General features: G+C 45.6%; 2 protein-coding genes and 1 long non-coding RNA gene across 4 annotated transcripts; 1 reads left to right on the top strand and 2 right to left on the bottom strand.

Annotated features, from left to right (window-relative positions):
* Window positions 1-12,846: 12,846 nt before the first annotated feature.
* On the bottom strand, window positions 12,847-45,191 carry Adhfe1 (alcohol dehydrogenase iron containing 1). Of its 2 annotated transcripts, XM_048420223.3 has the most exons (14): window positions 45,003-45,174; window positions 41,365-41,402; window positions 39,887-39,933; window positions 36,287-36,340; window positions 35,968-36,122; window positions 35,645-35,841; window positions 33,008-33,085; window positions 31,284-31,389; window positions 29,049-29,201; window positions 27,607-27,705; window positions 24,747-24,825; window positions 24,447-24,543; window positions 21,292-21,449; window positions 12,847-13,398 (listed from the first exon to the last, which is right to left on the bottom strand). In XM_048420223.3, exons 1-14 carry the CDS (start codon window positions 45,059-45,061, stop codon window positions 13,315-13,317), a joined length of 1,404 nt encoding a protein of 467 aa, XP_048276180.3. In that variant the 5' UTR covers window positions 45,062-45,174; the 3' UTR covers window positions 12,847-13,314. The 2 variants fall into 2 exon arrangements, with proteins under 2 accessions (XP_048276180.3, XP_085533429.2); XM_085677303.2 differs by lacking the exons at window positions 12,847-13,398; window positions 21,292-21,449 and adding an exon at window positions 23,621-23,823 and having other exon boundaries at window positions 45,003-45,191.
* On the top strand, window positions 16,390-18,738 carry LOC125390980 (uncharacterized). Its single transcript, XR_007228912.2, has 3 exons — window positions 16,390-16,572; window positions 16,664-16,790; window positions 17,405-18,738. It is a non-coding gene; the product is annotated as an uncharacterized LOC125390980 (long non-coding RNA).
* Window positions 45,192-46,236: 1,045 nt separating the features above from the next.
* On the bottom strand, window positions 46,237-47,912 carry Rrs1 (regulator of ribosome synthesis 1). Its single transcript, XM_085677304.2, has one exon. It carries the CDS (start codon window positions 47,781-47,783, stop codon window positions 46,686-46,688), a length of 1,098 nt encoding a protein of 365 aa, XP_085533430.1. The 5' UTR covers window positions 47,784-47,912; the 3' UTR covers window positions 46,237-46,685.
* Between the last annotated feature and the right edge of the window lie 22,034 nt (window positions 47,913-69,946).

Raw genomic sequence — 69,946 nt, 5'->3', positions numbered from 1 at the left:
CCAGAAACTCTGATTTGAGTGGAGACCAGTGTTCTGCTTGAATAAGCTCTGCCGGAGACACTTCCTCACAAAGTGGAAAGCCTCTGGTACCCAGAGGGATGCTCAGCACTGCTGACAGAGCCCTCCTCCGAGATTTGGATCTGCGACTCCATAGGCTCTGGCTGCAGATACCTCTTGGTACATTTCCAGACACCCGGAGCTTTCTGAGTCCAAAGTTCTACAATTGTTCCCATGGATATGTGACCTTAGAAGCAGAGGACACCGATTCTGTGGCTGAGCAGGGATGGAGGCTTCCAGGCTGACTGGTGGCCAGTGTGTCAATTTCCGGCTTGTGTCAAACCCCATCACATCCAGACCTAGCGACATTCTGGTGACCAGACACTTCAGACATGAGCCCAACAACCTGGCAAGGTGTACTCACCCCTGCTGGGGTGGGGGAGGGGAGAACCTGACTCGGGTGAGTTATAGCCAGGCTGTGGGGCCCTCAGCATCTTCGCTGGCTAACTTTGTGAAATGCATTTATAATGTGAGCAGGTGCGACCCTCTCCTTTCAGTTCCTCTGAGAGAAAGAGAGAGGCTTCTGTCTTTAACTTAGGCAAAGTGGCTCTCTTTGGGGTATGAAGAAGACACATGATCACACAGCAGGTGGTTGGGGAGTAGCAGGGTCAGACAAAGGGCACATTTCACTTTACAAAAAATAACAAGCAGGGTTTTAAAAACCGCAAGTATGGCTGGGTGGTGGTGGTGCATGGCTTTAATCTCAGTGCTCAGGAGACAGAAGCAGAGGGATCTCTGTGAGTTCACGGCCAGCCTGGTCTATAGAGCTAGTTCCAGGACAGCTAGAGCTGTTACCCAGAGAAACCCTGTCTCAAAAAGCAAAAACAAAACAAAACAACAGCAACAACAAAAAACCCAAAACAACAAAACTGAAAAGACATCCCAAAACTGTAAGTATGCCCTGGGATATTGCATAGGTCATTTACACTAAAAACTATTTATTGCTTACTGAAATTCAAAGCTTGGTGGCTATTTTAAGATTTATTCTTGAACAATTTCATCAAAGTATAGAATGTGTTTTGGTTATATCCAGCTCCTCCCCATTTCCCCTCCCACCTTCATGTCATGTTTTTTTTTTCTTCATGTCATGTTTTATTCTTTTATTTTATGTATTTTGTAACCCTCTGAATCCCATCAATAGTGACTATCTGTGCATAAGTGTGTGGCTACTCACTGGGGCATGAGCAACCTACAAGTGGCCACATATCCCTTCCAAGAGCTCCCCTTCCCATAACAGCCGTCTATTGAAATGTCTTCTTAGATAGGGCTGGGTCCTCATAAGCCCCACCCACACCCACTCTAGGATGTTGACTGACTTGATCTTACCCAGGTAACCAGAGCTGCTGTGAGGTCTTGAGGGTGACCACCATGACATGTCTGAAAACAGCGCCTCACAGCGCTGCTCCCTAGCTCCGCCCCTTACATCCCTTCTGCCCCCCTTTCTTCACTGTTTCCCGAGTCTTGAGGGCATGGGCAGAACAGTTGATGTAGATGTCAGTTTAGGGCTGAGTACTCAATAGTCATTTATTCTCAGCACTTTGACCATGTCTAAGTCTCTTTGTTGAGGACTGTTACCCACTGCAAAAAGAAGCTTCTCTGATGTGACTGAGCCCAGCACTAATCTATAAAAATAAAGACAAATATTTAGAAGGCAGTTTGGTAACATATGCATTTAGCAAAACAAAGAGTAGCAGAATCTCTTCTGGGTCTAAGATCCCTACAGTCATGGCCTTCTGACCTGGTTTACAGTACCAGGCATGAATCTCCTCTTGTGGAGAAACTGACTGATTTCCATAAGGGCACACATACCTGTTCACAGACAAGCACACACATAAGTCACACACACCTGCACACACACACACAAACACACGCACACACCTGCATGCACACATATGCAGGCGCACACACACACACACACCTGCACACCTGTGCGTGTGCACACTCACACACACACACATGCACACATACACGCAGGTACACATACACACATACACGCATACACACACCTCCAGGAGCACCAAAACAAGGGATCTTGAGACAGGATGATGGCTTAATCATCCAGTTCAAGATTCTCTGGGCAATGTAGCATGGCCTCCATCTAAAAATCAAAGCCAAAAATAAAACAAGCAAAAAGTGGTCTTGACGAACAGCTCAAGTGAGCGAGGGAAACTACAAACACCTGGGGAAAAGCATCTGCTCTGGCAGGGGAAATCCAAGGCTAAGCACAGCTCAGCTTAAACTGTGGTTGCGCATACACTTACATAGTTAAAGAAACAGGAAGAACGCATTGTAATATTTGTATGTCTTGTGGGTGTGTGCATGTGGGTAGATATTCATAACTTTAATAATATTTTATGTTATACAGTATGTATTTCCTTTATATTTAAAAAAGTTTATGTTGGATTTTCCGTTATTTGCAACTTAAGGGCTCTTAAATAGATGCAGTACCAGTAAGTCTATCTTATTTTCATCTATTTTCTAAAACACAAGGTCTTACTCTTTTACCAGATCAGTCATTAACTCACAATCTCAAATGAGCCAAGCGTCTGGGATGGATGGCAGCTGTGTACAATCATGCCTAGCTTCTATCATTTTCTTCAGTGGCTTTGGTTTCCACTTAATGAAAGTCAAGGTATCATTGCCGTCATTTCTAGTACTAACTCACACACGTGCAGGTCTATCAATATGGTAATTCTTAGAAGACAAGTTGGAAATCTTTGGATGATATCTAAGGATGTATTTCTAACTATGAATTTAAAAATGGTTACCTCTAGGACATAAAGTTTGGTGAATGAAGAATGAATGTTCTCCGTATATTAAAAAACCAAATGTATAAATTTTAATTAAATAAGGAAAGGATGAAAATAGAAATATGTGTGGAGCATAGATTTCAAAGCTAAAAATATTATGTGTAATGGTTTTTAAAAATATCCAAAGAGGGCTGGGAAATAGCTCCCTGGTAGAATTCTTGCCTAGTTGCATAAGCATTAGGTTGATGTTTAGCATTATCAAACGTTATACAAACGGCATAATAGGTGAAGCCAATGGCAAGACAAGCTGGTTGAGTGTAACTTAGAAAGCCGCAAGTTCATGGAGTGAGGGTGTAGTTTAGAGATAGAAGGTTGTTTAGTCTGTGCAAGATACTAAGTTAGCCGCCCAACACTGAGAAAAAGCTACAAAGAAAGAAGAGAAAAAAGCCACAAGTTCAGATAAAGAGAGGCTAAAAAAATAATTTTTATTTAATTGAAAATACCAAAATATCCTCATTTTATATTGGTTAACCATGTAACCAATATAAAAAAATCATTAATGAGCTAGTTGAATTACTTCTTCAAGTTTTAAGGAAACAGTTAATTTTGATTTACCGCGTGTTTTTCATGCTGTCTTTGGAATATGGCGTGTATTTCCTATGGACAGCACATTCCAGTGGCTCAGTGGCTGTTGGCCACCATACTGAACAGTACTGATCCTCTCTGCCTTCTGGACCTTGTACTTGACATTCTTGGTGCCAGCATCAATCCTCAAGGCAGGCTAAGTGTTCCACTTTGGTTTCTGTTGCTCTTATGAAACACTGAACAAGCGCAACTTGGGGAGGAAAGGGTTTATTCTGATTTGGCTTACAGGTTACAGTGCATCATTAGGGGAAGCCAAGGCAAGAACTCCAAGCAGGGACCTAGAGGCAGCAACTAAAGCAGAGAAAATGGCGGAATGCTGCTTACTGGTTTGCCCAATTACCTTTCTTTGTTGTTATATTTCTATTATCATTATCAATTACACAAAATAATGAGTATCATCACAACATTTCATGCATGCATAGAATATACTTTGATCATCTTCAGTACCAATTATCATATCCTGTTCCTCATTCCCACTGTTCCCCCTCCTCTATCTCCACAACCTCCTATTTATTACTTTTATGTATTTAGTCAATTATTATTGCTACATGTATATATGTATAAATACATAAATACAACCTGATGAATTCATTTAGTGTTGCTTCTATATATATGTGTGTGTGTGTATATGTGCATATGTATATTTACACTTATATTTATAGGGTTGACCGCTTGGCATTGGATATTTAATTAGGGGTCTCATTCCTTGGGAAGGCTGATTCTCTCTCCGCAGTCATTAATTGCCTGCAGCTCTCCATTTAGGGGTGGGGCCTTGTGAAATTTCCCACATCCATGTTGAGGTGTCAACTGATACTGTTGGTTGGTTATCAACAGGTGTTGTTTAGGTTACCACGCTGCTGAGACTTCATGGCTGCAGCTTCAATATAAGACGTAGTCTCTTAGCAGACGTCTTGGTCCTTCGGCTCCTACAGGCTTTCTGCTTCCTCCTCCGTGGTGGTACCTGACCCTTAGATATGGGAGTTGTGTTGTGGATCCTATCAGTTTGGGCCGGGCTCCCCGTGGTCAATTGTTCTCTGCATGTTGAGCAATTGTGGATATCCGTGATGGTCTCCACCTGCTACAAAAAGAAGCTTTCTTCAATGAGTAGCGAGAGCTTCTCTTAACTGTGTGCATAAGTATTTAGAACACCGGTTACAAATGTAGCGATTTAGAAAGGCAGCAGTAACAGAGTCTCCTCCAGCCATGGGCGATTGGCTAGGCTTGTAGTTCCATCACTAGTTCCTGCCCATTGGGTGGGCTTGAAAAAAATTCCATCATTAGTTCCCTCCCATTGGGTGGGCTTGTAGTCCCATCACTAGTTCCCACCCATTGGGCGGGCCTTAAGTCTGATTAGACAGCTGTCAGTCATCTCCAAGACTAAAGTACCGCTATTGTACTTTGGGATTTCTCTTAGGGTGCTGCTGGTCACTGTTGGATGCCATAGGCGTTATAGTTGAGTAGGACTGTTAATGCACTTTTCTTCCTTGGGAGCTTGTGCAGCGCCTTCCAGTAACATGAGGCTAGTCCTCAGCGAGAATCCTCAGCGAGAAGGCTTCCAAGCCAGTTCCAGGTAAATTCCTCCAAGTCCTGCATCTCAAGGATGCAGTGTCCTCTTCAACAGTAAGAGCTTATCTTCAAACTCCATAGGTAACCAATGCAATGGCAATAGCCTGCATTTGCGGGGAGAGTCGCATGGACACCCCTGGACTTGGAAGAAAGTTTCTCATGTCTGGTACTGGGATTTTTGTTGGATAGTCTGTGACTGTTGGGGAGGGGGACATTATCACACTTAGTGGTGTAATTTCATTTAAACTGTGTGTGTGTGTGTGTGTATGCATACACATACACTTATATATTACATGTAACTTTAGATGAACAATAATAATATGATTCCTTATGGCTTTTCAAACATCCTTAGCATTGTCTACCCCTGCTTCTTCCTGCTGTCTCTGTGCTAGGGTCCCTCTCTAATCCTATTAAAGCCCTGCTCTCCTTTCTGGTTCCTGCCTTTGTAGCCTGCAAGTCCCCTCCCTCCCCCCATCTGCCTTCTGCTTTCCTGGCTTCTGTGGTTGCCTCTCTTATACAGCCCAGGCCTACCTAGGAATGAGACTCACAGTGGGCTGGACCCTCCCGCACCAATGGCAATCAGGAAAATGCCTCCCAGACATGGCGTGGCTGATCTGATGGAGCACTCTGTCTCCGGTGCCTCAGGTGAATCAAGTCAGCAACCAAGATTAGTCATCTCACCAAGTACTTTACTTACTCATTGTAGCTCTCTGCTGGCTACAGTGACCTTCATGCCCTGGAAAAGGCCATGGGTGTGGCCTCTGTGGTGAGTGGATCCTGGGAAGACAGAAGCCAGTGGAACTGGTTTCCGCCTGTGAAATGTATTACACAATACTTGTTCGCTAGTGGTAGCCTTTTGCCTTATTAAATGTTTAAACTGTTACGTGGGCAATTTTTTATTTTTATTAAACAAATAAACAAAGAAGCAAATGAAACTACTGCCAGGCTGTGGTGGTGCATGCCTTTAATCCCAGGAGGCGGAAGCAGGCAGGTGGATCTCTGTGAATTCAAAGCCAGCCTGAGCTACACAGTGAGTTCTGGGATAGCCAGGACGACACAGAGAAACCTTGTGTCTAAAAACAAACAAAAACCACCCACAACAAAAAACAATAAAACAAAACTAAGAACTACAAAATACATTATACTAAACAATGGGTGCTCCCATTTTCAAGTATCTCCATTTTGTAAAGGTTTTATTTTTCCTAATACTCATTTCAAAATGTATTCAAAGTGGAGACTGTAGTACAACGAGGCCCCACGACCTGTCACTCAATATTAGCAATGATTAACCTTTTGTTTTCATTTATACTGCTTTCTCTATCACCAAAATTTGGCTTTGAAGCCAGTTTGAAGTCAGCTATCTCTGTTAATTGCAGTCGCGCAGGTTGAAGCCGGGCGCATGCCAGGCAACCGCTCCACCAATATGTGCAACTTCTACAGAGATTGTGCGTTCTCGAGTTGTATGCTGAGATCAGAAATAAAAATCAGGTCACCAGGCCCAGTGTCAAGGTAAATGCTTAGGCATTTAATCGGATGGCTTGTTCAAGACGTGGACAACCAGTATCCCCATTAGCTCTTGATTTATGAGGCCACATGTCCAGTCGTATGACGGATGTCATTAACATCAGTGTGGCAGGTTCATTCATCTGCCCCTGCCCCACACTCCTTCGTTGTGAATGCACTCAACAGATGGGGAATTTCATGGTCACAAATGGAACTGTTTATCCTTTCATTGTTCCCATGTCAGCAATCAGACTAAATCCATTACCCGGCAATAAAAAGATCAGCCCGCTGCCATTCAGCTGTGGAAGGGGCGAAGCTATGTTGAAGGGATTTAGAGTTTTAGAAGAGATAAAAGATGTAATAAGAAGCCACATAAAAATTAAGACCCCAGAGAAAAATTTGAGTCTCTCATTCTTAACCCAAAGGATTAAGGGATTTGAAAGGGAAGGCCCCGTGAGTCTCTGCTTTCTTTAACAGAAATATGCTAGACCCTCTTTAATTCTAAACACTGCATAGCTTTCTCTGTGTGCTGACGGCTTTATTATGTCATTTGAAAATTCACAAACACTCAGGTTGGGTTCCGAAGAAGGAGGAAATGTCGGCTGCTGAAATGGACATTTGTCAGGGCTGTTATGAGGCTTGGGTGTTGATAACCAGTCGCTTGCTCTTCAGAAAGTTCTTCCTCTGGCCTCGCCTGCAGGTCTGATCTGGTAGCTCTGTGGCTCCTCGAGGTTGCCGTCCGAGCATCCGAAGGGGACCGCCATGGAACCTTGTTTCTGCAAGCGGATTCTAGAACATCTCTCGCCTTTTGTTCTAGCAGGCATCACAGCGTGAAAGAGGTGCTGGTTCCAGCCTTCATCCACAGCAGCTGAGGATCTGGACACGAAGTCTTTCTCACTCAGAATGTGAAATTTTGGTCAACAAGAAATAGTCTGAGGAAAAATTAGACTGGCTGTTCCGTTCTTATTCTATTTCAAATGCATATTGGCAACTCAGTGCCGTGGATGCTGGCTCCAGCAGGAAAGGATGAAGATCTTCAGTAATGAAGTCAAGTCCTTACAGGAGTTAACATGTCAGAAAGGGGAAATGGAGCAGACACTAACGGACAGGCACGCAGAGTATGTTCTGAGTTCAGAGGACACTCAGATCAGTGCTCCTGATTCCCCTAGGGAGAAAGATTGCCTTGAGAGATTTCAGTTCTCCTTCCTCTCTCCCTCCCTTCCTTCTTTCCTTCCTTCCTTTCCTTTATTACTTCCTTCCTTCTTCCCTCCCTCCTTCCCTCCCTCTCTCCCTTCTTCCCTCCCTCTCTCCCTCCATCCCTTTCTTCTTTCTTTATTTCTCCTCTTCCTTTCCCTTTTTGCTGTGGATGATCAAACTCAGGGCTCACAATGCCACTCAGATGCTCTGTCATTGATCTGTGCTTCTATCGTCCACTGAAAGATTTTTTGTTTGTCTACCGTGTCTCCTCATGGCTAGAATGCAGGAAGCCCTAAGTTCAGTCACCAGCAGCGCCTAATCCACGGTGTGAGGGGGCATACCATGCGGTAGACCAGCCAATCTGAGACCGACTTGGGATGATTGAGCTTCTATTTCTAAATAAGTCAATAGAACAGTGGTTCGTCTTACAAATATTTCTCAGTGCACGGCATAAAACTCGCACTGGTTGGCCTGCAGTTGTCAAAGCCATCGAGGGAGCATGTGCATATACAGCTTCCAGAAGTTTCTGAGTAGAGAAGTAACTTAGGCCCTTGGGAAGGGTCTTGGGGACGGTTCCCCAAGCTCAGCTTTCCCAGGACAGCAATTTTCACACTAACAGGCCTGGATGACTTACAGAAAAAACTTTTGGATATTGTTCTCAGCCATTTGAACCATGGGCCATGACTGGGATGATACAGGCCTGTTGGCTAGGGGCTCACTCTCAGAGGGTTCAAGAAGACAGAACTAAAAAACTAAAATAAGTAAATAAATAAAGTATAAGGCAAAAAAGGGGAAAAAAGATTTGGTGACATAGTTTCTCTTTCATGTCACCAAATTAAGTTTTCTAAGTTTATTTGAGTTTATCAGTCCATAGGCACTGTGGGGTCATGTCGTCTTCTGTCCATCTGTGCATTCTGTAGATTCAAGTAAGCACAGAACGGAACTTCTCAGGGGAAAATCGCACCTGGCGCCTACATGCGCTACTGCCGGTGCTCCGTAGTGTCTTGTGCCCCAACAGGTCTCCACCAGCACGAGGACCGTCACCAGACACAGCCCAGACCTGGCATCTCCCGAACATTGTTTCTGCCATGCCCAGCTCACTGGGTGCCAGCTAATGGCAGCAGGGTGGCAAGGGAGGAGTGGCCTATGCTGTGGCTTGTCCTAAGATGGCTGCCTGCACATCAGCCAACAGGTGAGGATACCTTAATACGCACGACGCTGCTAGAGAAGAAGACATGATCGTAAGTCTGCAGGACCCTTACCGAGCAGAGGCCTCCTCAGCTGCTCAGGGTGAAAGAATTGATAGGATTTCAACACTGATCTTTGAGCTTCTAGAGTCCAGTTACTGGCTTTCTACAGCAGGAAGTTAAATTAAACTGACCTGGGAGGGCCTCAGCCCACATGTCTGCTGCCTGCCCCCCCCCCCCCCCACAGACATACACACGCCTGTGTTGGGCTATCCAGACTTTCCTCATTCTTGACATCCCCTGAACAACACAAAGTAACTTTTTATACTGTACCAGACAATGTAAATCATCTCCAGGTGATTTGTATTATATGAGGCTATAAATAAAGTCTATATCATTTTATGGAAAGGACTTGAGCACCTTAGGATTTTTGGTATCCAAGGAGCATTCTGGAAGCTCCATGGATACCAGAGGTAAAGTCTCCCAACATAAAAGAAAAAGCGCAGGTGGTTTTTGTGGGTCCATCCATGTGAACGAAACCCAGCTGCATTTATCATGTGCTAAGGCTTATTCTGAAGAGGAACAAGAGGAAAGAGACGAAGCAATGCCTAAGGTGAAGCACTGCGGGTATTTAGACAAGATGAATCAAAAAGTTCATGTTTAAAATGGAAGAATTCAGCGTGGGGAAACTGAGCTTAAGAAAATGACTGAAAACGTGAATCTCCACATACGTGACCGCCCTCTGCTCCCTGCTCCGGTACTGGTGGGAATGAAACTTTGGAAGTCATCTCTGTTGCCTGGATTATGGGTGAATTACTAAAATTCCATCTTGTGAACTATTGTGTGTATTTTAAAGTAGTGCTCGTGGAGACTATGTGGAAATATGAAAAAGCTTAAAATGTCGTGTCTTCTAAGAAGAGAGATAAAGATTATACCTCCCATGTGGGAAAACCGGAATGAGAAGATCACATGTTAAAAGTCATATTTGGGTAATGGGATTAAACGACATTTTTCTTTTTCTCTTGAGTACTTTAATTCGTTTCCAAGGTATAAAAAATTCTACAGATTGGAAAGTGACTAAAACCACCCAATTAAGAATCCAATACTTAAAGTCTTCAAGAATGAGGGTTTGAAAATTAGCTGCCCTAGCTTCACGAGGGATGCCACACGGGCCATTTCAAACAATCGGTGAAGTGTGTAGGGAGATTGCGTTTGATCTGAGAGTGATTGGAGTTGAAAGGTCGGAGAAATAAAAGCCGAAGACACCAGGCCCTCCCACACCCAGCTGCCAGCAATTCAGCTGAGGTCTTCAGAAACTCATTTCTGGCCATTCACTGGTTGTGCTCAGGGGACCGCTCCCCAGGTCATTGTGATGGTGATGGCCTTCTCTGCCAATGGCTCCCGGAGGGCCAGGTTCTTCATGGCAGCTGTCTGGCTTGGGGTCGCTGGGCATCAGAAAATCAGAGTCTGTGCAGTGTTGACCCGGAGGTGAACAGTTACCCTCCTCACACCTCCTCCCCAGGGGCAGCGTGCCTCATTAGGGTACAGTTTCTAATCCAAACACCCATTCATCTTTTTCTCGGGGTTAAAGGGCCAGCAAAGCAATTTTTGTGCACACGCTGTTTTGATCCTGCACTTGTGTGTGTTTTACAAGAGCCTTGTGTCCAGAGCAATAAACACAATGCCAAACTCAACACAGCCCTTCCTGTTCATGGAGAAGGGACAAGAGACCAAAACTAGTCATCCGTTTATGGTGGCCCTTGACAATAAATCATAGCGACGAGGCTTAACTTAGAAATTGTGTTTACCTCATTAAGAAAATGAGAGATGTGTGGTTTAAGTGAAAATGTTGTCATATGTGGTAATTCTATGAACGTAGCATTACATAAACTCTCGAATGTCACTTTTTAAATTTTCCGAACCTTGCCAAGTAAACTAAGTAAGTGAACCTGTAACTCCAGAAATGTTTTTCAAAAGGAAATCGGCGGAAAATTAGGATTTGCAATGAGAGAAATGCACTTGTTATTTCTGTGGAAGTGCTTGATGAGCAGACATTGGCCGCACCTTCTCTCTCATACTTAAAATAGCAGGCAAGTTAAAAACGCTTCTTTTTCCATGTTTTCGAGTTGTAAAGAGCAAAATGATGAGTCTCAAGATAAAAAGACCACGAAGGCCTCCTAAATCCGTTTCTAAATGCATGGCCTTCAAGTTTTCCTTTGCAGAGTCACCGTCCATGTGAATGCCAGACATTTCTGGTGAGTCACATTCAGGCATCTGGTTTCTGTTAGGAAAGGCACCAAATATTTGAGGGATAAAGAATACATTTTTATATCTCAAGTTGTTTTTCATTACATTTCTCAAATTAAAAAAATCTCACATCCAAGAGCAGCTAATATATAAAATATACTCATACCATCTTCAAACTGAAGAGCCCTTGGTTAAATAAATTAAGGTTCAGGTGTCAGGGGAGAAAAATTCAGCCTCCTGGAATCTCTAAATAATATTGCAGAGCATTACAGAAGAGACACTCCCTGCGGTCACTTCGTCTGTGAGTCAATCAACCCCAGACTGAAAACACTGAAGGAAAGGATTTCACCAAGTTCCAGGGACCAAACCCGAGTCAGCTGTGCACTGCACACTGTGCTGTGTGTGGGCACTGTGCGGCTACACCTTGCTGGAGCCTCCTGTCGCTGCACAGCTCCCCCGTCTCCAGCACTGGCTAGCATTGCCTGTCCGGACTCTTGTGAAGTTAGACCCCTGATAACACGTGCAGACTTCTTTCCCTTATCATTCCTTCACAGGACAGCTCAGCAAGCGATGACTCTGTTACTTCGTGTTAGAAGGAATCTCAAAGTGACATAAGGCGCTAGAAGGATGTTCATAGGCTCCATGGAGATGTGGCCATAGATGTTTGTGTGTGTGTGTGTGTGTGTGTGTGCATGGGTGTGCGCACATATGGAGGTGCCATCTTTAGTGTATGAAGGTATTAGGCACTCATAGATTTCAGTATCTGCATGGAGTCCTGGAACCAACCGCCTAAGGCCACAGAGGAACAATGTGTTGTAAGAGTTCTCTGACCTGACCTATTTGGGCATTTTTAAAGGTTGGTGGTGGCGGCAAAGGGAGAATTCCCACCTCTTGCTATGCTAAATGCATTTTCATTAATTGACAAATTCTACGGAATATGACTCAGATTGGCAAAGCTGACCCATCCTCTGCCTCAATGGCTTCTACTCTTCCTCCGTTATTCACTTTCTGTACTTTAACTAGACATGGCCGACAAGATGGAGCTGGCATTTTGTTGGTATCTTCTTATGCTTATCTTTGGATACTGGGTATAAAGTTCTTGAGTGTTTTATAGGAATTATCATTGTGTGTGTGTGTGTGTGCACGTGTGTGTATACATGTCATGTGCTAAGCATGCACTCTACCACTGAGTTATACCCTTAGCCCTTCCTCCTCTTTGTGTGTGTGATGTATGTGGGTGCACATGTGTGTAGCCGCTCACTGTACATGTGTATATTTGTATGTGGAAGACAAAGGTTGACACTCGGTGCCTTCGTTTTGTTCTCCACCCTGTTTTTTGAGACGGGGTCCCTTAGTGAACCGGGACTGGCTCGTCAGTGGCCCTGGGCATCTGCTCGCCTCCACCTGCCACCTGAGTTGTACGAAGCTGTGACGGCCAGTTACATGGATGCTGGGGAGTGGAGATTTGAACCCAAGAGCTGTAAAAACTGAAAGCATAAAACATTAAGTCCATGTTTTCTCATAATTTTCTATAGCCCCAATTTCATTTTTCCAATGGTATCTTTTAATATTATGGTGCCTATCTTTTTTTCTTTATATAGACACACGTATATATAGGTGAAAAAGTAAGTCATACTAATATATAATTTTTGCCACTTGTCTACTGCCAACATCTTGTATGAAACAGACACATATTTCCAAGAGATTTATTTCATCTTTATTAATAATACCATAATCTTCTGCCATTTACCATATTAGTATGTATAAAGGAATGTTTAGATTGTTTTAATTTTTATTACCCAAAAAAGTACTCTCATCCTTGATATTCTTTCTTTTGCACACTAATGTTAGTACTTTTTTCAGAATAAATTTCTAGACTTGCAGTGTCTGGACATAGTATATTTGTATGTTTGATAGACAGTTTCTGTCCATTTGGCACATGGACTGAGAGTCAGCGTGTTCAGCAGGGTTTGGTTTAGGAACACTGACCCCTGGGGTGTGGCCCACGGGTTTTACATAATGCACATCGAGGAGTCTCCTGAAGGATAAAGTCACGTCCCATTCAAACCGGCAGCAGGTGAATTAAGTGTGGAGATAACGACAAAGGTGGGCCCGGCCCACTTCTGCTGTTCGCGGTGGTGGTCATTTCCCTGACGTGGTAACTAGTACAGTTTCATGGATGCTTCAAACAAGGCAGACAAGTCCTCTTCTGACTGGGCACGGGGCGCGAGCTTGGTGACCCTTTCCTGAGACAGGAAACAGAAGGCGTTATCTGGGGCTTGGAAGTGACAGCGTCAGTGCTATGTGCTCACGGAAATTAGCTTGGTCATTAGAAACAGTGACGAGATATTTTAAATATCCCATAGAAACAGATTGATGTAATCTAGCACTTGAGAGGCAGTCACGAATTCAAGGCCAGCCTGAGCTATATAGATAGCGTTTGGCTAAAAACAAACAAACGAATGATGAGCAAAAAAACTCCCCACCCCAGGTCCCAAGCCATATTCCTTGAATGATTTGGGCCCATTCCCAGCTCGGGTTTCTCAAGAACCTACTTCTTTCTCATGAGGCTTTGGAAAGCTGTCAGTCTGCCTTCTGCCCACATGTACAGAAACAAACCATCCTGCCCACCCATCAGACCGGACCTGCCAATGGCCTCTGCCAGCTGTCCCCAGACAGACAGTCTTGTCCCTGGTAACAGCGGTGCTGCTAAGAAAAATGTAACTGCTGGTCCTCAGCTCAAGACCACTTCCTTCACAGCTTGTGTTAAGACACACCCGAAAGTATTTTCTGTGGAAATGACCCTTTAGGCTATGTGCCACAAGGAATCTGTTTTTCCCCTTATTAACCAAAGTTTTATATTTATTTTTCCCAATCAGCTTATGGGTGGAGTTGGTGATGTTAACAGCCTATGGCTATATGTTCTCTCCATGATCCTTCTGGGACAAGGGACTAACAAAAGACGGCTATCTGCTACCCAGATGAAATGAACATACACTACATCACACAGGCCCCATCGTCATGGGCCTTTGGGCCTATTTTCTGGTGATAAGCAGGTGTTTGGATGTAACCTGTGAGCAGGCAAGCACGGGGTGGGGTGGGGGAGACAAAGGCTGTGTTTAGTGCTCTGACGTGGTACCCAACACAGTGCTCAACACACAGCAAATGTATTACCAACGGTTAGTTGCCGAGTTACTGAAGATGGTGGGAAGAGAAGATACTGGCATCTGACAGGCACCCACCTACAAGACAGACTGCAGACTCTGCCCAGCTCTCCCATTTTCCTCAGTTCAGAAACGACACTCAGTGAGTAGCTCAGTCAACAACAAGGAAAAATCTCAGGATACATTTGTGCGCAGGATCCCTTGATCTGCAATCTGCCAGAGCCACCTTCAAGATGGATCACATCTCCTTGCAAGTCAGTCCTCTCTGAGGCACCACCAAGACCAGGACCTGCAATGGGCCTTTTCCATTTTTGCTCCACTATCGCCCCCTAGAGGCTGTTCTCTTGACAGTCGCCAGCTCTCCTTTTGCCTCAGCAGAGCCCTGGGTTTACAAGTTCTGGATAAACGTCCCTTTGGGATCAGAACAAAATCACGGGGTTGCCATACAGCTCAGCTCGTAGAGTGCTTGCCTAGCATGTGAGAACCCCCAGATTCTGTCTCCAGCGCAACAAAAACTAGGTATGGTTTGGTGGCTCCCACCGCTAATTTAGAACTCAGGGGATAAGAGGCAGGTGTGTTAGAAATTCAAGGCCACCCTCAGCTACCTATCAAATCTGAGACCATCTTGGCATACATGAGAAACAGTCTCAGAAAAAAAATCATGAAGTGTGATGCCTCCTCAATCTGGCCCTGTCTTTCAACCTTCCCTCTCTCATTGGCTCTCCCTGCAATTAGCTCATCCTCCCCCACTGCCCCCCCCACTAGCTCCCTCTCTCCCTCCCTCTCCACTGGCTCACTCGTCACCATTGTCTCACTCCTCCTCTCTATCCCGCCCCACTGACTCACTTATCCCGCCCCCCAACACACACTGGCTCACTTACCCTATTTGTTTGCTTGAGACAGGGTCTTATGTAGTTCAGACTGCCTTTAAAGTCCCTCTTTAGCAGAGGCTTGTACTACTGATCCTTCTGCCCCTACTTCCCACGTGCTGGGATTACAGGTGTGCACCACCACACCCAGATCCACTACCCCGTTTACATTTCAGCCTTCTCCTCATCCCTTCTTTCCCTAGCTGCCATGTCTGGGCTGCCATGTCATGAAAGACACTTGACTGCCCTCGCTGGAGTTCCCTCCACATGAACCGCACAGGATCTCTATCTCATTACTTAGGCATCCCATCCCACCAGGAATCATAGTCTGGAAGTTCTTATATCTCATTTGTAGACGTGCTTGCCCGTCTCTCCTCGGGAGAAGGGAGGCGAGCTCCAGGCAGAAGCCCTAAAACCCCTGAAAGAACACATGGTGGGAAATCCTGATGACGCCAGGCTTGGCGATCGGTTCCTTGGATATAACAGCAAAGACACAGAAGACAGAAGAGAAAATAGAAGCCTGGAATGGACTAGATCAAAATATACATCTTCTGTATACCAAAAGACCATAGCAAGCCAACGAAATGATGACTCCCAAAATGGGTAAATGTAAACAATATGTGTGATATATTAATGTCCAGAATATAAAAACTATTCTTATAGTGTAACAGCAAAACACCAAAGGGAGCAATCCAAAAATCAGCCAAAGTCTTGAATAGATATTTCTCCATAGAAAAACACATAGTCAATAAGCCAAGGACAAGATGGTAAGTGTTCTTAGCCTTTAGGGGTGTGCAAATCTAACTCTCACCGAGGCACCACTGCACACCACTGGATGATCATAAAAATAATGGAAACTAACAAGTTCTGGAGAAGATGAAGAGAATTGGAGCCCTTTGTGCTGCTTAATAGAAATGTAAATGGAATGGAAAAGTTTCCCAGTGCATCAGGAAGCTAAAAACTGGACTGAAATTGGTAGCACCTGGTAGCAATCTCCACACTCTGGTAGTGAAAGTGGGGATGGTCACAGCCAGCCTGGGTTACAGAGTGAGAACCTGTCTCTAACAAACACCAATAAAATTACCGCAGGAATGAACTGTTCTACTCACAGATACTTACTCCAAAAAACTGAAAGCAGGGATGCAAATGTAGGTGGCGGTTTGAATAAAAATGGCCTGTGTGGGCTCTGAGGGAGTGGCACTATTAGGAGGTGTGACTTTGTTGGAGGAGGTGTGTTACCAGGGTGCAGCAGGCTTTGAGATCTCAGCCTCTCAAGCTAGACCTTCGGATCCAGATGTAGAACTCTCAGCTCCCTCTCCAGGACCGCGCCTGCCCGTGTGCCACCATGCTCCCTATCATAATGATAATGAACGGCACCTCTGAAATTGTAAGCCTGCCCCAGCTAAATGTTTTCGTTTATCATGGAGTCTCTTCCCAGCACTAAAACCCTAACTAAGATAATATGCTTGTATTACCAGTGTTCAAAACAGTCAGAAGGTGGAAACAAAAGGGCCTAATACAGGCATGGAATGGAGCAACAAGATGTGGTTTACTCATAAACAGGAACAGCATTCTGACACATGCTACATTGGTCAACACATCAAGGTAAAATAAACCGGTCACAGAAGGACTGACAGTGTATAATTCCTTGTGTATGAGGCACCTAGCCCAGGCACTTTTGAAGACGGGGGTGGGGGGGGGCGGGGGGATCTTAGGTTACTAGGGCCTGTGAGAAAGGTAATAGGGCAGCTGTTCAGTGGAGAGAGAGCTATTTGGGATGTTAAAAAAGTTCTGCAGTGGAGAGTGTTTTTTATATAGCACTGTGGATATATTAAATACCATTGAACTATACGCATAAAAGTTATTAAAAAAGATAAATTAATGTTAATTAACTACAATTAAAAATAAAAATGAGAAAGAAGGATGGATGACATCTTAGAGAGAGTGGGCAGGAATGCTGTTGAATATGCAAGAGACAAAGGCAAAATTTTTATATTCTAGCAGATCTTTTTAATAGTTATTTATCAATCTATCATTTATCCTTGTCTATCCTATCTACCTGTCTGTCTGTCTGTCTATATATCTATCCATCTACTTGAATATTTATCACCTATACTTATTTGCAATCAATCACCTATTTATTTATAATCAATCTACCTATCATCTACAAATAATCTATCTGCTTGCTTATCTATCCATCTATCTGTCTGTCTGTCTAGTTTGTGGCAGGATGAAGAGCTGGCTTTCAGTCTGTGCTGTGGCCAGAGACGATGGTGATGACAGCAACGGTTTCCACAACATTTTGTTATAACAAGGAGGAGTCCTCTGATGAGCTCAGAGCCTTTTGCCAGGACCTGTTCCTCTCTGGGGAGGCGGTTCTGGACTTTCAGGAGTGGCTTAGCCACGCCTCTGCTAGCTTTCTCTTTCACACTGCCAGCCCCAGTGATTGGGCAAATACAGCGAGAGACAACGTGTTTGATCCTATGCCATATAAAAGTCAAATGGCTTCAGAATGAAGATGCATTGAGCAATGTGCTATTATTTACAGACACGAAGGCCAAAGAACAACTGATTAACAGGGGCACTGAAATAAAGACTCCATGTTTAGCACACTCATAAGATGACACCATTTCAGCTGGTCTGCCTATCAAGAGTGGGAGTGCTCGCTTGGGCGGCGCTTCTCCCCAGTAACGAAATGTTTTGACTTGAAATGCCAATGTTTCTTTCCGGAGGTTTCAGAAATCGAACTCCAAAGATGACTTTGCTCTTGCCCATTCCCTCTGCAGCTGGGCCATGCAGCTGGAAGCCTCTGCAGGCAGGGCTGCCATTCGCTGCCACTAGCACAGGCTGTGTGTTTGGTTAAGAAAACGGGCCTGCTCGCTCGTTGGAGAGAACACTGACCCCTGGCTACCAAACATGAAAGAGTCTTTTATCACACACGGACTCTATAAAACAAACTTTCTGGCAAGACTCTTTGCAGGGGTCAGTATAGCATACTACCTTAAATCTGGTAGATACTAATGAGTGAAGACTGGTCCTCTGTATGTGAAAATTCTGAGGTTGCCATGGCATTCCTGTAAGACACTCACTGCTGCCAAAAACCAAAATGAAAACCCCCACAGCAGGGCTTCATCTGCAGGTTATTTCTGTTCTAGTGAGGGCTCTCTATGGCTGTGATAAAACATTGACCAAAACCAGCTCAGGGGAGGAAGGGGCTGATTTCCTCTAACAGCTGCCCAGTTCACAGTCGAAAACTGAGGGCCCAGGGCAGGGACTCAAGGCAGGAACCTGGAGGCAGGAGCTGAAGCAGAGACCGCAGAGAAACGCTGTTCTCTGGCTTGCTTTCATGCTGCCAAAACCAATACCACGTGGGAGACTCACGCATTCCCAAGTTTGGCTACCAGCTTGAGATGCAGCCTCCCCCACCCACCACCACCACAGCTTCTGTGTGCTGACCCCGAGGAACTACTCAGGGGATCTCTCAGGGACTGCCAATTCTTTAGGCCCAGCTGACCAGAATCAATTATCTCAATAAAGCAAAGGTTTCACTTCGGTGGTGCCGGTCTATTAATCACAGCTGACCAGAAACCACCGATTCTTAATTCAAAATACCAACTAAATGGTGCAATCGTCTTTGAGGGATTCTCAGTCTTCTCAGGCCTTGGCCCTCGGCGCCTCTATAACATTGCTTTCTCCCAGGCTCCCATAACAGCTTCTTAAGCTCTCATCACTGGGTGGCCTTTTCAAGCCCAAACCTTCCAAAGCCTTCCATAATTCTCCCATAACAATACGGTCACGCCCATCACCACAATACCACACTCTCTGGTACCGATTTCTGGTTTCCGTTGCTGTGATAAACACCACAACCAAAAAGCAACTTGGGGAGGAAAGGGTTTGTTTGGTTTCTCGGTTTATAGTTTATCATCAAGAGAAGTCAAGATGGAAGCTGAAGCGGAGAACAGTGGAGCGCTGCCTACTGGCCTGCTCTCGGGGGCTTGCCCAGCTTCCTTTCTTATACACAGTGGGGTAACGCCACTCCCAGTGGGATGGGCCCCCACATCATTAGGAACATAAGCCCTTCAGACAGGAGCATAGGTCACTCTGGTGGAAGCAATTCTTCATTTGGGATTTCCCTTTCCATGGGAAAACTAACCAGCATCATAATTCTTGGAAGTAAGCAAATTCATATTCTTTTATTTTTTCTAAAATTATATTATTACTTATTACGTGTATATGTGTGCACCATGGCACGTGTGTGGTGGTCAGGGGACAACTTGTGGCATTCAGTTCCCTCTACCATGTGGGTCCTAGAAACTGACTCAGGTCATTCAGGTTTAGCAGCAAACACCTTTACCTGCTGAATCACCTCACTGGCCTTACAAAGCTGGATTCGTGAACACAGTCCTGGGATAAACAGAAAAGACAGCATCCCTGAGATAATGCTGGAAAGCCAGAAGTCACACTGAAATCATGGTGGCCCCTGTGGGATTCCTGGACAAGTTTTCAAGGCTGTCTTTGTTTTCCTCAGTCTTAGGAAACACCTAGCTATAGTCACCGCCACCAAGCCACTCGTTCACCCAGACAGAGGCTTTCGACGAGAAGCTCAGGTAGGAGTTTGTTGGACATGTCTACCGGGCTGGGTGTAGCCGAGGATGGAGGAGCCAAGCAGAGCCCTGCCCTCATCCCGCCCTCATCCGTCGTAGGCTTGGCTAGCACAGCTACAACGGCCTTACAACATCCTACATTGTGGCTCAACAGGTTAGAGCTATGGATTTGCCGGTTGGCTCAGCACCTATGCTATAACTCAAGACAGTTGTGCTTCTCACTCGTTTACATGGTTGATGCAACTGGATCCACTGGGCTTGAAGCTAAGTCAGGGAAACCAGTGGCCCACGGGCAATAACTCACCAGTATGCTGAGAAGTCAAGAAAGTGGGAGCAAGGAGCACCCTCTTAAAAGTCTACCCACACGGGAATCTAAATTTATACTTAATGATAATAATTGTAGGTAAAGGTTGTTCATCCCATTAGATGGGACGTGTTTCCGGTTTACTGAGGCTCCCTGCATTCTGTTGTCTCGAATTACTTAGTTCATTGCTCCTGTGGGCATAGGAACCGTGAGCTCAAACTGTCCAAACGTCTTCTGTGAATGATGAGGTTATCAACAGTCTGGACACTGATGGGCCGGGGAAGATGGGGCTAGTTTGAGTCCTTGCTTTCCTGGAGTGGATGAGGAAAAGGCACCGCTGCTTGTGGTCAGTGGGCTGCTGCATGTATAGATAGATTTCCTAGCTGTTGGCTGCCCCAGAGCCGGGGAGGGACCTGAGAATGATGAGCACTGGAAAAAAGAGCCCCATGGTGATCCCTGTTTTCCTGCTTTTACGTATTGACTGGGAGGACTCAGGGAGTGGCTGGGTGGGGTAAGCAGGGCATAGTCCATTGACTCAGTGCTTGTGGGTCTGAGCGCCTACTTTATACTACATTGCAATAAATGAGGATCTTGGTCCATGACGACCTGGAGTACGAGGTCCAGAGAGGTCTAAATAGAGATCACATCTTCATGTGGTTCTCGGGAGAGGGAGCTTTATATCTGCAATGATTCGACTTTACAAACATGAGTAATTTAGTTTATATTCTTTAGCAAAATTCAAATAAATGAAATAAGGTATAGAGGGACATAGATGTGTACGAAATATACAATTTACCCGAATGACTCAAATGCAAACTTGCAATAGTTCCAACTTAAGAGCTAAGCTTACATTCTACGGAACAGTAGGGGTTTGTGATTTATCCTGGAAAATAACATCGGCGGTCCTTTTGGAATGGCTTTGCACCGTCTTAGAGGGAACTCCCGAAACTGCAGAAGTGTGGGAGGGGGAGGGGTTTCCATAGATCAAGTCAGTTTGGCAGTTTGCATCTTGGGTTTTCATAAAGGATCCTTTCAGTTTGCCACATGAAGGAACGCACAGACATAGGGAGGGGCCAGGCTACTTTTACACTAAAGGTTCTCTAGGGCTGTGAGGGGTGTTGCAAGGTCACTAGCAGATGGGTGTTGTTCCCTCCAGCTCTGTGCTCAGCAGACACAAAGGCCACCTTGTGCATCTTACCTGGGGCAGTGTCCCTTTCACCAAGGAAGGGATGTCATCCTTGGAGTAGCCAAGGGCACTGAGACCATCATCAACATTTAGGTCAAATAGGAACTGTCGGAGGGTATCTGCCAGCACGAGCCCAGCGTCTTGGGTCCTGGCGGTGCGGATGTCGGCTCCTAGGAGAGAAGTGCAGACCATGGGAAGGCAGGGAAGCAACTTCCAGGTCCATCTCAGTCACGCAGTCAGTCGAATATGGGAACTGTCCTCAGCGCCACTTCCAAACACCGAGGTCCAGGGCCCTGCAAGGCTTCCCTGAGATGTCTCTGTGGTCAGTGGTCAAGCCCACATTGGCAAGACCAGGCTGAGGAGCCAACAGCTCTTTACACGAGCTGCCTGGGGCTCTCAGCTCTCACAGTTTCGGGGGACTTCGGATTCCTCCCTGTCCACTCTGTGTGGCAAGGGAGCAGAGTGACAGAGCCAAGGAAGGAGATGCTGAACAGAGGACAGGAAAGACAGCTGGAGCTAGGACGTGGGGGTTGCACATGTGTAGGGGGCACGGCTTACGCGGCTTTCAGGACTTGGTATTTACTGACACCTAGAGGTATGTGCGTTCAATGTCTTCTAACAGCAACAGAAAGACACAAGGCTTTTGCAAATAGCTTGAGGCCAGGACAGAGAGCTACAAATGCCACACGTTGGAAAAAAGAAAGAAAAATATGGTGACAAAACTGTTGTGTGACTGAGGAAGAAGTTTCCGCTTTATGCCTAAAAATGTGATTTTTTTGGGGGGGGGGTCTATGTTGCCAAAGGATAGAGGATGTTCCCCTTAGAAAATGTCTCAGTGCCAGCCATGCACATGAAGACTCAGGAAATGGCACTTCCCATGAAGAAAACAATGTGAAGAAGGTTGCCAAGGTTTGGAGACTTAATTTTAAGGACAGAAGTTTAATGATTCCTAGCACAAACAATAACAGAGATGTCGGTGCAGAAGGGGCATGGAGTTCTGTTCTTAGGCAGAGACGTGTGAAACTTCCCAAGGAAAAGAAGCAGGTTTCCCGCCCTTTGCTTAGCACCCGTCCTGCTGCCCGTCTATCTAAGCGGAACACCTGCGCCGCCCACAAGGCAGCATTCTGCAAATGAGGGTAGCGTCGGTCGATGCACAAAAGAAATGCTGGCAAAGGGGAGGAGCCCCCTCCTCACTGCAGCACACCCTAAGTCAGATTTCAGGCTCCTCCTTCTGTGAGGGTCAGCGCGGCTTTAGTTCCAGAAAAAGGTAAACAGAACCAGATACAGGGCCAGATGGAGAGCCCCACGATGAAAGGTAACCCAGGCCTGGCAAGATCCATCTGCAATACCCAGAAGCAGCTGAGAGCGGATTAGGTGAGAGGCGTGACACAGGATATGGGGTTACGGGTTTATGATCCTGGGATAGCCGCCACCGAGCACACTGCACAGACTTCTGTGCTTTCCTGCGAAGCACTTTTGAGGAAAATAAATAAATAAAATGAAAGAAAATGAGCTGGTCTAGCTAAGAAAAATACCATAAGATTTTGTAGGGAATTAACATATTTAACTGGCAATATGGGCTAATACTAAAATTCCTAAGCAGTTAGAAGAACTGCTGTGTTTGTCTCCCAGTTTCGTTTAACTGAGGCTCTGCCTTCTCATGAAGTCGGTAATGCCTGGAGCAAGCCCTGTAAGTTCACTGAGGTTCCCCATCTACAGCAGATCTAGAGGGGGTTTGGGCTCCCCCCTCCTCCCGCTTTAATTTTTACCATTCTCATATTTACAAAGGCCACAACTATATCCCAGCATGGGCGCACATTTTCCTCCCTAAAGGGAAAAGGGCTACAGGCCCCTTGTAAATCTGCCAATGCGCTCACACAGGACACACTGCAAACCGAAGCCTGGGTTTGGCTCCAAGTCCTGGGTTTCTGACATTAACATTCCCTGCACAGCACCTGGAGCTGTGGGGCACACAAAGGGCTGGTGTGAGAGGGAGGGCCGGGGCAGTGCCCTGCGGGAGGATGTCTGCGGTCGCTCCTGCCTCCTCGGGAATCATCTTTCCAACGGCTCAAGCTCCACGGGCATAATGAAGAATTGAGTTTTCATTACAGCCTTTCTCTTTCCGCCCACCTTAAACATAAGTGAGGGAATAAGATGTTCTACAAGTTAATCAAGTTCTCCAAGTCACCTAAGAAAGGTTCCTTGTTTCAGAAAAATACCAAGATTTTTTTTCCTCCTACTACGGCTAAACAGAATATAATTCTATCTCTATAAGAGTCAAAACGCCCAGTGGGCCTCTCGTTGGAGAGATTACTTATTCAACAGTATGGCAAATAGGTTGCTCATTTGGGATTGCTTTTGTTCCTTGTCTAGCTTCTCTCTGACTGGGGGTTCCTGCTGCTTTCTTGAGTCATTTTATCAGTGATTCTGCATAGTAAAAGCCTATGAAGTCATTACTTTGTGTGCCTTCTTTGGAGGTGAAAGCAGAGCAGGTAGCATCAGGACACAGTAGAATCCATATTAGGTTCCATTTCATCACAGATCCTAAGAAGCATAAAATTATGGTATTTAAAATGCTGCCCAGAACTTCAGGCAAATCGTTGATGTTTTATCACTGAGCTGCTCCAAAGCAACAGCTTTTGTTACTGTTCCTGGGAAACACGCTGGTGTGGAGCATTTGTTTAACTATGCAGAGATGCGTTGCATTTGTTTATTATGGTGCAGAATATTCGTTTAACTATGTAAAGATGTGTCGCTGTTTTACCTTGCCTGTCTAAGACACCCGACTGGTCTAATTAAAAGCTGAATGGCCAACAGCGAGGGAGGAGGTATAGGTGGAACTTTGGGGCAGGGAAAGTAAGTCGGAGGAAGAATTTAGGTTTGAGGAAGAAAGAAAAGAAGATGCCAGGTAGATGCCAGAGGCCAGCCAGTCAGACGTGGAGGAAGCAGGAAGTAGGGCACAGAGGATGAAAGAAAGGTGAAAAGCCCCGAGGCTAATGCGGAAGAATAAAAACAGGTTAAGTTAAAAGAACTAGCGGGGCAAGCCTAAGCTAAGGCCGAGCGTTCATAATTAGTAATAAGTCCCCGTGTCTTTGGTGGGCCAAAGACAATGCCAACTACAACATCCCATCTTGGAGGGCCACAGATTTGTGAGTAATGGTTCATACCTAGTATTTCTGCCGTCTCCAGATGCCGCTCTGGAAACATCTGGGCCGTGAAGGTGAACACTGCTGGAGATGTGAGCACCACAGAGAGGCCGTGGGGCTGGGGAGAGACGGGCAGAAAAGCGTTCTTCCTTAGTATATGACTAGAGGACTCAGAACAGCCGGGAACGCACAGCATGGGCTGGGGTGCAGCTTAGAGACACAGTTCTTGCCAGTACGATAAGGCCCTGAATTCCATCCCCAGCCCCGCCCCCACTAGAGATATAAGATTTAGTTGAGTAATTTATTATTAAATATTTTTACCACCAGAGGGTGATCCACATTGTAGTCCTTGGCTTTATATGTCTTCACTAAACCTGAAATTGGGTAAGACATGCCATGGCTGGAAAAGAAAAAAAAAACCTGTTGACACACAGATGCCAGAAATCAACAACGCGGACATTGTTGTGGGAGTGTCCTCTTGTCTCCGGACGGTATGGTTACCTACGTGATGGATTCTACAGGATGCATTTCTCGGATGCTCGGATGGACTGCGAAGTTCTCTGAGATGTCAGACCCCAGTGGTCAGAGAGTCCTATGTGCTGCCCAGCAGGCAAGCTGGACCCACTAGGGACCCATGCTGCAAATGACTGACAGATTGTTTCAAGTGTTGCGTATCAATGGTGCTGAATTATAAAGTCTAGCCCACGAAGCTCGGTTATCCGGTTCTACCGAACTGACTTTCTCAGACCTCTGACGTAAGCTAAATCGCAGACTCCTGCTTCTCCAAGTGACTGGATAACTTCAGAATGTACTTGACTCTCTTGGAAGCAGAAAGTTACTGCTGAGTATGCTTTCAAGAAGTGTCAGGGTGGGGCTGGAGAGATGGCTCAGAGGTTAAGAGCATTGCCTGTTCTTCCAAAGGTCCTGAGTTCAATTCCCAGCAACCACATGGTGGCTCACAACCATCTGTAATGTCTGGTGCCCTTTTCTAGCCTGCAGGCATACTACACAGACAGAATATTGTATACACAATAAATAAATATTAAAAAAAAGAGGTGTTAGGGCTCGTGTAGCTTTCAAAGGCAGCTGTATAGCGATACTTAAAATTTCATTGGTTTTTACTAGTTGTCTATGTTCTTTGTACACAATAAGAATTATTCACACTATCTTTCCTTCTAGCTGTTTTATGCATATATTTAATTTATGATCATATCGGACATATTTGTTTCTAGATTTTTTCTTCCTTTATTTTTTCCTTTGTGTGTTTGCCTGCATGTGTATCTATGTACCCCATGTCTGCGGTGCCCATGGAGGCCAGAAGAGAGCATTGGATCATCTGGAACTGGAGTTACATGTGGCAGTAAACAGTCACATGGGTGCTGAGAACCCAACCTAGGTCATTTGAAAGGACAGCTGTTGATCTCCAAACCTCCGAGCCTCTCCCTAGGCCCTGTGCACCTGTGCATATAATTTTGTACATTGCTTTTGTTGACTAATATTTTGTTTATTTGTTTGTTTTAAGACTGTCTCGTGTAGCCCAGGCTGATCTTGACCTGTCTTTGTAGCTGAGGATGACTTTAAAGCCCTCATCCACCTGCCTATACCTCGTAAGGGCTAGGATTGCAGGTATGAGCCCCGTGCCTGGTGTTATATGCTATTCTTTGCAAACATTTTCCTGTATAAATCTGCTTTAAATACTATTCTTAATGACTTTATTTTATTAAGTACTATACATGCATTCAAAATTTTCTTTTTTTAAAATTTTTTTATGATTTATTTATCTTTATTTTATGTTCATTGGTGTGAAGGTGTCAGATCCCCTGGAACTGGATTTTCAGACAGTTTTGAGCTGCCATGTGAGTGCTGGGAATTGGACCCGGGTCCTCTGGAAGAGCAGTCAGTGCTCTTAACCACTGAGCCATTTCTCCAGCCCCTGCATTCAAAATTTTCAATGATAAATTACACTTAGGTGGACATCTTTATGAGGAAATGCATTGTACGGATCACTCATGAGTGATCAAGAGTGAAACAGTGGCCCAAGGGGGGTAAACATTTTCGGGCTCTAGAACATTTTGTACACTTGCTTTGGGTGTAATAAATTCCCGCTTCTAGGCCACAGGGCTCGATGCTCACCACTGCCTTGCACCAGCAAAGCCCTACTCAATTCTCAATGTTCTCTGTTTATGATTTTAACGCACTTTATCGATAGTGTTTCAGTCAAAGATTAATTTGGGACTATTAACAAAGATTTTGATTGTTCCCTCTCTCTTTTATGGGAAGATCCTGCATGAGATTTTACAAATTGCAACATATAGCAAGATACGGAGAAGTGAGAGCCCTCAAACATTGCTGGTGTGAATGAAAAATGTTATAGGCACTAAAAAAAATTAATAAAAAATTTCCATAGATCCAGAAATTCCCTTTATTTGTGTCAAGAGAAATAAAAATGTGCACACAAAAACTTGTACAGTATTATTATTTATAGAAACAAATTTTCACCAGCTGATAACAGGTCAAATAAAATGTGGTATCTCAGCCAGTCGGGGCACACCCCTTTAATCCCAGCAATCAGGAGGCAGAGCAAGTGGATCTCTGTGAGTTCGAGGCCAGCCTGGTTTACAGAGTGAGTCCCAGGACAGGACAGACAGGGGCTGTTACATAGAGAAACCTTATCTTGGAAAAGAAAAAATGCCTATTATATGCGCCTCCATATAATAGACTATTATTTGGCTGTAAAAAGAGCATCCAAATAAAGCACGACAGATACAAAGGACCTCGTGCTTTTATGCCTTCGACATGCCCCAACTGGGGAAGTCCAGAGAACGGAAATTGCTCAGTGGTCTCTGGGCATCAAGCGAAGTGCTGGCATTGGTGAGCTGAGGATGTGGGATTTTCTTACGAGGGTAATAAAATGTTCTAAAAAAAAAAAGGTTGCAGGACTCGGTGCACAGGTTAAAAGCCCTTGAATTACAGACGTTTTAAACGAGCAGACTGTATAGCATATGGATTTACAGCGCTGTCACGGGAAACCCATGACCTAATCTACTGAATTCAAATTAAGAAAGTATTTGGGAAACCTCAGATTTCTTCCTTGTATAGCATATTTAAAATTTGCCCCTCGTCCTGAACTATTTAGAAAACAGTACCTTGAGTTAAGAGAATAAATTGTGTGTTCGCTTACCACAAATGAACACCAGCGTTGCCAAAGCCGATGCCAGCGAAAGCGCTTGCCAGGTGCATACTAGACCTCGCTTCCAGATCCTCGGGGTTTCTGACAGCCCTGTGAATTAGAGAAACGGGAAGTGATGCCTCAACAGTGCCATTGTCTTCTGAATAAAGAGCTGCCTCAGGGAAAGGCAAGAAGGGGGAGGAAAAGTAGGCAGGTTACTCAAACAACCGCTGGTCTTCTCAATGAAAACCGAAGGCAAACATATTTTTCTCATCAGCGGTCTCACCAAGGGCATAATAAACATGCTGTCAGCCGCTCAGCTGATGGGAAGGTGCCGGGACCAGAGCCCTGACCTTGTGCTGTGTGTGTGCTCTAGGGAGGTGACCTGGGACTCCCTCTTCGTCATCGGTCAATGAACCTGACGGTTGTGACCAGACTCAGAGTGTACACTCTCAGAGGGCACCAGGAGCCCTGTCACCCTGGGCTACCTGCAGGCCAAGCCAGCCTAGACATCTTTCTCTCTGTGACACTGATCCAAATTGAACTGTATGTTCTTGCTGTTTCGGGAGTCTGTTCCCATTTGCTCTTTCATAAATAATGGCTCTAAATATGTATACTTATATATTTGTCATTTTTTTAAAAAAATGTTAGGATTAGTCAACTTTTACAATATTTCATTTAAACTTTTGTTTTTAGATACGAGATCTTGTTACATCTCCCAGGCTAGCTTCACATTCCGATGCTCGAGTGACCCCCCTGCCTCAGTTTCCCCAGTCGTCAGGACTCCAGGTGCTGCTACCACACCCAGCTTGTACTTGTGTTCTTAAATCTTCTAAACCTTCCAAGAATCCTTTTACATTTCCTGTCTTTTCTGTCTCCTGAGTACCTACATTTTTTTTTTCCTTGACTTTAATTCACGTGAGTTTTCTCCATGGGTGGCTCCTGTGTGCCTTTGGGGTGTAGATGTCACAGCCGGCATAGGCCTGTGTGGTTCTCACTCCTGCTCAGTCACCCCAGCTTCACTGTGGGAGCTGCTGTTCTGAAAGAGTTTTGCTTTGTAGCCCTGGCTGGTTTAGTACTCACTACATAGCACAGCCTGACCTCAAACTCGTGGCAAGCCTCCTGTATCAGGCTCCCCAAGTTCTTGAGTTGCAGGTGTATACTGCCACGTCTGGCTAGTTTTGGGGGTTTTGGTGAGCAAACCTCTCTTTATTTCATCTGTCTCCTTTACATTTTAGGAGCTTCAGTTGTTCTGAAACTGTTGCCTATTTGGACTGACAGGTCCAGTTTTTGCCTGCCTGACCTCAGATCCCTTCAGAGGTCACTAGTGACTGCCCTGGCGAGCAGACAGTGTCACCATGTCAGCTCACCGTGCCAGCATCAGGCACGCCAGGTTTCACCGGAGAGCAGCTCACGAGTTTCTGTCCCAGCTCTTTCTCCCCAGGGTGACATACCTCTTCAGATACTTGGCAACAATTCGCAGTGCGTGGACTGCCCAGATGTCGCTGATTGGGTTGCTGCCCTGGTAGGCTGGCCGTTGGATGGGGTTGGAAGGGCAGGGGCTCCGCATGTTGTAGGGAATGGCCGTGTACGACTCCAGAGCATGGCTGCAGAGAAATGCGACACATAGAACAGGCATTGCCTTCCTCCTCACCCTCCATCCCCTTCAAAGCTTATTATAGCCACATTTTGAATTTATTTATTTATTTGTTTGTTTGTTTATTTTGGCTTTATTTTCTTGAGACAGGGTTTCCCTGCCGTCCTTGGAACTCTCTCTGTAGACCAGGCTGGTTTCACAACCCAGAGATTCACTTCCCTCTGCCTCCCAAGTGCTGGGATTAAAGGCGTGCGCTACCATTGCCTAGCCATTTTAAACTCTTCACCTGAAAAAGACTGGAGTCTATTTTTAATGTGCCTTACACTCAAGATTGGCTCTGAGTATTTCAGAGCTGCCCCACCTGCTGGCCTGTGCTCAGCTGCAGGTGTGACTAGATTCATCTAGCGAATGAGGCACAATGGCCTCAGTGGAACACAGATGATGTTTTGCCTGGTGGACTTCCCATTGTTAGATGGAGGATTCACTCTCTTCTCCGTGTGAGAAGCAGAAATTCTTCTGGACGAATTATAATAAACTAAGAAGAAACAATGCACTTGGTAGATGGATGCTCGTGGCTTTGAAGTTCTCAACCGGAACTGCAGGAGATGCGCAAGAATCAACGGCGCATAGGGAAGGCGGAGCAGGATGAGTGGTTGGATCTGAAAAGGCCCCAAAGGGGTTAAAGAGAAGAGGTCCCTAGCCAATCCCTAGCCAATGGCCCGCTCGATAAGTAGTGAAGCTTTTAGTAGGTGAGGCCTAGCAGGGGAAGTTAGGCCACAGGGGTGCGTTGGAAGGGACAATGGAACCCCAGACTCTTTGTCCCTCCTTGCATCCTGACTGCCATGTGTTGCCACCATGATAGGCGTGTGCCACCACAGCAAGGCCGAGTGACCCTGGACATATCTAAAGCACATACCGAAATAGCCCTTTCTTTTAAGAAAATGTTAAGTGACTTATTTCCCGTGTATCACTGCGTCTGTGTGAAGGTGTCGGGTCCCCGGGAGCCGGAGTCACAGACAGTGGAGAGCTGCCATGTGGGTGCTGGGAATGGAACCTGTGTCCTCTGAAAAAGCAGCCACTGCTCTTAGCCACTGAGCCACCTCTTCAGCCCCAGCCTGCCTCCTTCTAAGGTGACGATTTCGGGTGTTTTGCCACAGGGATGGATAGCTGCCCAACGTAAGCAGTGTCGATGTCTTCCTCCTCCCCCACCCCTCTGTAGACAGTGAGGTCTGGGTCTGAGTCGTCCCCTGAGGTTATTGCTTGGGCCATGGTAGACTTAATATGTGCTTTATAACTAGGGAGGGCAACTTTATTTCCATTATTCCCCAACAACTAGAGACATCTCATCAAATTTCTAACAATATTGAACAGGGTGGAGTTAGTTTTCTAGGCAATGGGACACAGGAAGAGACCGGAGGTTAGACAGAACGATGGTCACTTCTGGCTCAGATGGACATCATCAACAGCAGTGAGCACCTGCGATAGGACAGTCACATGCCCTGCGGGGAGTGCTGAGAACGAGAGTAAGGTGGCCCTGTCCTCACCAAGCTCACAGTGCATCATGGGAGACGGACAAAGGAAGGGCATGGGGGTAGAAGCCAGGCTCACACACCAGGGCTCAGGGCAGAGCGTCTGGTGTGTTGACCAGATCAGCAAGCAGATAACAGGACAGGAAGTAGAACCAGGCTGTAACCCCCAAAGTCTACCCCTAGTGACATATTGCCACCAGCCAGGCTTCCCCTCCTCAAGGCTGCATGACCTCTCAAAACAGCAGCACCAGTTTGTGGCCATAGAGACAGACGGTAGAGTCCAGAGGTGCTTTCATGTCATCTTAAACTGGTCCTTATCTGTGGCCCCACAGCCTCCGATGTTGTCCAGGGTGAGATAGCCTGTCTGAGGTAGGCTTGTGGACTCTAATTTGACCACATCCAATCAGACATTGCCCTCTAGGAGAGGAGACAATGTCAGCCAATATGAGGGGTGCTATACAGTTAATCAGGGAAGGCTTATCACCACATACAGCCCCTTAGGTGGCAAAATACTGTTCACAGGCCAGTCCTGAAAAGGCCCTCTGGGTGGCAGTGGTACCTACCAAAGGACATCAAAGCCACTGTTGGCCACCACCTGGCAGGGCATGTGCAGGGTGTGCAGAGGGTCAACTAGTCCCAGTGTGGGCTTGATGGCTCGCGAAGCAATGCCTAAAACATAAGGAAATTTAATATGTTAAAGGCGTGGGCTCCCTTAAGAATGAAGTAACCTTAGGACAATAAAGTTAAAAACAAAAGTATGAGAAAAGATTCATTTTCATGGCATGATACAAGGAGCAGTGGAGGGAGATCTGGGACCAGAACCCATGCTCTCAGGGCTGTGCTGGCTGGCTTCCAGGGTCCCAGGGGCCAGTTTGGGTAGCTCTTTCAGCTGCCTGGAAGAGGGATACTGCTGGCCCTGCTGGCAGTGCTTACTACACAGAACTGGCAAGGACGCAAACCAGGGCTTATTTCTCATTCAGTTCTAAATGTTTACTAGCACACCCCTGGCCATTGCTCTACTCCTGGCTGTGCGGCAGTTGACGGGCCACTTAACCACCCAGAGTTAGCCTAAGACTAGGCCTTACACAGGTGTGCATACACACACACACACACACACACACAACCACACACACACATATACACATACTACTTGAAGCTATAAGAATAAAGATTAGGGACTAGAGACATGGCTTAGTGGTTAAGAGCACTGGCTGTTCTTCACAAGGACCCAGGTTCAATTCCCAGCACCCACATGGCAGCTCACAACTGTCTGTAATTCCAGTTTCAGGGAATCACCCTCACACAGACACATATATATGCGGGCAAAACACCAATTCATATAAAATAAAAATAAATTATTTAGAAAAAGAATAAAGATTAGATAATAGGTACATAAGCAAAAACCGTAAGGCTGAATTTAAATGCTGCTTGTTTTGGTTTTTGTTAACAATGTCAAGGGGCATGTAATTTAACTAAAGGAAAGAAGTTACTCTGGACGTAGCCGAACATCAGCTTATTCTGCTGCGAAGGCTGGAAGCAGTATATTGAGCCAAACTTGAGGAGGGGTCATTTCTACCACAGTAGTCAAGGGTCAAGTGGTAGCCCCCAAATGACTAAGATGGAAAACAGAACAGAAGTGAACTGGGGTAGGCCTGTAGGGATTGGCTGGGATGGGACTCAGACAACTTTGTGGACTTATGGGATGTCTAGGATCTTGATTGGCCATTGTTAAAACCCATCAAACAGACTCTCAAAAAGTAAGCATATTATTGTATAAAATCATGTTTTGATAAATTGATTTAAAATGTTAAAAAAATGTCAAAGAGAAGGAACACCCATTTACCATTGATACAATCACTGATATGGGTAGGCGTATGGCCTACTAAAATTCATGGCATTCAGGGCTGGGAGATGACTCAGTGAATAAGAGCAATTATTGCTCTTTCAAAGGACCTAAGTTCGGTTCCCAGCACCTAGGTCAAGTGGCTCACGCCTGTCTGTGACTCCAGCTCCAGGGGGGTCTGATACCAGCTGGCCTGCAAAGGCATACACACACACACACACACACACACACACACACACACGAGATCCATGGCATTTTGATAAACTTTTCAGGTAATTCTCAACAGGAAGCTTACAAGCCTATTTTTACATATACTTGGTAAGACAAAATGTATATCTGAGTTTCCTTAATTCCTCGATTTCTAAATAACAGCCTCAAAGACAAGGGAATAAGGTAGAAAGGTGTGAGAGAGAATTTCAAAAGGATTATGAATAAAATTCTTACCAGTTTTTACTTTCAAATGTTCATAGTCAAAAATGGCGACCCCTGTAGTCTCACTGCCGGTTCCTGAGGTAGTTGGCACTTGAACAAAATAATATTAGAAGGAATTTGAACAGAGGTCAGCGGAGACTTAATTCCACCTCAGAAATGAGGAGCAAAGACTGAAAAGGAACATCCCTGACCTGTTTGCCTGACATCTATGTAGCATACAAGCTAAGGAGTCATGTGATGCCCATGCTTGCATTAATACATGTGTATATGTTCTCATCAGCATATTATGTCTGTGACTACATTAGCATGCATGTAGGCAGTCTGTATCTGCGCTAGCACATATGTTTAACATACATTATGATGTTTGAATGTACATGCATGCTTAATGTATATCATATCTTTCTTATTTGTTTTTTCAAGACAAGGTTTCTGTGTGTATCTTTGGAGCCTGTCCTGGAGCTTGCTCTGTAAACCAGGCTGGCCTTGAACTCACAGGGATCCACCTGCTTCTGCCTCCCAGGAGCTGGGATTAAAGGCGTGCATCACCACCGCCTGGCCTATATCATATCTTTTAACATGTGGTCTGTTAACATTTACATGGCTTCTACATTTGTTAACATAACATACATGGTTTTGAGACTTTATGGGACTGAACTAGGCCCACCAAATGTGGAAGACAGAAGTGAAGTTTGGACTGAGAGGCCCCTGGCAGTGGGACCAGGATCTGTTCCTGGTGTGTGAGCTCGCTTGTTGGAGTCCATTCCCTAGCGTGGGATGCCATGCTCAGCCTTAATGTAGGGAGGAGGGCCTTGTTCTGCCCCAACTTAATGTGCCAGACTTTGTTGACTCTCTCCAGGAGCTCCTACATGCTGGGATGAGTGGATTGGGGGTGGGCTGGGGGAGGAAGTGCAGGGGCGCAGGAGGAGGGGTTGGAGGGAGAACTGTGGTTGGATATGAAAAAAATAGATAGATACATGGCTTCATTAACATGTATATATGGTTAACATGTATGTGTGTTTAATATGCATGCTATCTGTATATGTACAAATGAATTTTGTGAATTTATATTGAACACATGATAAATTAACATACATGTATGGTTAACGTGCATGCATATTTAACATAGATGCTGTTGGGGACTGTGGACCCCCAGACCCTGAATTTCTTGTGACCCCTGCCTGTCAGTGTAAACAAGTTGTTTTCCTGTGCTTGCAGCTGCTCTGAGCACGAGACCCTCAGGAGTTCCTGATGGCAGGGGAGTGGTTTCTCGTGGGCTTGCAGCTGAGAGTTAGGGCATGGCCATTAGTCAAGGAGACCCTATATAAGCTGCCCTGGAACATAATAAAGAGGGAATTCTTGGTGTTACCCATGTCTCTGTCTAAATGTGTGTATGTGTGTGTGTGTGTGTGTGTGTGTGTGTTTCAGTCTCCAGCCCTTTGCCCAACTCGTAAACCATACCGTAGCCGTGTAGAGCAGGCATTGTGCTACAACATGCTGTCTGTATCTGTGCAAACAGGTTTTCTACATATATTGTCTGTGTCCGTACTAACATGAAACTGTGTTGAATATATGATCTCTGTTGTAACATGCATGTATGATATCTATGTCAGTATTAACACGCGTATATCAATCATACCTATGTGGAAAGTTCGTTTCATATAAACAGCAATGAGCTCTGGAAAGTTTGGTTCTCTAGAGCCAGAGATCAAGTTGCCCAGCACCTCTGGTAGGAACACTAGCACATCCTGTCTCTAAAAGACATCTTTATTCCCTCTTGGCAACGGGCGCAGGAACGAGCTGCTTGTGCTGAGCCCTGTGGTTTTGTAATTCTGTCCAGTTTCTAAACTTTACTAATCACCTCTCTGTGTGACGCCGGCACAGTTTCACCAGTGGCTTCCATTGGCCAGACTCCAATTACGCTGCTCCCCGTTGATCCCTCATTCAGGCCACAGCAGTTCAGCTGCCACTGACTCCCTCAAGTCCCTACCAAGACTGCTTACAACAGGGGCAGAAGCGGGGAGAGCAGGGAGGAGACTTACACAGGATGTCCCACTATTCCTAGTCACTGCATTTTAACAACAGAACTTCTATGCGTGCTAATGGCTGTAGAAATGAGAGGGAAGAAATGACTAGGAAGCCCCAAGCCCCCCGAGGAACAGTCAAGCCATTTTGGATATGGATTTGTGCACTGGGCATGTGCACATGCCGATCCAATATCCAGGCAAGACCCAGAGCTCCAGGTCAGCTGGGGAGCCATTGTGTAGAAGGGAAGAGTCACTGAGAGAAAACAGCAATTGTCCTCCCCCGACTCCGTGGTGTCTGGGAGATGAGACCAAGCAGATGGGTCTGGGGACAAGGCTGCCAACAGCGGGACCTACCAAATGTCAGTGAGGATCCTTCCTCCTGTGTGCAGTGACACCATGGCCTGAAACTGCAGGCTTCCTCCCACTGACCCAATTGCCTATCTGTGTGATGGTGAAGGTCAGAGTCGTCAGATAAGCAACGGCTGCCTGCTTTGTTCTCTAATTAACGCATTGATTTGATTGGAAATGAACAAAGAAGAGGTTCTGGAAATGTAGGCCTTGAAATCAGGGGCTAGGGCTAGCGTAGTACCCAAGTTCTCCTAAAGCGAAGGAGCAGAGTGTTTACCTGCGATCAGCGGTTTCAGAGGCACGGTCACTGGTTTCCCCTTCCCAATGGGAGCATTGACGTAATCGAGGAACTCAGAGTGAGGGCTGGATGCATACAGGTTAGCAGCCTTACAGGTGTCCATGGTGGAGCCCCCACCTACAGCCACGTACGCATCAAAGGCTCCCTTTTTGGCGAACTCGATTGCATCCATGAAGCTTGGAGAACGGAAAACAAAGGAGCCTTATGATATGTATTTACACATACTACCATGCTGTTCCCTAAGGCCTGGGCAAATTTTCCACGGCGGCCATCTTGCTGACTTCTGCACGCTAAGACCTTACCTTCCGTCTGTGGGCTCCACCCTCACGCCATCATAGACCTGGAAGCTGATGTTATTCCTCACTAGGGAGTTCAGAACTGTTTGGACAGGAGGGAGCTGGGCGAGGTTCCTGTCTGTCATCAAGCAGACCTTCTTAGCGCCCATATTCTGTAGATCCTGTAATAGAAAGTCACTCATAAGCTAGGCTTGAGTCAATGACACCGTGCTAGATACTTTGGGTGAGTTTCACGTGCTCTTTAGGAACACAGAATTCGAGCATTGTCCGTTAATACTCATGTTTACGAGACATCAAAGAGGCCACCGACGTCACAAATACTTGCCATGCCTACTTCTTTTGTGACTCCTGCCCCATATCTAATATTTGAAACAGCCATCTGAAAAAAAGAAAAAGAGATTTAGGTGTATTAGAGCTGGCCGATGGATTCCTGAAAGCCAGAGATGACGCCTCACGGTTTAGAGAATAAAAGCTAAGTCCTTAGCAAGGTCTGCTTTCTCACCTCCGGCTTCCCTGCTTCTTTAAGCAAACCTTGGCTCCAGTCACATTGGAATTGTGTATTTGTCTTTTCCCAAACACATAACAAATTCTCACTTGTTTTTTCAGCTTCAAACATCTGGCCTCCCTAACCCCCCTGCATTGAAATTAACTCTCGAATTTCTTACTTTCCAGTGTAAATGTCTGATCTGCAGTTTTTGCTCCTTCATTTATCCAGCCCTTGTGTGTGTCCACACACACCCACGTAGCCTCCCACCCACCAACACCACCGAGGGGGGCTCTGTGGAAGGCCTTCTGTTGGACTCTGAATTAGAGTTGCATGGGCTTCTGAGCTCACACACAAAGCAGAGTTTCACACTAATGCACACAGGCTACTTTTCAATTAAAACAGAACAAAACACCGCTATGGGTCGTTTGATTCATGGTATGTTCAGGTTGCTTCCTTTCTTTTTAAAAAATGGTTACTAACTCTTTAAAATGGGGATTTAAACAATCCAAGAGGGTCACCCGGATCTCTGCCACTCTCAAATGATCCAGAAACCACCACACATTTTTCAAGCATCAGTAATCATGTGGGGTGAATGGAGGTTGGCCCTTCAGGTGTGGCTGGGCTGACAGAGGCCCTTAGTGACCTTAGTGACCGTCTAATTTATTGCTCCTAAACTAGGAAGGGCAGGGAGTTAAACAAACAATTAAAGTAATTATGGAATTAGTACGGCAAATTGCACCAGAATTAGTTGTTTTTTTATTCTTCTTCCACAAGCTAACTTCTTTTGTTAATTAAGGCCTGAGGCAAATTGTCAGACACTGGATACATACAATTTGGAGAGTCTGTGAACTGGGGGTTTGTAATATCTTAACAGCTATATAAAAGGTGGTGTTGTAATCATTATCCCTGTCTCCAGACCATAGTCCACTACCCTCACATTGCTGCACTCCGGGCACTGCTCAGCTGAGACTGTCGAGCACCAGTTACCAACAGATTTCAAATGACACACTAGTGCATCAGCAAACCCTGTAGTCTTTTTTCAGGCCTGTAACATGAGGGCCGGCTTGTTGGGGTATCTGTTCCCGCCCGGTACCCCACAGTCGGCAAGTCCCAGAGAAAATCAATCACACAGAGATCTCTATAAGTTATAAAGCTGATTGGCCCATTAGGTCAGGCTTCTTATTAGCCCTTGTAACTTATATTAATCCATTCTTATATCTATGTTAGCCATATGACTTGGTACCTTTTTCAGCTGTCAGCTCTCATGTTGCTTCTTAGGTGATCTGGGCAGGAATGGCAGAGGAAGCTTCCTGCTTCCCAGAATTCTCCTGTTCTCATTGCATCACTTCTACTTCCTGTCTGGTTTTCCCGCCTATACTTCCTGCCTGGCCAATCAGCGTTTTATTAAAATACATGATTGACAGAATACAGATAATTCTCCCACACCATTTCCCTCTTTTTTTTTTTAAACAAAGGAAAATACCCATAGTCCATTTGTTGGGAATGTGGGTATAGTATTTCAGGCTACTTCCTGCTGTTTGGGGGCGCTGATGATCTTATGGGGACCTAAAGAAAATTTAGAGCTATAATCAAGTCCTGACTGAAGTATCCTGTGAGTCTTGATCATCTCAGGCAGCAGTCTTGAACCTGCTCTGGATGAAGAACTCTGTCATCTGGGCCATCTGTTCCTATCGGAGATTTCTCAGGTGGCCTCCCTTGATCAAAGCTGATTTTTCTTAACTCAGAATGAAACCATAGCCTCTCATTTTCTGTGGAAACAAAAGCAAAATCTCTTCTCCAAAGTAACATACCTTTTGACTTCAATTTTGAAGCCAAGATATTTTCAAAATACCTATCTTGGATTAATTCTGCAGCATTTATAAGCAAATATCTTTTAGCAGCTGTTGCTCCTTCCTCAGCATTCAAACAATTCAAAGAGAGTGTAATAGCATATAGTATCAAGATTCTCTGTATATTTTCCATCTTTATTTTAACCTCTATTTCTTTTATTTTTACTTTTACTCTTTGAGACAGGTTCTCTGTATATCTTTGTCTTGGAATAACTCTGTAGACCAGACTGTCCTTGAACTCACAGAGATCTGCCTGTCTCTACCTCCCCAGTGCTGGGATTAAAGGCATGTGCTACCATACCTTGAACTCACAGAGATCTCTCTCTCTCTCTGCCTCCCAGGCATTGGGATTAAAGGCGTGTACTTCCACACCTTGAGGTCACAGAGGTCAATCTACCTCTGCCCCTTGAAGTCACAGAGGTCAATCTACCTCTGCCTCCCTTGTGTTGAGATTAAAGGTGTGTACCACCATACCCAACTACTTTATTTCTTTCTTTTTACTTTAAGAACTTTAAAACTTTTATCCTGCATATATTTTTAACACACTGTAAACCATTTAGAGGTTTTCTTCCTCTTTGAATCTCTCTTTACTGTATATCTCTCTTTTTCTGACCACATGAGTCTTCATTGGGTAGGACTAAAGCCATGGCTTTGACAGCTAGCTCCAGCCCATTCCTTAGCTTTCCAGCCTCGTGGCTGAGGTACCAGCCAGAGCTGTGTTCACTGCCACAACTCTATGGCGTTTCAAGGTCCTTGCCAGCAAGCAAGCTGCAGCATTATGCTCACAGACCACATTCAGTCGGACTGCCTGCCTGAAAGAGTCAGAGTTTGCCCTGGAAGGACAGCCCAGAAAGCCGGCATTTAAAAACAGCGCAGCTTTTTTTCTGCTATGGCTGAAAACCGAAAAGCATGCATTCAGCTTTTCATCAATACTGTTTAAGTGTTTCGTGGCAGGACCTTTTAATGAGCTACAAAGTTTTGCAGCTAAAGCTGAGTCAGGAAGCCTCCCTTAGATGAGAGCATTTGCTTGCCTCTAGCAAGCAGAGCAGACCCGAGAAATTGCTGCTACCAAGAAAACATGCTGTACTCTATTCTTTCCCAAGCTTTCTCAAGCTTTCTGTGGATTCGGTTATCCATGTGGATGCCATATGTAATATGAGGGCCGGCTTGTTGGGGTATCTGTTCCCGTCCGGTACCCCACAACCGGCAAGTCCCAGAGAAAATCAATCACACAGAGATTTCTATAAGTTATAAAGCTGATTGGCCCATTAGGTCAGGCTTCTTATTAGCCCTTGTAACTTATATTTATCCATTCTTATTATCTATGTTAGCCATATGGCTTGGTACCTTTTTCAGCTGTCAGCTCACATGTTGCTTCTTCGGTGGTCTGGGCAGGAATGGCAGAGGGAGCTTCCTCCTCCCTAGCCTTCTCCTATTCTCATCGCCCCTCCTCTACTTCCTATCTGGTTGACCCACCTATACTTCTTGCCTGGCCAATCAGTGTTTTATTAAAATACATGATTGACAGAATACAGACAATTCTCCTGCACCACAGGCCATCCATAAGAGAATGAATTGATAAACCTACCTCAAACGCATAGTCTGTTGTTGTTCCAGAAGGCGAGAGTCTGGGGGCTGGAAGCGCAGAGAGGACCGTCAGAGCAGGCATCAAAAACTAAGCCTACGCAATTGTTTTTCTGATAATAAAATCCAGCAGTGAACACAAACATCTTCCTGAAATCCCACCTAAAAGCACACCTTTTTCGGCATTTCATAGTTGTACATCAAATGTAGATCAATATTTACAAAGAAGTACGAAAAACTGGTTCTTTAAATTTCTGTATAAAGCTAGTTGTTCTGTTGGGGCAATAAGGGGGCATCAACGAATTTCCTATTTTCAAAAGTTATTATTGCTGTGTGTGCATGATGACCGTGTGTACTACAGCAGGCCTGTGGAGGTCAGACCCACGTTCACGCAAACTCTGGGGATCAGATTCAGGTCGCCGCGTTCGTCTGGTTAAATGTCCTCACCTGCTGAGCCGCCTCCCTGGACCCTCATCTTTCCTTTTAATCTATTTATAATCCGTGCAGGTCAGCCATAAAATAAAGGGAAGTGGACAGAATAATTCGCACTACTTTTGTTGTGCTGTGTTAAAGAGGCCAGGACTAGACAACAACAGTCGGGCCGCCTTGTTCCTCGAGGGCACAGGCATCATCCTCCCAAAACCCAAACTTCTCTGGTTCCTCTAAAGCTCTGGAGACACTCTTGCTACTAGTCTTTCTTTGGAGTTTTCTCTTTCTAAGTCATTCTCCAAGCAGAGAAAAAAAGCCAAAACAAATAAAATTAGCACAAAACAGTTGAAAACAAAATTCTGCCTGTTTTCCCAAGGACTTTCAAGGCTGGTGGCTAGAGGCCCCATCTGCCCCGAGGGAACCTCTCATGAAGCAGGGAAAGGCCTTGGTAACTCACTCTCCCTTACTCCTCAGGCCTGCTGTGCCCTCTGTACAGGAGCATACATGGCCTGCCCTCTCTCCTTGCCTCTCTATCTATAGCCAACCTCCTGCCAAGGATAAAATCAGTTTCTGTGTCAATAATTCATGTGACATCCTGGCGACAGGCTGAAGCTACAATGCAGTCTGGCAAGGATTAAGGTGGAGGGAGGTGAAGCCTTTTGCTATTACTTTTAATTATTAAGAAATAGATTATTTTAAAAAATGGATATGGGCAAGATTTTTTTCTTCTAGCAATCACCTTACTTTAGTTTTTAGAGCTGTCTTTTAACCCAAAAGCCTTCTTTTTGAAAAACCCAAACATTGTTAAAATAGCATAAGTGTGTTTTCAGTTTTGAGAAATACCGTGTTTTAAATTGGAAGCATAAATAGCGTGACATGTCATGCGCTCAGCTAACCTGGCGTAGTCGGAGCTACGAATTGCCAGCTTCACGGCGAGGGAAGCTATTTTCATCAGCCTACCTCCCTCCTGCCTTGGTTTCCCCTTTCTGCACTTGGTCCATGCTAGGGGTAGGAAACAAACCCAAGCTGATGGAGTAACTCAGAATGCATTACCTTGGGAGTAAGTGTGAGAATGTGTTGGGCACTGGCATCTAGGGGAAAGAAAAAAGGAAAATATCAATAAAAACAGGAAACCCAAGTGAGAAGCCTTAACTAACTCTTAAAGTACATTCTAGTCCTGGGACTAAATGGGTCGCCGCTGGCAGAGTATGGGCCAGAAAGCAGCAGAAATCCAAACTCAAGATAGCACCAAAGACGAAAATCAACCCATCAGCGTCTTGTCAGCACCGAAACAATCCTTTTCGTGGGGGTGTTTATTCAAGTGGTGCCTAGCCAAGGCCTGCAGGCAGCTCTGAGAAGGATTACACGCTGATGGGGCCCTGGATCCATGAGGCTCCAGCCAGGACTGACTGGTCAGGGGCTTTGACTGAATCACGTGCCTCTTCCCACTCAGCTCGCAACCTGGGAACTTTCTACGTAGTTCTCTCACGTCTCCCAGGTATTTAGTTATCCTCAAACTGGCTCTGCACTAGAGCTCCCAGAAGCTCTCAGACCACTCCCTCCCAGCCCTCCAGCTTCCCCATTCTCTAAGGCAGCCCCAGGCTCTGGGAGCTGGTCCTGTCATTACAGGACGCTCGCCCAGCACATTCTCCTTCCTGAAGCCCTTCACCCACGCACTGTCCACGGTCTCTTTTCTGGAGACTTCTCTTCCTTCCCTTCCACAGCCGCTATTTCTAGGACAGTTCCTCCTGGCTTCAGTTTCTCCTACTCATTTTTTTTTTTTTTTTATGACTCAGGGAACCTTGCCATAGCGGGTGTCGGCAAACACTCGACTGCATAGCCTCCTCCTCACCGCGCCAAAATTCAAATCTGGAATTAAAACACCCAAGGAGGGAAAAGGTAAAGGAAGGAAAAGGGTGGTTACTCCGATGGCTCTCAGGATCTCCGGACTTCCCGAGGTCAACACAAATTATAAAGCAAGGCTGCCACCTAGTGGCCACCTGCTTCCTGCAGGGGACAGGCTGCCGGGCCCAGCTTACCGCTAGCTTTCTTTGCAGAACCTGCCTGGCAGTAAGCCTTCCTTGGACAAGAGAAGCAAAGGAAAGACATCCGAAATCAACGCTGAGGACATGGCTGCCTCTTCCCACTCTTGGTGCTATTTTAAGTTCTAAGACTAACCCACTTGTAACCCTTAGCGGAGGTTCCTGCTTGGTCCTCTTTTGCCTTCTGAGGATGTCCACCTGTGTTGAGGTCCTCGGCTCCCTCCTCACTCTCCTTCCTAGCCTATTAAGAGATTCATGTCTGAAACCCTCAGGCTTGCTCACTCTTTGATTCCCCCTGGCCTACATTGGCAGGCTGTGTCCTTACGTCCAGCGCACTCCTTGGTCCCTGAAATCAAGCCCAGGCTCAGCCACTTGTCCTCAAAAGGCCAATTAAGGAGTCAAGAGAGTCAAAAGCAGAGAGAGATCTATCCAATGAGGCTGCACTGGGAAGGGATCTCCAGTGATCCCTCCATCCAGTGTCCAGGATCCTAATATAAGGTACAGGTGTAAATGGAGCTGCGGAGAGCCAGCTCATCAGTTAAGAGCATGCACAGCTCTCCAGAGTACCCCCAGTGGGCTGCTAGTACTTCTTTGGGTTCCAAGATTCCCTGCTCTCCTGGGCTGTCACGTCTGCTCCTTTCTCACTCTGCTCACCCCTTACACATTCGGTTTGCTCCTGGGCTGCCCTCAGCCACCTGACCCTTCTTTCTCCCCTAAGCTTTATATACAGTCTCGCATACCAAGGCCCCAGCTATTTCTCCACTCACTCTCAGGCCGTGCCACGGTCTGCTTCCACCATCATTTCTCATTCCTATGTTTACTGGTTTCCAAACTGCCTTCTCAGCTGCACCTGTGTTAGCTCCAACACCCAGTGTGGTGGTGGTGGTGGTGGTGGGGTTTCCCAATGACCTCACCCTTTACAACTGCTTCCATGGTGAAAGGAGTGCAGACCCATCCCCACCCACCGGCTCCTCATCTTGCTCCCTCTCCGGGATTTAGCTGTTGAAAAAGTAACAAGCTCCTGAAAAAGTAACAATCTCTCCTCTCTCCTCACTTCACTACCTCGATTCCTCCCATATCATGAACTTTGCCCTAATTATTTCCCTGCTTGGAACCCACCTTCCACCCCTTTCTTCTAGATAAGTGTCTCTCCTGTCAGTTCTGGGGTCATCTTCTGAGGCCCCAGGGAGGAGGCCTTTCTTTCTGACCTGATGGACTGCACTTCCTTCCAGCGGGCCGAGAGATGGCACAGTGCTTAAGAGCATTGGCTGCTCTTCTAGAGGTCTTGGGTTTGATTCCCAGAACCCACAAAGGCGGCTCCCAACCCTCTGTAACTTCAGTTGTAGGGGTCGATGCCCTCTTTTATCCTCTCCAGGCACAGAGGTGATGCACAGACATACAGACAGGCAGGCAAGACACCCATATATGCAAAACAGACGGCTTCAAACCTCAGTCCACGCCTCCTTTCCTGCACTGGCAGTGGAGCGTGCTCACGGAATGACACTCACTCCATCTTCCCTTCCCACCCGGTTGGTCCAGACATGTTCTGGGTGACTCTGGTTCTAAGGGATATGGTGTTTTCCTTGAAGTATGCATGCACACATTTAGCACAAAAGGATGCACTTATCCCTCTTGCAGGACTCCTCAGAGGGCTTACACACCAACACAGATGCCAACGCAGTAAGTGGCTCCCCACATTTATCTGGCCATGGAGTTATCACCAGGCATTTTGAGAAGCTAATGTTTCAGAGTGAGGCACGCAGGCTTAGCAGCTTCCTATACTCAGAGCACAGCTTACCATCTTACTACAGGACTGCAAAGCCAAAGTTAAACCACGGCCGTGCCGTTGCTTAGCTACGTGGCACTGAGCACATTATTTTCATGTTCTTATGCTAGGGGACAATAATCAGTATGCCAGAGTTACCATGAAGAGTATTTACTGCTACCAATAGTTCATGGGCAGCGTATGCAATCTCGTACGCACCAGCTGTTTTCCCATTCATGTCTCAGGCCTTTCTGGCCCCTAGTAAGGCAGGCTGACTCTACTTGTGGGCCCTGCACTCCAGCTCCCTCTCTGGTGTGAATCTTCCCTCTGCCAGAATTCCTCTCCGGTCCCGTCCTTTCCCTGTCTCGCGGTCAGCTCAGACTTCTGTCTCCCAAGCTGACTCTGGTGCGTGCACATGCATTTACGCATGCGCTCAGTCTTTCTGGAAGGGATCAGGTTAGGGAGGGTAACTACTTGTGGTCTTCCCCCTTTTACAACTCATCTGCAGGGGTAAGCATCAGGGGTCCAAACTCTCACTAGATCCCTAAGCAGCCTGTCTCAGAAAAGAGCAGTTTCTGCACACAGACCCTGTATACATGTGTTGCTCTGATATATTGTCTTAACCACAAGGCCAAGTTCTACACTGCCTGTCACACTGTGTGGGACCAGGCTGGCTTCTCTGGGGAATATTTCTTTAAGGCTGGCTATGCCACATCGTACCATCCTGTCCTACCATGGTTTCAGGCCCTGCACACAGCCCAGTGCACAGCCCGGTACCGCTTCCCTGCATTCTGCAAGTATTCAGGTTTCGCCTGCCTGGCGGCTGGGCTCACACAAGGGTTGCCAAGCACAGTGGCATGCTTCTGCAGCCTGTCTGTACTCACGCTGTGCCTTGCAGGAGCCTTAGCAGGTGCGTCACCCGCGCGCGCGCAGCTGTGGCCATGGCAGGTCTCCTTGTCCTCCGGCTGCTCCACCCCCACCGCCAGCCAATCCTGGTCAAGAGGAAAACATTCCCCAATTCGCTCTGCAGGGTCACCTGATCCAACTTTAACTCATTTTCCAGGAGTCAGAGAGAAGACAACGGCCCCAGTTGCCAGCTGACTCAAATGTAAGAACTCACCAGGGCCTGTGTACACTTTAAACCCAGAGCTGTGCCTCTCAAGTAAACAAAAAACAAGCAAACAAATCTCCAGCCAATCAAAATCCTCAAATCAAGTCTGAAAGTTATGGTCTCCGTGAACAGTTTTGGTCTTGATAAAGTTCTCACTACACCTTTAGCCTCGCGGGTACTTAGAACCATAAACTGGCAGCGCTCAGCAGTGCCCATCTGCCAGGCCCCCGTGGAGGGGTTCACTAAGGATGGCAAAGTCCAGTGAACTTAATTAGGACATTATCCAAACCCAGTAACGAGAGTACTTTCATTATTATGAAACGATTTGAGCTTTCCTTGCAGTTTCTAAGGGTAATCTTATAAACATGAAACACTGAAGTACCCAACAGCCCAACTCCCAAGCCTGCTACCAACTGACAGGTGAGAGCGGGTGGCAGCCTGCTCTACAGAAAGCACCCCTCCCTCCGTCCTGGGTTTGCTAGTAATAAATTTCAGGAGATATTTATGCAAATATAAGTTTATTAAAATCAAAATAAGACATTGAGGGGGCTGGAGGGGCGGCTCAGAGGTTGCTCTTTCGAGGTCCTGGGTTCAGTTCCCAGCAACTACATGGTGGCTCACAACCATCTAAAGAGATCTGGTGCCCTCTTCTGGCAGGTAGGCATACATAAAAAATATATTAAAAAAAGGTTGATAATGAAAACTCACATAGGACAGCAATAAACAAGCCACGGCTATAAACAGAACAAGTATTTTCTGGAGTGACAAGGTTAATTACCATTCTTGAGTGTGGTTCCAGTTTACCAGTTAAAGCACTGTGCTCATTTAGCCAAATGCCCCACCTTAACAAACATCAGTTGTACTCTTAATACTATAGTCAGAGTCAAAGAATATTTGTGTTTTCTTGACACAAGTGGCCTTCCTGTAACCACTGTAACTACTTTGTGATTTTTCAAGCACACCCTCTACGGACAACTTCTTCTGACAAAGTTAAAAGCGACACCAGGTAGCGACATACTTTTATTAAGTAACCTTTAGAACACTTGCAGACCACCGGTAGACTCGGCTCCCCGACTCTCCTTGCTTTGATAAATATACAAGCTTTGTTACAAAAATAATACAAAAATGTTGGAACCAATCTACTATGCCCCAGAAATCTGATCAACTCTTATCCAGTACCCAAAGTCAAGATAAAAAGGCAGGTTGTTAACTTACTCCACATCATTTCACTAATTCTCCTGTTCTCATAACACGCCCTTCATTTCCAGCCAGTGTCTCCGTTGTGGGAAAAGCATTCATTCCTAGTCCAGCACTGACTCCCCTGAGGGGAGGCAAACCCGCCCCTTCAATCTCAATGAGGGCAGGGGCCACCGCCTGCACCGGCCTGCAGCGAGCACAACTTAACCCTTAGTGTAGACAGTCCTAGTTTGGCACAGCAGGTCCAGTGGGGAGCCTACTACTTCTTCCTCTTCCCACCTTGATGCGGCGCGCCTTTCTTCTTGCCACCGAAAGCAGGAGGCCTGGAAGGCTTCCGGCCTCCCAGGCCGCCTTTCCTCTTCTCTCCCTGGCCCGGCGGTCCGCCGTTTCTCTTGCCCGAGGGTCCCTGCCGGCCCCCCTTTCTCCTGCCCTTCTGGCCCATTTTCCTCCTCTTGGCAGCCTCTTCTTGGTCCTCTTCCCTCATCTGCTTGTTGGTGGCCCTCGTCACATCCAGCTGAGGCTTCTTGCTGTTCATGACCCGGAGGAGCTCCAACTGGCTCTTTCTCTCGGCTGCAAAGTCCCCAAAGAGGGGCTGAAACTTCCTCTTCTTGCCGGTGCCCCGGGGAGCCTTCTCCTTGGGGAGGCGCTCCTGGAAGCGCCCCACCGAAGCGGTGGAGACCTTGGCCACTTGCATGGCGCGGCCCAGCTCCTCCTTGCTCTGGTGTCCCGTCGGGTGCAGGCCGGCTGAGCTGGGCATCTGCATCTTGTGCGCTCGGGCCAGGTTCCGCAGTCGGTTCAGCTCGTTCTTTGCCACGCGTTCCTTCTTGGCCTGAATCCGCTTGGCGAACTGGTCTTCCATGGGGTCGGCGCCCCCAGGCACCTCGATCAGCCATTCCTTGGTGTCGTCCCGGGCGCGCTTATAGCCCCAGCGGCGGCGCCACTGGCCACTCACCTCGTCCCACACGAGGTTGGTCTTCTTCTTGGGACGGATGCCCTTCAGGCGGGCGAACTGCTGCCAGCGGGTGAGCGGCCGCGGCCGGGGCAGCGGCTTCTCGCGGGGCAGGCGCGTGAGCGGCTCGGGCAAGCGCGCGACCACCGCCTCCTCCACGCGCTCGGTCGGCAGCTGCCACAGCTGGTTGATGAGCAGCTGCGTGTTGTCCCGCGCCAGGGCCCGCAGTTCGGCCTCCGGCGAAGGCCCGGCCTGGCGCAGCACCGTCGGGGGGTTGCGGTCCGAAGCCAGCAGGTTGCCGAGGTCGAACTCCAGCTCCAGGTCCTTGTGCACCGTGATGCGCTGCAGCTTCTCCGCCTCCTCCCGCTCCGCCTTAGCCAGCAGCTCCTCCACGCTCTGGCTCTCCATGGCTGCCGCTGCGGCGTTCGGGTTCCTTTCTTTGGGGGAACGGCACAAAGTAGCTTCACTACAGAAGCAGCCAAAGAACCGGCAACCACGTGCGGACGTCCGGACTTGTAATCCGGAAGACAGATGTTCACTTCCGGGGTACCCGGAAGCGGCTCACAGTTGGGTGGCTAGGGAAAGGCCGGCAGAGGGCGGCATTGGCGAGCTCATGGGCTTGGAGGCAGGACCTGGCCTCGTAACCGGACGTGGGCGGACCGGCGCGGGGGGCATGGTTGTCTGAGGACTAATCAGCGTTGGGCCTGGCTGGAACTACGTTTCCCAGCATGCTGCGGGGCAGGGGGTGGTCGCCGTAGGACGCGGGCTGCTCAAACTCCCGGGGCTGCAGGCTCCGCAGCTTCCCGACCGAGCTTGCGGATAAGTCCTTTACGACGGTGTTTGAACTCTGCGGCTAAATCCGTTACAAAGGTGTTTGACTAATCAGCATTTCCTGGGGCGAGACAACCCACCCGCCAATAGTCAGAGTTCGTTTTTTGTGCCCTTGGTGTGAGCGGAGATTGCACGGACAGGTATAGAAGATTGCTTTGCGATTTAGGGCTGGCAGTTAGACTGTGCCAAGCGTCCGCGGACCCCAGTTTGCTGAGGACTCTCATTCCGCTCTGGGCAGAACGCTGACCTCTGCAGGTTGCATGACCTGGGCTCCGATTCTGGCTGTGCTAGCGTTTGATCCTGGGATGTTTAGTTAGGCCTGGAAAAGCTTGAAAGATCTCTAATAGTACTTCATATCCAGGACTCTTTTTTGGTTGGTTGGTTTTTTGTTTGTTTGTTTTGTTTTTCGAGACGGGGTTTCTCTGTAGCTTTGTAGCCTGTCCTGGAGCTAGCTCTTGTAGACCAGGCTGGCCTCGAACTCACAGAGATGCACTTGCCTCCCGAGTGTTGGGATTAAAGGCTTGCACCACCACAGCCCGGCCCAGAACTCTTTTAAAGGTAAATGTGTTGCTATGCTTTAAAAAAGGCTTAAAGTCAGTGAAAACCAACTAGCAGATTTTATCCAATGGTTGTAGCTTGGGGAATTGAGGTGGTGTTATAGCCTGATTCATTTTACTAGTAACTGCCATCGACTTCTGTAGGTTTTACCTCAGTCCTGTTCAGACGCTGATAAATATGAAACCTTAATTAGTAACTGATACACAGGAAGATCTCTGTTGTTTCCACTAAATCTAGCCAAAGAAAACTTTTTTGCATATGGCAGAATCATGCTTATTCTTGGTTCTGTATGTTTATCATCTGGCTTCAGGTCACTCTGGAAAATTCTGTCAGAACAATCCTCCGCAGACTTGCTTCTAACCCCATTCCTTCCATTTTAGCTCTCCAGAGATTCAGGCATCTTTCTCAAGAAATACAAAATGAGATGCAGGGCAGAAAGAGCAGCTCTTAGAGGTTTGTGACCATGTTGTGACATTCCCCACGAACAGATGTGAAGAGAGATTTCCTGTTTTTTGTTCCAACCTCACTCCAAAGTGGCACAAGAGGGTTAAAGACCCACTGTGCCGAGCTCCCAGAGGCGTAGAGATATGAACAAAGGGGTCAAGGCCTTGTTGGGGAAACCCACAGAATCAGCTGACCCGAGCTAGTGGGCGTTCATTGTCTCCAGACTGGCAAATGGGGAACCTTCATAGGGCCTCCTGAATGCAGGTGACAATGGCGTGTCTTGGGCAGTATGTGGGACCACTGGCAGTGGGACCAGGTGCTTGAACTGTGGGAGCCCATGTGTGACTCAGTTTCCATCTGGAGTCACTTCTGACTTAAAGAAGTCATTTGAGTTCAAGCTTGTCTGCTTGCTTTTTCCTTCAACCTTGAGGGCTATGGGAGACTTCTGATTTAGCTCGTGAGAAAGGAACACTCTATCTAGTAGACAGTATACTGCTGACGACAAACCCCAGGAACATCAAGATAGAAAGTGAGGCTGCTTCCGAGCAGCAAGTACATGTTAGAGAGGAGGCTGCTCACTCAAGGGCAGGAATGGTCTTGTGGTTAAACACTGACTGACCGTCTGTGCTGTGCTTTGTTTTGCTTTTGCATATAAACAAGCTCTGAAATAAACCCTGGGCTGTTTGGCTGCTGCGGCATGACCAGACAGACCTCCTGATTCTATCCTGTCTTCTGTTTCTTCTGACTTTTCTTTGGCCTTGAGGATCCCACTATCCAGGAACCTAGCTGACCTTGTAGGAGCTGGCTTCTTCAATGAACTGACTTTGTGGAGCCCATTTGCTATGGAGAGATACCTTGCTCAGTTTAGATACAGGGTTGGGTGGTGAGGGGTTGGGTCGGGGTGGGGGGGCGGTTGATCCTCCTGCAGTGAGGTGATGGGACAGACTCAGTGACTTAATTGACTTCTCAGAGGAGGCCTTACCCTCTCCAAGGAGCGGATGGGGGTTGGGGTGGGGGTAGAGGAAGGAGAGGAGGGAGGGGAACTGGGATTGGTATGAAAAAATAAATTAATTAAAAAAGAGGGTTAAAGACATGAAATTGGTACTGTTATTCCTTTGTGGTCACTTTAAGAGCTAGCCACGCCCACCCCCCAGCCACTTCTGACCTCCCTCGTCGCCATCTTTCGTTGTCTTGTGTTTGTCTCTTGTTGTGTGTACATGTGTCTTTGTTTCTCTCTATGTTTCTCTTATGTCTCTCTGTTTTCCTCTTCTTTAAGCAATAAATGTCTCCCTCTTCTTTAAATAATACTATGTCCTGTGAGCCTTTTATCTGCCGTAACCGCCCGCCTGACTCCCCCGGCCACATGGCGCTGCCACCCTGGAGATCTTGCAGGGACCCACAGCCATCCTTGTCGGACTAGCAGCTGCTCTGCGAGCCGCCCTGGGCATCCCAACATCATATTTATTTTTAAAGAACAATAGGTACCTCTCACCATCTCTCAACGTGGGGTTACTTTGGTCAGTACAACAAGTACTGAGCAGTTTTATCAGTCTTTAATATCACAACTTAGATTTGCTTCTTACTTAGAATATGAAAATAAGCAACTAGTTTAATTGTTGTATATATGGGTATATGAGTGCTGTTGCACATACGTGGAGGTCAGAGGTCAATTTGCTGGGTGTTTGGAATTGAACTTAGGCTGTCAGGTTTGATAGCAAGTGCCTTTGCCCAGCAAGCCATCTTGTTGGCCCTTGTTTTCTCGGTGCTGATCGGTTTTCTTTCTTTTTGATGGTGGGAATTAAGGATGATCCAGCCATTTTTTTTAGTTCTGCAGTGAACATTGCTTTTTTTCTCTCTGAATATTTTTGTCCAATAAATCCAGTATACCAGTTACTTTGATGAAATATTAGCTGCGGGCTCTTAAACCACTTAAGTGGCTTTCACATGGCTCATTCTTACCGATTCATAATTTTATGTTGGAGGTACTTCCATGAAGAACTTTTAAATTAATTCTTGTGCATCCTATGTGCATGCATTTGGGTAGCATGTGTGTGTGTGTGTGTGTGTATGTGTAGGCCATAGGACAGCGGTTCTCAACCTTCCTAATGCTGCAACCCTTTAATGAAGTTCCTTATGTTGTGGTGACCCCCATAAAATTATTTTTGTTGCTACTTCATGACTGTACTTTTGCTACTGTTATGAATCATAATGTAAATATCTGTGTTTTCTGATGGTCTTAGGTGGCCCCTGTGAAGGGTCGTTCGGCCCCCAGTTGAGAACCACTGCCTTAGGGGGACACGGTGTCTTGCCTGTGAGTCTCCACTTTATTCTCCTAAGACAGTGTCTCTCACTGAACCTGGACCTAGACTGGCAACCAGAAAAATCCAGGATCCTCCTATTCATGCTCCCCCCAGCTCTGAGATTACAGACATACACAGCCACAGTGACTTTTAAGTCTGTTCTGAGTATGTGGATTCAGGTCTTCATGTTTGTATAACAAATGCTCTTACCCATAAGCCATCTCTCCAGCCCTACTTCAGAAAAATTTCTTAATCATAGACAAAATTTACTTCACTTTTAGTCAGAAACCTGTCCTAAAAAAATCCATTATTTTAAAAAGAAACCAAGAAGGCATATTTATTAGATTTTGTGTAATTTGTGTAGAAGCAGATAAACTACCAAGCACTGCACCTTTGTCTACAAGGAACTTTGGGTTTTAACACTGAAATCGAGTCAGCTTGTTTTGTTGTCTGGAAAGGTTTAATATTTGTTTTTTTAAAAATTGATCAGTGAAGCTTTCTGCACTTACCATAATTTTATCACCACTGGTAAGATGATTTTTTTATTCATAAAACAGCATATTCCTAGAGAATATTTGTGTTAGCTTTGAGATGTTCCGTCTAGAAGGAGGTTAATTCATAGATGAGAGATTCATGTATAAAGAAAAGCTATTGTTCTAGAATTTTAGAGGTATTTGTGTCCGATAAGATAGAAAATTTAGGTCGACTTACTAAATAATCATTTTTAATTACATTTAAATTTATGAAAGCTAGATTGCAATGAGCAAGAAATCCTAGCTGGTTATGGTAGTGTATGCTTATACTCTGTGCATGCAGGAGGATTCTGAATTTGAGGCTAGTCTCGGCTCTATAGCTGTCTTCAAGTAAATAAACAGCCTTCAAGTGTGTGTGTACGCATGTGTGCAATACACCCGTGTGTGGGTGTGTGTGTGGGGGTGTGGGTGTGGGTGGGTGGGTGGGTATGGTGTGATCACGTGCACGCCTGGATCTTATTATGTAGCCCTGGTTAGACTGGAGCTCACTGTGTAGACTAGACTGGCCTTGAATTCACAGAGCTCTGCCTTCCTCTGCTTTCTGATTGTTGGGATTAAAGGTGTACGCAACATAAATAGCAACGCTTTGTTTTTTATAGAGTAGATTCACTTAAGACCCAGCAATTGAGTCCTCAGTAACTTGGTCTTAAGGAAGACAGTGTTCAATTTTCATTATAACCATAGGCCCTGTGTGAGTATGTATTCATTCTGGCAACTAAAGCTTTAACCAACCAAACTTTTCTCCTAAATGCTCTATGCTAGCAATATTAAAAATACATGGAGTCTTTGGTGACACCTGATAAATGTTAGCTATTGGCTCCTGCTAACAATGGTTTGTTTCTAAAGATTAACCCATTATTTTGTAGACTGAAAAGTGAAAACAGTAGAAACTAAAACCGTTGTAGGCTACACTTTTCTAGGTGTTTCCACTTGCTAAGGGAGATGGCAAGGAAAAGAACCTGCTAGTGGCAAGTAGGTGTCACTGTATCCTTGGGCATCTGAGCATTCGCAGCCTCCCCAGCCCTGGGAGCCTCTGAAGCTGCCGAAGATCCAGTGGTTTGGGATGTGCCGAAGATCCAGTGGTTTGGGATGTGTAAACAGTGGCCCTGGCATTTCCTGGACTTGTCTTCCTTTGTCTCATTATCTAGGATTTGTGGGTTCGAGATGGACAAGCTGAGTTTAGGGGTGCTCCTGGTTTCCTCTGGGATTTCCACGGGTGCACAGTTTAAGTCTCAGGCTCTGCCTCGTTCATTTGGAAGATGAAGCTGTTAACTAGGTAGGTTTTACAGATCACTTCTGTGAGCTTTACCTCTTGTTGCAGTCTTGTATCTTTAGGTGCTCCATTATTACTATGTTTTTATAAAGCACTTCTGGATATCCTCCTCCTGGGTTGCGAATAGACTTTTCTAGATGAGATGATGACCCAACCTGTGAGTCTCACTTAAAAAGCTCATCTATTTTTCTGAGATCAGGTGCATGCATGTCTGCTACGGAAAGGAAGAACCTTTTTTAGATATTTAGACCTTTTTAAAACAAGCTTCTTCCTTGCCTCTGTTCTTGAATTATTGGTCTGAGGTGGTGATGACGCAGCTGGCTAAGGTGCTGGCCATCAAGCCTGCTGACCTGAGTTTGATTCCTGAAACCCACATGGGAGAAGGAGAGAACTGACTTCTTCAAGTTGTTCTCTGACTGCCACATGTGTGCACAGACACACAAATGCTTAAAAAACAAATAATGTCATAAACCACTCACTGCTGTGTACAATCCTGGTTCATTGCACTCTGATTTGGAAATTGACTCTTTTATGCTGGCTCAGCGTCTGAAGAAGTCACCACCTCCATTGCATTCGCTGGTTTGTTATATTTGTAGTATTTGCTTATTTTATTTGTCCCCTCTCATTTCCCCAAAGTTAAAAATTGGAAGTTTGTCATCACTGCAGTAGCTGTAGTGCCTAGAACATTCTAGAACAGTGCCCAAAATATTTGCTAACTAATATTCAATAAATGATTATTAAGTGAATAAAATAGAGTCCTTCTTTTCAAGAAATTTGTGGTCTAGTACGGAAGTCAAGGTAAGTACATCCAGACAGGAACAAGAGCGAGGAACCAGACACTGTAAAGCAGTAGTGTGCGCGTGAGCTCTGTCTTCGCTGTCATGGACCTCCGTGTAGCCCCCTCTCTGCCCTGGAAGTTCTGGGCTCTCTGGGTCCCTCTTCTCGTCTTCATCTCTGCTCCTAGATCTCTGTGTCTCTGTCTCCATGTGTGTGCTTGAGTGTGCAGGCCGGAGGACAACCTAGGCTGCTCCTCAGGAGCCAGCTAGCTTGGTTTTTAGAGACAGGATCTTTCACTGAGATTTGGGGCTCATCAGTTCAGCTAGGCTGGCCGGCCAGCAAGGTCCAGGGTAATCCTTTGTGTCTCCCTAGTGCATAGGCCACAAGCCCAGCTAACATGTCTGGCTTTTAATGTGTTGCTGGGAACTGAACTCAGGTCCTCATGATTGCACAACAAACACACCGTTGAGTGATCATCAACCCAACCTTCTTAATTTGCCTTTTTCTTAAATTGGTTTTACTATACTGTCTATATTATTTTATTTCTAAGGTTCTTTTTTTTGTCCAGTTGATACCTGTCATTGTGCCTTTCTTTACCATCTTATTAACTAATTAATGCTTTTTTAAAATTTTTTTCTTCAATTCTTGTTTTTTATTTTTAAATACAATTTTTACATGTTCAATTTAATTTCACTAATTTTTGGACTTTGAATATGTCTATGTGTATGTATGAATGTATGTACATGTATATAGATGTTTGTATGTATTTAGGGCTAGGTCTTCTCTGTTACAGCGCTCATGCTTCTTGCATGTGTACTTTGTTTTTACACTTTTCTGTATTTTCCGGAAATTAATATACTTTTTTTTTTTTTTTGGTTTTTTTTGAGACAGGGTTTCTCTGTAGCTTTGGAGCTTATTTTGGAACTCGCTCTTGTAGTGGCCTTGAACTCACAGAGAGATCCGCCTGCCTCTGCCTCCCGAGTGCTGGGATTAAAGGTGTGCACCACCACCACCCAGCTAATATATTTTTAAACTAGGATTTCTATGCCTTTGAGTTTTAGGTCTGCTTATGGTGAGTAACTACAATTTTGTCTCAGATTATGTTAGTTTATTATTGTAACGGTTACTCTGAACACCAATCACAGCTCAAGACAGGAGCTGCTCGTCTGAGAACGTCTTTGCCAGAGCGGAGCACACTGTCCAGCATCTGCAGGTCATTTCTGACAGCTTAGAGCTCTTTAGTGTCACCACCGCCCAACAGTGAGCACACCATCAGCTAAGGGACTGTTCATTGAAAGAGCAAAGTTTTCCCTGCCTTCAGATCAGCAGTAAAGGTCATCTGGAAAGCTCGCTTACTTTTTTTTTTAAAGGTTTTTTAAAGACAGGGTTCCTCTGTGTAACAGCCCTGGCTATCTTGAAACTCCCTCTGTAGATCAGTTGGCCTCAAACTCACAGAGATCATCCTGCCTCGGTGTTCCAAGTGCTGGGACTTAAGGTGTGTGCCACCACCATCTGTCTACTTAATTTTTTTTATGGATTATTTCGGAATTTTACATCATGTACCCTGATCACACTCATCTCCCGACATCCCATGTCCATCCTTCCTCCACCCAAGAAAAAAACAAGTCCATTTTGTGTTGTCCATATTGGATTAATTGTGTTGGCAGAGGAGATTTCAAAGCAGCCTAGTGTTGACTGTGTCATGTGGTAATTTTAGCCAGTCTTATGCAGATCTATAATGAAAAGGAGCAAGCTGAGCAAGGAAAAACACAAAATGTGCAGTTTGAGGAGGAAAGGAGCATCGGGAAGTGCACACAGGTTTGACATCAGACGTGGAGATGCAGAGTTTGGAGTTTGTCTAGTTGAGTTTTGTTTTTGCTTTGGTTCAGTATAGAAAATTGAGAATCAACCTACCCCAGCAATACCACTCTTGGACATATACCCAAAGGATGCTCAATCATAACACAAGGACATTTGTTCAACTGTGTTCATAGCAGCATTATTTGTAATAGCCAGATCCTGGAAACAACCTCAATGCTTCTTAACCAAGGAATAGATAAAGAAAATGTGGTACATTTACACAATGGGGTACTACTCAGTGGTAAAAAAAACAATGACATCTTGAAATTTACATGTAAGTGGATGGAACTGAAAAAAAGCATCCTGAGTGAGGTAGTTCAGACCAAGAAAGATGAACATGGTATGTACTCACTCATAAGTGGATACTAGCTGTAAAGCAAAGAATAATGAGTCCATGACCCTAGAAAAGCTAAGTAACAAGGTGAATCCTAAGATAAACATATATAGATCCACCTAGAAAGGAGAAATAAACGAGATCACAAAATTGGGAGCATTGGGGTTGAGAGAGAATGGAGGTCGGAAGGGGTAGAGGAGGGAAGAAGGGGGAGGGGGAAGAGAACTTGAAGGAATGAGATAGTTGAGATGGAGGAAGGAAAGAGATGAGAGCAAGGAAAGAGATTTTGATTGAGGGAGCCAGTATGGGGCTAACAAGAAACCTGGCACTAGAGAAATTCCCAGGAATCCACAAGATTGACTCCAACTAAGACCCTAAGCAATAGAGGAGTGGGGGCCCAAAGTGGCCTTGCCCTGTAGTCAGACTGATGACTATCATATATATCACCAGAGAACCTTCATCCAGCAACTGATGGAAACAGAGGCAGAGACTCGCATTGGAGCACTGGGCTGAGATCCCAAAGTACAGTTGAAGAGTGGGTGGAGTGAGAATATGAGCAAAGAGGTCAAGACCATGATGGGGACACCCACTGAAACAGATTACCTGAGCTAATGGGAGCTCACCAACTCCAGCCGGACTGGGAAAAAAATCAGCAAAGGACCAAACTAGACCCTCTGAATGTGGGTGACAGTTGTATGGCTGGGGCAGACTGAGGGGTCACTGGCAGTGGGACCAGGATTTATCCCTACTGCTTGTACTGGCTTTTTGGAACCCATTATCTTTGGAGGGATACCTTGCTCAGCCTAGATATAGTAGGAAGGGCCTTGTACCTTCTGCAAAGCCTTACCGTCTCTGAGGAGTGAATGGGGGGAGGAAGTGGTAACTGGGATTGGTATGGAAAATATAAAGATACTTTATTTAAAAAAAATAAAAGATAAAATACATATTTTATGTTTAAAAATATTTCTTGAGGCTGGAGAGATGGCTTAGTGGTTACGAGCATGCACTGCTCTCACAGAGGTCTCAAAGTCTGTTCCAAGCATCCATGTTGGATGGTTCACAACTTTCTGTAACCCCAGTTTGAGGGGATCCAACATCCCTTTCTGGTGTCTTCTGGCCATCAGAGGCCCCTGCACATATGTGTCATACACTCACACAGATATCAGATAAATAAAACATCTTTAAATCCTAAAATTGTCTTTGACTTCTTTTATGGTCTGAACTGTAAGAACAAGGAATTCAGATTTATCACGGGCTCAGCCACAGAGTGGTGGAGAATCCAGGGGGTGGGGACCGTCAATGACAGGGCTCCTCAACATCCAGATAAATGATATTTTGACCATACACAGAATTCTCCCCGCCCCAAGACAGAGTTTCTCTGTGTAGCCCCAGTTGTCCTGGAACTAGCTGTATAGTCCAGGCTGGCCTCGAAACCACAGAGATCCGCCTGCCTCTGCCTTCTGAGTGCTGGGATTAAAGGTGTGCGCCACTGCCTGCTCAGACGCAGGATTCTTGAATCATAAGTCTCTTCTCTCAAAGGTCTCCATGCTGATACCTGGGATATCTGATACCTCTGGAGGGCTTCAAGTTCTTGTGTCCTGGAGTAAAAAATTGGACAGGAATGGGTGGGCCATACTGGAAGCAGAGACATGTTTTTAGGAAAAGATCCACTCCCTATGGAAGGACACCTTGCTCAGCCTAGATACAGCAGAGAGCCTGGGTCCTGCCGCAAAGTGATGTACCAGACTTTGTTGACTCCCCACGGGAGGCCTTACCCTCTCTAAGGAGCAGATTGGGGGATGAGGTGGGGGGAAGGTGAGGGGAGTTGGAGGAGAGGAGGGAGGGGGAACTGGGATTTGTAAGTAAAATAAAAAGATTGTTTAAAAAAAAAAAAGGAAAATTGAAAACAGAAAGATTCACTTCCAAGGTAAGAAGCAGGCGGGAGCATGGGCGGGGGCAGCAGCAAAGGGCAAAGCTGTTCTGAGGATGAGGGCTTTTATGTCAGACTTCCTGGTCATTTGCACAGCACAGACTTCCTTGCACATGTATGATCCTGTGCAGTGCTTGCTGTGTGTGTCATCAGCATCATGCATCTTCCCCAAGGTATGTGCTTTAGTATCAGGGGTCATAGGTCACCTTCAGGCACAGCAGGGCCTCTCACTTTCTCTGCCCAATCCTCTGGCCTCAGTATTATTCCCTTTCCTCCCTCGGGACTCTAATACTACCAGTGAGAACTGAGACAGCAGTCCTGACTCTCTCCTTTTTCATTTAGTGTGGCAATCGGTGTGTGTATGCAGGGGAGAGAGGGACAGAGGGAGTGTGTGTGAAATGACCCCCACACCTTGAATCTTGTTCCCCGCTGTGGGTACAGCAGGGTGGGGCCCGCGGTGCTCTCTGATGACATTCTTAGCCTGTGGCTGCCTGGAAGCCGGCAATCTTCTAAGTTAAATTGCAAACGGTTTTTAGGTGTGCAGCCAGGGATGTCAGCTCTGACACAGAAGCTGACAGGGAATGGCCCTGGGCCTGCAACACTCCAACCTCTCCACGTCGCCCAGCTCTAACCAGTCAGTGAGTCTTCGCAGACACGGCTTCTTTCCAGAAGTCTTTGCTATTGGTGCTTGTGAGCCTAGGCTTTAAGGGCTGACCCATCTCTCCAGTCCCAGAAATTCTCAACTACATCTCTCACTTGACTTGAAACTTCCTGATTTGACTGGGCTGTCTGGCCAGTGTGTCCCAGGAGTCGGGACCCTATGTCCGCAGCTCTGGGATAATATGTCAGTGCCACTGTGTGCTTGCTGGAACTTGTGTGGCTAGCACTTTACTGAGTGAGCCATTACCTCAGCTCTTTCCTTTTAAGGTAACTAATCTATTTCCAATACACTCACGTGCGCGCATGCACACACACACACACAGACACACACACAAGGTTTGGGCTTGTTTCTCGTCAGAAGAAAGTGTCTAAATTTTTCATTAATTCTACTGTCCTGCAACTTGAAATTTCTTGACGCTTTTGCGTGGAAAAGAAGGAAGTTTACTTTTATTGTGACATCTTGCCTTTTCTTCTGTAAAACTTTAATTTTGTCTGTGTGTTCCTCAGAACTGCTTCCATCTCTGTTTCCCGTGAGCACCCCTTCTCTGAGTGGTTTTGTTGGTCACTTGCTGGAACTTGAGAAACCACTTGGGTTTTGAGCAGCAGTGTGTTTGAGTTGCTCTCTTTCTAAGGTTATTTAAGTCCAGAAGTAAAGTTGTTATTTAATGTGCCGAAACAGCTCTTTCCTTTAAATAAGTTACCACAATATATATTATAATATGCATTATAATATATATATAATATAATATATATTATAATATATATAATATATATATTAAGATTTATTGTTTTTATGTCTACAGGTGTTTTGTCTGCAGACCAGAGGAGGGTGTCAGATTGTGAGCTGCCATGTGGGTGCTGCGAACTGAACTCAGCTCCTCTGCAAGAGCAGTCAGTGCTCCTAACCGCGGAGCATCTCCCCAGCCCCTTCACTTTAGATTGTTTCTCTAATGAAGTTAGCTCTGTATGTGTGCAGTAGTAGTCTACACTTTCAGTGCTGCTCATGTCAGCCGGAGGGACCTGGATCTCAGGACGACTGCATTTCGTGTCTCTGAGCAGCTTGTTGTCAATGCTGAGAACCTCAGCCCTACCTTAGGCTTGGGCCTAGAAACCAGTTTTTGCTGTAACAGATGGGTCCATTTGAAGTTTTAAACAAGATACTAGAGGTGCCTCCATTAACTGTTATACTCTGTTTCCTTGGGAACTAAGTGTCTTAGGCATTAGTGGGATTACTTATATTTTAACAGTGCAGTGCACACACACGCACACACAAACACATGCACACACACACATGCACACGAAACCTCCTTTATAAGCTATTTATTAACTGGCACGGTGAGGCACAATACATGAAAACTCATAATTCAATTCATCCCTCTCTGCTTCTTCATACATAAATGTTTCATGTTCTGAGTTTTCCCTCTGCTCCTGAATACATGCTATATTTTCTCATTTCTATATTTTAGATGAGAAAGTGGGTGAAAAAGCTGTAAGAGTATTAGATGTGGATCCAGCATCTTTTAGCAAACTATTATTTTGTTTGTTTTTCGAGACAGGGTCTATGCTGTCCGAGAGCTTGCTGTGCAGATCAGGTTGGCCTTGAACTCACAGAGCTCTTCCTACTGAGTTCTTGAACTAAAGGTGTGTTCCTCTCTGCTGAGCAGTGTTAGCTTCTGATGTAGCGTGGGGGTCAGCGTGAAGAAGCGAGTCTGGAGTTGTGTCGATGGGGAAGTCTGGTTATAGTGCCACAAGAACAGCAGGTACTTAGGAGAATGGTCAGCTGTTTTCTCTCCCTCCCCATCAGATGCTGGTGATTGGACACAGCATCTGTAATTGCGGAGGAGAGGGCAGAACCAAAATGGATCAAGAATACATATTTAAGTTTTTATTTTATTTTTAATTGTGTGTGTGTGTGTGTGTGTGTGTGTGTATACATTTGCACGCACATGCAACATGTGAGTGCGGGTACCCTCAGAGTCATCAAATCCCCAGGAGCTGGAGTTACAGGCTGTTGTGAGCCACCTGAAGTGGGTTCTGGGAACAAGCCCGGGTCCTCTGCAAGAGCAGCCAGTGTTCTTTACCACTCAGCCACCTCTCCAGCCTCTGAATAAAGAATTCCTTAAATACAAAATGGCTTCATCAAAGATCAGAAACGTGAGAGCGCCTCGTGTGTTTGGGACACAGAATGGTTCAGAGCTGCGGGCTTCTCTGGAGAGACTTGGGAAAGAGACTGCACAGTGCAGGCCGGGCCAGATTACAAACGGGTTTCGTGACACCTTTTGTTCCAAAATTTTTCGACTGTGGCAGAATCTGTGCTGAGTTATAAGAATATGAGGTAGCATTCCTGCCTCCAGATGCTGTAGGTGTTGAGGGGCTGGCAGGATGAAAATATCATGTCTGTTGGTTGATGGAGAGTTTACTCTGTGACATTGAAGCAGAGGAAACTCAGAGCAGATAGGCCAGACAGGAGACGGCTCTCTCTCTCTCTCTGTGTGTGTGTGTGTGTGTGTGTGTGTGTGTGTGTGCGCGCGTGTGTGCGTGCGCGCGCGGCGGTGGGGGGGGGGGGCGGTTTGAGCCTTGACCAGGTAAACAAAGAGCAGCTGATGGCTGACGAGATGCAATCATCATGAAGGGGATGGGAAAGGTAGAAATGGCTGGGCCTGGGGAGAGGTGAACCAGTCACTGTGTGACCTGAAGAGGATGGTGTGTTGTGGTGTTTGTTTCTGAAGACAGGGAGGAAGGAACGGAGGAGGGGCGTGGTATCCATATTCCTGCTATCCTTGGCTATGCTAGGCTCAGACACGCTATATTGTTTTGTATGGTAATTGATTTATCAGAAATCGTCCTGTGGAGGGATAATTTTCTGAACAGTTTCTTTGAGACAGCCTACAAAATTGTTTCACACAAGTGCTGTGAAAATAAACAGCACATCCTTCAATTAAATTATATAACGTGAAATAATCAGGGTGTATTAATTTTTGTTGCCCACCGTTGTCTTTATAGGATTAAAGTGAGGGAAATGACAATTGGTGTTTTAACAAAGGACATTTTATCAATAGCCTTTCCCATATTTCCCTGCTTTCAGCGTTTTGTTAAAAGCTGTTTCTTACACTAAACAGCAAAAAAGATTTATTCCCTTGACAGCATATTTAATATCAGACAATTTAGCAGACACTATCAATATCTTCCGCATCTCAATTTCTCAAGTTTTTCTAAGCAAATAAATGTTAAGAACATTTTGTTACATTATATTTTTCTCAGCATATAGCTCCCAGGTTAGCCATACATGTAAACCTCACATGGCAGCCGTGTTTGTGGGCCTCTGTAACAGTGTCTCATGCCTTCTGCTGTCTTGAAAACAGACATGTGATAGAGTATTTTACTCCCCCACTCCTGGTTTGTGTCAGAGTCTCTAATGCAACGGGACACAGGTGCCACAGGGAGACAAAATGACCTCAGTGCTGAGGCTATCAGTCTAACTGAAAAGACAAAATGTCACTGCAGGAAGCAGATATCGTGACAGGCATAGCAGAGCCCTCCAGACATACACAGATATTGTAATGGAGTTTGGTTCATGTGTCTCCTCCCTTTCCACAAACCCCACTGTCAGTCCCAGTTCCTGTCTTGGCCAGGTATGGCCTACAACTTCGTGTTAAAAAAAGGAAAAACAACAGTAAGCCTCGATATTTTGGAAGTGAAGCTGAAGACCTTTCAGAGAGAAACAGTATTATGAATTAGCCTTTAAAATTGGTGGGGTGTGGGGGCTGGAGAGATGGCTCGACTGTTGAGAGCACTTGCTCCTCTTCAGTTCCCAGAACTCACGTGGCAGTTCACAGCCTACCACAACTACAGTTTTAGAACGTAGTGGGCACCAGCCCTGCATGTGGTACACAGGCATACGTGCAGACAAAACACTCATACACGGAAAATAGAACAAAGAAATCTAAAAATAAATTCCTGAAAAACTAAAATGGGAGCAACAATATTTATGAAATCCTTTCCGATGGGCTGCGTAGTAACTACCAGTAAATTAAAAACCAAACCATATCTACCTATAGATTGCTATAACTTCATACTAGAGACTCTGTAATATATAAAGAATAGAGGTTTATTTAGCTCCCAGTTTCAGAGATTGAGGAACACAGTGCTGAGCATCAGTTCAGCTCTGGTAAACATTCCGCCCTCCAGCTGTATCATGATAGGGGGCATCCGTGGCAGCGCAGTTAAGAGGGGATATGCATATGACGGGACAGGAAGCCATGGGGACAGAAAAGCCAGGCTTACTCTTCTTCTATATCAACCTCGCAAGAGAACTCGCTAGAGAGAGCTACGCTAATGCCAGCGAGAGAGCACGACAGAACCCAGCACTTCCCCACCAGGCTCCACCTCTTGAGGGCCCCATGCCGTTTCCGGTTCCGTTTCCAAAGCATCAGTGCACAGGGCACACGGCGCCAAGTCCAACCATAGCAGCTTGCCGCCTTCATATTCAGTTTCCGCCAAGAAAATCTTGAGCCCAAAGGTTTAAGTAGCCAGTGTAAGTACTGTCACCTCATTCTGTCCTCTGGTTTGGAGACAGGCTTCCAGCTTCACCTAGAAACCACGTGTTCCTGTTACAGACTCTAACCCGTATCTGGGCTGTGTGCTGCCAGCCCCAGACAGTTCTTGGATGCCCCCAGAGTGTCTCCTCAACTCTGCCATTTGCCTTCCTGTCTCCTGGGTCCTGTGCCGCTTGGTCCCTTCTCAGGCAAGTCTGACACTGTTTCAGAGATGCACTGGTCCATGCCTCAGGCTGCCTCCAGCCGGGCTCCGTTCTTCCTCTCAGACCTCGTTTCTCTTCTGGACTCTTGCTCCTCATGTGCTCTTGCTGAATTTAGACACGACCTATAAATCAAGCATATTAATGTTTTGTATGATCGAATTATTAAATGTAGTGGATTATTATTTTAGACATTTGAGATAAATGAAGCGTGACTGCTATAATTTAAAATGTGAACCTCTTCCTAGCAAAGCTGAAGTCAGAAATGCTTAAGATTTTGGCAGTGGTAGTGGTGGGGTAAGGCCTAGAAATACAACTCTGGGCTTTGTCATTTAAAAATGGTAAAGGTACTTTCTTAGGATTCCCTAATAAATATCATATTCTCCCTAGAATACTATGACTGTGTCTCTCCCTCTCCCACTCCCCTTTTCCTGTTCTCCTCCCTCCTGTTCCCCTCTTTCCCCTTTCATTGCAAAACAGTAGATTGAAAATGTAGTTTAAATGTGTCAGAGCCCTGAAACCCCTGTCTGTTCAGAATCTAAGCTCCAGCATCAAATGTCCAGGCAGGAAATGTTCATGAACCTAGCCAGACCAGCAGTTAGCCACTAATGAGGGGATACGAGGTACCATTCCCACCCCTACCCAACATGACAGTCCCTGCTACTGGGGAGTGCCAGCCTTCAGGGGAAGCTCATTCTGGCTCTTTGTAGTATATGGGTTTATAGTTTCCCACTCTGAAGATTTTAGGAATACTATTTAGTAATTATAGGTTAAAACAAGTCTTAAGTAACTTCCTAAGGGATGTATTAATGTATTTCTACTGTCTTCTGGAGCCAGCACTTTCTTGAAAGGAAACCTGGGTAATCCTTCAAGTGATTGGTGTGTGTGTCTGTTTGAGTAGTCAAAATAGTGTGGCAAGTGAAAAAGAATAGTAAAAGAAACAAAAATCGAGATTAGGAAGAACTGGGAGGATTCCATGGGAGTCTAGATTTTTAAATGTTGATGCTGAAGTTTCAAAACTGAAAAGCGGCAGTGTATCCTGAAGCATTATGGTCCCCAAACCAAAGAGGCTGCAACTCGAAGCAATGCAGAACCCTCTCAAAGGTAAATGATCAGGCTGGCTTTGAAAATGATGCAGGAAATGAGTCAGAAGCTTGCCTAGAAAAATATCTTTTAGAATATTTGTAAATCCCATTCACACATATTAGTCTGAGGCTATTATTTGATGACTTACTGGTGACTTATATAAATTGTCATGGAACAAACAAGGGAGCTCTGTGCCCAGAGTTATATATACATGGTGTGCGGTTTTCAGGTCTGAGTGTACATGAGAATCACTGCCTGTACTTTTAACAAAAGGTGAGTTTATTCCCATTTCAAATGTCTGCAGAAAATTCTTCAAAATGAATGAATGGATGGGCCAAGCAGGTGGCTCATGGGTAAAAACATTTGGCACTCAAGCACGAGAGCTTGAGTTCAAATCTCCAGAACATGGATAACACAAGCATCTCTAATCACAGAATTCCACGGGCAAATGAGGGAGGGGAGGGATGGAGAATCCTCTGAAACTTACAGGCCAGGTAGCCTGGCGTCCATGGCAGCAAACAAGAGACCCTGTGTCAAATAGAGTAGAAGGCAAGGACTGATAAGACACATTGTCTGAATGTATGTGCTATGGTATGGATGCACCCGCATTCTGACATACAAATGTGTGTGTGTGTGTGTGTGTGTGTGTGTGTGTGTGTGTGTATACATCCATATCACACGCACACACACACACAAGAATGAGAGCTGGGTATGGTTTTACATGCCTGTAATCCCATTACGGGGAAGCCAAGACAGGAGGCTCACTGATTTTGCCTGATTTTTGCTCACTGATTCAGTTCACCTAGTGAACTGAAGGTCACCCTGGCATAGATAACAAAATCCTGCCTCAAATAAAACAAAATGCACATTCCTTGACAATTCCTACATAGTAGTACTGAGTGTAAGTGTTACAGCTGTGAGGAAAAGGTATCCTGCAGTCAGGAGCGAAGAAACACCACAAAGTCGCACCTCACAACAAACCTTACACAAGGGATTTATTGGAAGAGAAGAACCCAGAAGGGTGGCTGCCTCTGCTTGGATGAGAAGTAGCAGGGAACTGAGCAGAAGCAGGCTTTATATAGGGTGTGTGTGTGTGTGTGTGTGTGTGTGTGTGTGTGTGTATTGGGGAACTTCCAGAGTGGCCTGGGGTTGGTGGGATTATTGTGTCTTGATCTTGGGGCAAGCTCAGGGATTGTGGAATTCTGTGACCTGATCTTGGGGTTTTTTTCCTGCAGGTGGAGCTTGACTGCCTGCTTCTTCAGGGGGAGGGGTTGGAAACTGCCCTTAAGGCCATTATGGTTGTTAGAGTGTTCTCAGGGCAGGGCCTGGCCACTTGTTTCAGCTCGTGTGTCGTGAGAAGCTCACACTGAGTCCTATGCTAGGCTTAGGAGAAACAGGATGAGGTGATGAACATGACCTCTGTCTTCTTACTATGCCATGGGTTTGGTGAAGGGTTGTCTTTATTTGCCGTTAGAGTTAGTACAGTTCTTACATACTGTAAATATTTAGTAAATAGTTATTGACTTACTGACTTCGTGTGTGCTCAGTGGCTCCTGAAAAAAATGTTTAAATTAATGGACCCTAGAGTTTTGGGATCAAATCCAGGGTCTTCTTCATACTAGGGCATGGGTTCTACCACTGAGTACTCCCAGAACAATAAAGCTATTTTGAGTGCTGGAGTGGTGTCTCAGAAGATCACTGGCTGCTCTTCAGAAGACCCAGGTTCAATTCCCAGCACCTTCATGGTGGCTCACATGTAACTTCTGTAACTCTAGTTTCAGGAGAGTCAAAGCCCTTTTCTGGCCTCCACAGTCACCAGGCTTGTGGTGGGACAAAAACCTGCATATGGGCCAAAACACTCATACACATAAAATAATAAGATAATTTAAAAATTAAAAATATCTCAAATAAATAGAAGTTCTATAAGGGTATGAACATGTCTTTCTTGTTCAATTTTGTATATGTGGTTATATGTATGTGTGCATTACACCTATCTATCTATCTATCTATCTATCTATCTATCTATCTATCTATCTATCATGTACATCCTGGCTCCATTTCATGTTGTTTGTATACACATGTATTTAGTGATGACCTCATGGAATTGGATAATCTATCAGGAAGCTTATCAAAAGATTCCTTCTCCCTTCCAAAGCCACTGGCTATTTGTAGCTCTTCATCAGGGGAGGGGGATCCTTGTGAAATTTCCCCCATACATGTTGGCATGTTGGCCAGCGTAGTCTTGTTTATGCAACTATACTGTTGAGAATTCAGGTGAGGGTCCATGATCTCACCAGCCATGGAGATTGCCTGGATTTACAGCATCAGACACGAATCCCATCCTACTGAGTGAACTTAAGTCCAATCAGATAGCTGTTGGCTACCACAAAGATAGCATCACTAGTACACTACAGAGAGAAGGTGAGGGCTGGCCCTCATGGTGTTTGAGAGTACTATGCAAGCCGCCATGGGAAAACAATCAGTAGACCTACTCAGTCAAGAGTAGGTCCTATAAACCACAACAGCGTCTGTCCTGGCAAGCTTGGATTTTTTTTTTTCTAAATGTGGGTGATAGGGTTTGTACTCAAGTCCTCATTGCCTGGCAAGCATTTTACTGACAGCACTGTCTCCTAAGCCACCCAATAGTTTTGAAATGAATAATGATGGCATATTTCATTCTAATGACACCTGACAAAGCCAGGCATTAATGCCCATATATAATGAGTGGAAAAATCGTGGCATTTAAGCAAAGTCAGAAATCAATGACCAAGCCTGAAATAGAACCAAGGTCTCCTGATCTACAATCTGATGCTTTGTGTCCTCGATCACACCAGTGCATAAAATTAGAACCGACGTCCCACCTTTCTGCGAAGGATGTGAGCCTTAATTAGGTGCAGTCACACATGGTATAGAAAGGGCTTAAGACCATTACATTTCCTAAAAATGATAATGAACCAGATTCTAAAATAAGCGTGTTAACTGCTGCTCTTAAATTGAGAAGATAGTAGCACATGATGAGTTGCTTCTGTACGGGAGGGGCGAGGCGTCACTTCACTGCCTGCTTGGTGACACGTCGCCAGGCCATGCCTTACTTCACATTGCTTTATTGTTTTTGATTGCTCACTTCAACTCCATCTTGGGATTTGAAAATTATATCTAATTCTCAATGATCAATGAGTTTATTTTGACTTTTTGCATGTTTTTGAACAAGCTGGTTTGAAACAGCTAATCTTATAACATACAAGCGAACAATCAAATCACACTATTTCATTAGAAATACTGTTTAAAATTTTCAGGAGTAGGAGGTTGGTACCTTTAGTTATTAAAAAGTTTTTTGATTACTTACGGATCTTAAAGACAGACTGTTCTAAAACTTTTCAGATTTTTCTTGTTTTAGTAAAGCCTTTAGTATTTATACTAAAATATAGCAAAACCTAAGAAGAGAACACAGGCTAATTTGTGTCTCTTCACAGGTGGCCAAGTCTTGAATTCCTTGTTAGCCTATTATTGGGTAGAGGAAAGAGGACTTTAATTCGTACGGAACTAGATGCTTAAAGTTCGGCATCTTATAAAGAGTGAATTAGGCAGAAACTATCCACAAGAACAGGTCAAGGTCAAGGCATGCTCCTCACCCTAAAGCTGTGAGGGACGTGGAGAGAGTTGGAAGGAGAATAAGGTCAGGTGGGCTTCCTGCCCTTGTTAGCTCTCAGCCTCTCCGGATGATGGGGTGTCTGTGTGACCACGGGACCTGTTGAGAAGTCCTAAGAACGGAGACAATCCATCAGTTTGTTGTCAGTGCGCTCTCCCATTGTATCTTTTTCTCCTGTCAGGAATAGGAAGGCAGATGGTCCGGTGGTAATCCATATTTCCCCTTCGCTAGCAACCTTATGTGCTTTTCATGAACTATCAACTACTGTGCCTTGTGGCAGGGAGGGTGAGGGCAGCAAAGAGGAGGCAGGTGATGTAATCAAAGACATGAACATGGGCATGGGCCTACTCTGCTGTCTTGGTGATGGAGCCAGTCACAAGGTGATGCTTTCACTGTCTGCATTTTAGAGAATGGCTGGGACTGGTCCTACTTTGTGCCACCCAAGCACGTGTGATGAAAGAACAAAGGGTCCTCCATGTTAGTCAGTTCCTTATGGCTCCTGCCAGGTTGCTGTCAAAGTCCATAAGAAGATAACGTAGCTGCTGTTTTCTTGTGTGAATCTTTAGGAGTGTTTATTGTTTGACAGTACATCTGGAGAGGGAGTCAGTAGGGAGACAGAGGCAGGTGAGAGAAAAATAGGAAGATGAATCTACAGCCAAGCATTCTCTCTGTCAACTAGAGCAAAGAGCAGGAAGCGAACCCGTTTGGTGGTCCTCACCTCTAATAAAATAAACAATGTATTGGTCCATGTACTGGGCTATGTCCTTTAAGGGTTGCAGCTCATTAAAATTTTACAAGATTGCATGAAGTAGGTTATCTTTTTTTCTTTTGGAACCTGTCCTGGAACTTGCTCTTGTAGACCATGCTGGCCTCAAACTCACAGAGACCCACCTGTCTCTGCCTTCCAAGTGCTGGGATTAAAGGCATGCACCACCATTGCCTGGCAAAGTAGGTTGTCTTAATTAGGGTTTCTATTGCTGCAGTAAAACACCATGAGAGAAAAGAAAGAAAGAAAGAAAGAAAGAAAGAAAGAAAGAAAGAAAGAAAGAAAGAAAGAAAGAAAGATGAAAAGACTCTAGTTGAGGGAAAGCATTTATTCAGCTCCCACTTCCACACCACGGTTCATCATCCTTTGGCTTCTCTAAGACAAACGGTCATTGTCATAACTTGGATATAAAGCAGTCTAAAAGTTCACGTGTTGAAGGTTTGCTCACACATGATGGTATAACTAACAGGTGATTGGATGCCAAGAATGCTGACTTCATCTGTAGTTTAATGCATCGATGAGTTTCCAGCCGACTGGGCTGGCTGTTAGACAGTAGGGCTGAAATGGAGGAGCAGAGTGTTAGGGGACACACCTTCGAAGGTCTTTTCTGTGCCCTAGCCCCGTCCTGACAAACATTCTGTCCCAAGACAGTAGCTTCCTCCACCATGTCCTTCCACCATGATGCTTCCAACGCATCGCAGGACTAAAAGCGGCGGGGAGGGGGGGTGCGGGGGACGAACCATGACTGAAACCTCCAAACCATGAGCCAAAATAAACCTTTGTCTTGAGCATTTTGTCATAATGATAAAAGGGG

The sequence above is a fragment of the Myodes glareolus genome, chromosome 16 (assembly GCF_982192425.1).
Source record: "Myodes glareolus chromosome 16, mMyoGla1.1, whole genome shotgun sequence".
NCBI classification, from domain to species: Eukaryota; Metazoa; Chordata; class Mammalia; order Rodentia; family Cricetidae; genus Myodes; species Myodes glareolus.
Note: the sequence above shows the minus strand (reverse complement) of the source record. Positions and strands in the feature narration are given on the sequence as shown.

Coding starts and splice junctions, on each gene's coding strand:
- Adhfe1 (XM_048420223.3), bottom strand. CDS start 45,061: ATGGCCACAGCTGCGCGCGCGCGGGTGACGCACCTGCTAAGGCTCCTG. Junction 24,544..24,746: donor ATGTGGATCACCCTCTGGTG/GTAAAAATATTT, acceptor GTCTCTCCCCAG/CCCCACGGCCTCTCTGTGGT. Junction 21,450..24,446: donor GGAGACGGCAGAAATACTAG/GTATGAACCATT, acceptor CTTCTCTCCTAG/GAGCCGACATCCGCACCGCC.
- Rrs1 (XM_085677304.2), bottom strand. CDS start 47,783: ATGGAGAGCCAGAGCGTGGAGGAGCTGCTGGCTAAGGCGGAGCGGGAG.